Here is a 72,089-nt window from a genome sequence, read left to right on the forward strand (position 1 = left end):
AATATCAAAGCCAAACCCAAGTTCGAGCCTGTCCGGTGAGTTCTCTCTTAGTCTTTGTTTATTTACATTAGTTTTATTCTGATATTCGTCTTCCTCATCTCTTTTTCTTTTCCTGGTCAACAAAAATTCGATCAGTACTCTAGTATAAACTATTTCTGTTCACTGTTTATTTATTTAGATTGGTTTTGTTGATGTGTTTCGTATAATTAGGATATCAGAAAACTTTGAAATAGTATCTCGTTTAATCACTTAGGCAGAATAACTGGGATTAGTTCAATAATTTGGTTGAATGTGTATAATAATCAACCGATTAGTATAAGTTTATGCAAGTGGTCACTAATTGAGAAGCTTCTAATAGTGGTAGGGTAGTATTTGCATTATCGAATTAACTAAAAGCACTAATTGAGTGGATAATTGAGTGGACAATTAAGTGGATAATTAAAGAAATAAAAAGTTGAATTGGTAGTGGAAAATGCACTAATTGAATGCCCATTTAAGGGAGCTGAAAATCAGAGACAAAAGGGGGGATTCGGAAAATACTGGAATTGAATACAAAAAAGAAAAACATTCTAAGAGAGAGATTCTAAGAGGGAAGGAGACAGAAAAAAGATACAGAAAGAGAGCTTAAGAATACAGAGAGATAGAGTACAAAGATAGATCAAGAAGAGCTCAGAGACTTTAAGAGATAGAAAATCCAGAAAACCAAAAACGGCTGAAGTTCTGAAACTGCACTGATTTCCAACACTTTTGCTTGATAAAAATTGATCAAATTCTGTATTAAGTGGGTCTTTTTGATCTTTTTAATGAGCCAAAATCTCTAAAAGCTTTACATTCTGCACTTGAGTTGAGAAATGGTCTGAATTTGGAGGTTCTGAAAGCTCTGTTCTAAATTCTGTTGTTTGGTTACTGTTTGATTGGTTCTGGGCACTGTTTCATAGCTGTGACTGCTGCTGCTTGGCTACTGATCTCACATTTCTTACTTCCTCTCATTTTCCAGGTATGCTTCAGCATTTGAGTAGCATATGAGATGTAAAGAGAAGCTATGTAGTTGATTTAGATAGTTAATAAATGGCCTCTATTTTGAATGATCTGTTCATGTGTTTTCTTGTCTAAATTAGTTTGATTACCTGGACATTATTGTATTCAGTCATGACTTATGCCGTGTATTTTAGGAAGATGCTTGAACTTTGGTTTTTGTTATTTTAATTCTAGATTAGATGAACTCCTTCTCAAATACTTGTGTGTTGGGACTGTTATGAATGAAATTTTAGTTGTTTGGTTGATGTTGTTCATCTAATTTGATTGTTTTTTTTTGTTGTTGTTAATTGTTAATTGAGTCTGTGGTTGAAGTTAATCTTATTTTAGTTGTATGAAATCTCAAATGAGATCTTATATTGAATAAAAATTAGCAATGTCAACAATAGTGAATATTGAGCTATATTATTTGTGGTTGAACTTTTATCTTGGTTAAAAGACTCATGGACAGAATTGATCCAACAATTTTGCATTTAAATTGTCTGTGAGTGTTTATATAGATTTTGATTTTGTTTGGGTTAAGAGTTAGTCTTTGTTGGTAAACTCAAAAATGAAAAGAATTGCGGCTTTTGATAAAACTAGCATACACAAGTTTTCCCCTTTCTAGAATTGATTTGTTTGTAGACAAAATACTAGTACATGTATTTTTTTATTTTTTATTTTTGTTCGTATGCCATTTTTGTTAAATCAAGCAAATGATACATTTAATCTCTTTCTTCAACTTTAAATGCTAAAAGGACTATTTGAACGCTAGTTAGCAATTCTCATCCTAGCAGAAGCATATCGAGCGTTAAAATGTTCTTTTTGCTTTCCTTTATTAACCATCAGTTGCAATTTTTAGTATTTTATAAACTATAGGCTTCGACAGAAGGATTAGATTTAAGCGTGAGTGATAATTTGGATTTGAAACGTTTTATTACTATACTTTGTTACTTATTGCTAGGGACATGCTTAGGCCGCCAACACCCAGATAGGCAATCTTTAGGATTTTCGATGTTCGCGTGACGTAATTATGATTTCCAAATATAAGTATGCGTTCGCGCAACTTTGGGCGCACAATTTTAGTAATAATAAAATATTATTAATTCATTTGTGTACACATTCGCGTGACACGATTACAATTTCTAAAAAATAAACACTCGTAGTTTGCTTTAGGCTCGATTTAGACTAGTGTTGTGATTACGTATACATTTCGCGTAACATAATTGCGAATTTGATTCTAAAAAGTGACTTGAGGGATGCGTTCGCGCAACTTCAACCAAATATTTCTTAATAAATAGACAAAAGCGTTATTAATCGTGGACACGTTCGCGTGACATGATTTTGACGCGCCAAAAGTGTTATTAATTATGTACACGTACGCGTGACATGATTCCTTACATGCAAAAATAAAACGAATATACGTACGCGTTATTCGTTTCAAGACAATTCTATAATTACAAATAATCAAGCTAAAAGTGGTTATAAAAGCTAAAATTACACAATAAGTTTAAAACGTGTAATAAGTCAGATAATTAGGCCAAGTATAAATTGTTAAGCGACCGTGCTAGAACCACGGAATTCGGGAGTGCATAACACCTTCTCCCGGGTTAATAGAATTCCTTATCCGGATTTCTGGTTCGCAGGCTACAATACAGAGTCAATCTTATCCTCGATTTGGGATTCGAACCGGTGACTTGGGACACCATAAATTATCCCAAGTGGCGATTCTGAATCTTTAAATAAACGAATCTCGTTTCGATTGTCCTTTAATTGGAAAAACTCCCTTATACACTCCTTCTCGGATGTGTAGTAAAAAGGAGGTGTGACATGCAGGAGAATTAATAAGTGTAGTATTTTGTTACTCCCTCCGGTCCATAATAAGTGACCAATTTACTTTGGGCACACCCATTAAGGAAATACTAAATTCTAGACGAAAATAGTTATTTTGATTAAACTACCCTTCATTAAATGTTGCACAATAGTGATAGTAGCACTTACTTCTCTTCTCAAATGTGAGGAGTAAATAACTTTTTAGGAATACGTACATAAGACTAATTTGGAAAAACAAATTGAATTTTTTCTTGATTATATAAATGGACACTTATTTTGGACCAAAAAAAAAAATTGATCACCTGATGGTGTATTGAATAGTGAGCTTACTGCCCAAAATTCATCCCAAAAGAGGGAACAGAAGCTGCACATCCCAATAAGGATTTCCTTTTTTCAAAGATCTCCATAGGGATTACAATCTCAAAAATCTCTTCTTTGACACGAAGTCACCTTCTTTCACACAGTCATGCAAATTGGCCTGTATATGAATTTTTTCCGGAGTTAGAAAATTAACCCTAACCGTATGTATAAAATTTGACCCTAACCAATGTAAATAGGAGGGAATGGGCCTTCATGGTTATTTACATGTTGAAATTAAGAAAGTGTCTTTTAAGATCTTTTATGTGTAAAAGCAAATTTCTCATTTGTAGAAAAAGAGATAATGTCGTAAAAGTAAAAATAAGTTTGTAAAAACCCACAAAGCCATTTGACCAGTATCCAACACTATGAATGCTCGCAGGACGACATGAAGTCCTTGCATAGATTTTCTTTTCTCTATCAGTTTCAAGAAAGAACTTGAGAATAGTGACAGATTGGAACAGATTTACATAAGGTAGATTTACAACTACTTATTTTTCATAAATAGGGCATATATGGGGCAACAGCTAAAGCTCACCAGACTTGCAAAACCTATATCTTTCCCTTGCTCTCTACTCTCTTTAAGGAAACATGATGCCATAGAGGAATAAGAGTCAAATGGCAAACCTTCTTTTTATTCGCAAAACATCTTGTGCGGTCGTCAAGCCTGTGGTATGAGAAGACACGATCTGAAGACCAGAAGCTTACACTGAAGATGCTGCACGATCAGATTCTATCATGGATTTAATATAGAATTCACCCGCCTTGTATGAGGACCTCACCATTGGGCCAGAAGCCACATACCGAAATCCCTGCCAGCAATTCAGGAAGATGTATCATCCTATCAAAAACCAAGGCATGTAGGACCTATGTACGAAATAAAAAAGGAGGTCATAAAGAAACCATTTCCATGCCGAGTACACGATAGTTCTCAAAGGCCTCAGGAGTTATGTATTCTGATACAGGCATGTGACGCTTCGTTGGTCTCATGTACTGACCAAATGTCATTACATCAACCCCTGCTGCTCGCACCTTCTCCATTGTTTTAACAACTTGGTCAGGTGTTTCCCCACAACCCAACATTACAGACGTCTTCGTCAATGTACCAGCAGGAGCGCAGTCCTTTGCCATCATCAGAACATCCATGGACTGCTTGAAGTTAGCACGATGATCTCGTACTACACGCTGAAGCTCTTCAACTGTTTCAATGTTGTGAGCAAAAACATCTAATCCGGATTTTGCAACTTTCTCAACGCAGCCAGGGTCTCCTCGAAAGTCTGGAACTGCAGGATGAGAACAACATCAATACATGACTTCTAGTGTCGTAAGGTCAAAAAAGTAAATAGATTCTGGGTTATCAGAAGGAAAAGGAAAATTCTTGGTAATAGATTTCTGAGAAGCTTGAATATGTAACGATAACTTCGATCATGCTAAGTATGTAGACATAGTTACAAGTTCATATGTCCGATATGTCACTTCTACTATTGCTTTTCTTTGAATAAAACTTCCAGAATGGAAGCGGAAAACAGCAGTTGGACAAAAATGCTAGTGTGAACATTAAATGTTAAAATTCATGCATGACCAATGGCAACTAGATTTCGTTGTCAGATTACCTAATTAACTGAACAAAAGTATTTTTCGCCAAATTTTTTGTGTACCGCCAATGGCAAAGTTGGAGAACACACACTTAAGAAATTTCCGGCAAGAAAATACTACTGAAAATCAAATGCTTTAAAAGCTATAGGACTTTGAAGAGAAGTTGTAACCACCCACAGCTTCTCAGTTCATATATTTCCATTTTTCATTTAAACAAACATGTTTCTAAATATTTTCTTCCTCATTTTATTTCTATATTTCCCATAAAAACATTTTATGACACTGAAATGGAGCCTTACACCTCCTTCAGGATTTGAAAAAGTTAAAACAAGGTTAAACACTTCTCTAAGTGTTACTTGGCAGTCAAAGATAATGCATCAAAATAAAGTATCAGTTTTGATCATATTTCAAATGTCGAAGACAAACTGAGATGTTAAAAATCTTAGACCCATATCAAACATGTGGGTTTCATGCTCGATGAAATTTCATGGTTCCTATTGTTAAGCTCCTTTATCAAGAGATTCTTAGCCACGGCAATCAGCTTATTCAGATGCTTGAAAGGGCATAGTTGGGATTTCACAGACCTTATCCATCGGAAACCAGATCAGTTGTCATTCTATCAGCCTAAAAGGAGTTATTTGCTTGGTCGCAAACTTCTTAGAAACCATCAGATTAAAACATAAACCCAACAAGCATACAGACTCCACTGCCATAAAATCAAGTTTAAAAAAAAAAGAATAAAAGCATGGAACTCATACCAAGTGCTTCTATGAGCATATTTGGCTTCAAGGCTTTCAACTTCTGCACTGTCTCAGCAAAATGACCGCTTCCTTGATCAGGTAGATCATCACGGTCAACACTAGTAATAACAACATAATCCAGACCCCACGAAGCAATGGCCTCGGCCACATTGGAAGGTTCACTTGGGTCTGGAGGGGGTGGAGTGCGTGATGTCTTCACATTGCAGAATCTGTTAAAAGGAGCAGAGATCATTAAAAGGATCATTCGCTTAGATTGCAACTTACTTCTCTCAAAATCCAAACTAGGCTACTCTAAGAGGTCTCCCCTAACCTTTCCGAATCCTCGACGGATTATATAAACTGCGAACTGGTGGACTAGGAGAGGAAAAGATGAGCTAACTACGGTGCATCTTTCTTAAAAATTTTCCTAAAAGAGAGTGTATTCCATTCTTTGCCACATCAGCATCCAGGGGGACCGAGGCTATCAAATTTCTAAGTTCGGGGGGGGGGGGGAATTAGGCCAATGTGAAGTTTAGGTCTTGACTGAATAAAAGTCGCCAAGTTCGGGAGGGATCCCAATCTATTTGCCTAAGACCTAACTATGTATAATCTCTATGACAAATTCCCTAATATAAGTTGCAGAAAGCACCAAAAGCACGTAAAGTTTCACAAAAGACCATAAACATCTATTACCTTTACTAACAACCACTACCACCTTTGCCTACTCCTCTCACATGTCCAAACAACCACAATTACTAGTCTACTACAAGCCTTTGCTGCTGCCATGAAATCTTTTTTTTCCCCTCATATTTACGACAACAAAGCAAGTAATAGGTGCCCATAAATTTCCACAAAAAGCATAAAAGACAAAGAAAGAACAAACGTAACCATGCTTATGTCTTCCTTTAAAGTTCCCCAACCCCAGCCCTGATTCAGCATTTTCTTTCCTTTTGCTCTAAGTGCCAATTTGCGAATTATGGTGAGTAAACATAATTTATCAAAATGAATTTTAGATAACAGACATATTATAAAGATGCAATCTTTACGTATCTTCTACTGCAAATAAACCAATTTTAGCAAATAAGCTTGTTTTTCAGCTCTCTGATTCTTGAAAGAGCAATAAGTTAACATATCTCCTATAGTCAATCGAGTCAATTAATAATTAACATAAGAAAGACATCAAGTACCAAAAGCACTAATATAGATAAAATAATTTTACTGCCAACTATGGGCTCTCGCTATCATGAGTGAACACAATTGAGGGGGGAAGACCATAAACACCTCGGGCAAAACCAGAATTTGACGTTGAGATTCGCCAACTTAACTCTTTGATTTCACCAATTACTCCTCGTATTACATCTGACTGACTTTCACTATATATAACAGGGTATTCTCTCCTTTCATAAAAGAACAAGTAAAAAGATCTTTAATGCTAAAATCCATCAAATTTATCTATCAACACTCCACCATACCGTAATCCCAAACTAGTCGGGGTTGACTATATAAGTTTGTTATATCCGTTTGGCTCTAATCGAGCCCATTTCGGTTCAATCCAACTCCAAAGTCCCAATGGGAAAAGGAAAGAGCATTCCTTTCCAATGCATTCATATACTCCCTCAATTACAGTTTATGCGACACTATTTCCTTATTAGTCTGTTCTAAACACCACTTGCTTAAAAAGACATATAGCTCTTTCTTTCTTTCTTAAACTCCGTGTTGAGTTAAACTATCACACAAATTGGAAAGGAGAAAGTATAAAAGTATAGTAATAAGCATCACCTGCAACCTCGGGTGCAAGTATCGCCCAGAATCATAATAGTAGCGGTAGCAGTACCAGTTTCACCACCTGACCAACACTCTCCCAAATTAGGGCATTTCGCTTCTTCACAAACAGTGTGCAGTTTCAATTCCCTTAATTTCTTCTTAATATGCGTGTACTTCTCTCCACCAGGAATCGCTTCTTTCATCCATTTCGGCTTCGGCAGCGGTTTCTTCTTCGTACCTACCTCAACGGAATACTCGTTTTCCGATTGCAGCCTTATAAAGTCGCCTAGCGTCGGTGACTCGGCGGCTAACCGATGGCGTAAGCCTTCTAGGGTTTGAGATGGAGAAGTAGACGTAGGCGTTGGGGCGGAGGAAGAGAAGAATTGAGGTAAGAGAAAGTGGTGGTGGTGGTGAGTCCGGTGACTGGATTTGAGTGATCGGAAAATGAGAGTTGTGAAACGGGAATTCATTTCCCGGCGTAATTGGATGTTTTTCCGGTGCCGGAAAAGTTGGATTCGATTTTCTCAGCGGAAAGGAGTTGAAATTTCCGCTTCACCGTTTCAAAGGCGTTGGTAGTTGGTAGGGGTGTCAAATGCTTCGGTTCGGTTCTTTCGTAAAATGTTATTCTATTACGTATAACTAAATTGACACTTTTAGAAACCTTATCAATCATATCCGTTTCTCTTTCGTTATTAGTACTACTAAAATAAATTTTCGATATCTTTTTAAAATGTCACTTAAAAATCACTAGTTGAAGCAGAATGCAACAACATTCGTACTTTTATAGGACTTAGCAAAATTCTCGAGATATTTTTACTATTTAAAGAGTGATGAATTAAGAAAATATGAAAGACGGGCAGAGTATAGAGTCAACTATTTTACAACAGTATAAAAGAAACTAAGCAAAGACAAAAAAAAATATAAATCACACGAGTGAAACGATATTAAATAAGCAGGGACTCAAGAATAAAGTTTATAGAGGATTAAATATTAAAAAATATATATTTAAATCATACGAAAGAAAAATTATGACGTTATAGTTTGCTACTCATAATCGGTAGAATACCTTGTGTCTTGCTAGTGAATATGCTGGAAATAATTTAGTTTCAATAGTCGTATAATAGGTTTGTGAATTAGGATTTTGAGTTTAATTACTTGTTGGCTTGTCATAATTTCAAGGCCCAAGAAAAACTTTAATACTTTATTATTTTTAAATTTAATATATAAATATATTTTATTCATGTAAATTTATTCGGTACGGTTCAGTATTTTTTCGGTTTAATTTCATAAAATTAAAAACTTATCCTAAATATCGGTACGGTTATAAATTTATATAAAAACCTATGGTTTTATTAAAGAAAAACTAAAAATCGATTTAATGCGGTACGGCTTGGTCGGCTCTTAAATATCCATTGATACCCCTGGAAGTTGGTTGTCACTGGGTAGTTGAAAAGAGATTGGCTCCTTTTATCTTTTCTCTTTTTTCTCAAAAAGAGAGAATTTTGAAATTTGAATATTAGGAATTTAGGATACTCGAATGGATTATTTTAATTATGATTTTTTAAAACACACTTCTTAATACTATTTTTATTTAGTTCATTAGGAAAAAACTAAATTTTCTTAAAATATTTCATATCTACATGTATAAGTCACCATGAGTAAAAATTACTCATCCTTGAACACATCTTCCCAGATTAACAAATTTTCTTCGTGTGTATATTACTCGTAAGAATTTATGACCAAAGTTAGATGCTTTGACTCTGTTAATTCGGACGCGTCAAATTTTTTTAATTATATTGACCACAACTCATGAAATAGTTTTAATTTTGTATTACTAATCCCATTCTATTCCATATAAAATAATATATAAATTTTCGCATTACATAATGTGGTGATAGCATCAACCAAACGGTGTACTAAATAATGCAGTAATCATTTTTCCTTATGCCATTAGCCAAATGTTGTATTATCTAATGTGGGATTTAATTATACTATACAATTGACCAAATGACTCTTAAAGATTCATGTTAAGGTGAACTTTTACGATTATTCTATCTATTATCACCATAGAATCGTTGTCTCCAATCACCACTGTCAACCCCCTCTAGCATCAACTACCATTCACATTACCACCAACTGCCCAATGCCGGCTTAAGGGTGAAGCGGATGAAGCCACCGCTTGAGGCCTCAAAATATAGAAGGCCCCAATATTATTATTACACTATATATAATATGGAGTAATTTATAAATTACCATTTAAGGTTACAAAATATATATTTTTTATTTTTTGAATTTGGTTGAAACTATTCTAATGAGTGAGTAGATTATAGAAAATTTATTTGTATTTTATTATTTAGTACGAGATTTGTCCCTTTCGTTTCATTTTCTTATTATCTTGTTGTTATTATTGCTTGTTGCTACTGATTTCTTTTCATCTTTCATTAAGCCGGGGCTCTATCAAAAATAACTTCTCTATCTCCCTAGACCCTACTTGTAAAATTATACTGAATTTGGTATTATTGTTGTTGTTCATTATTACTATATTTTTTCACATTCCTTCTTCAACTCTAATTTTTTCTTCTCTAGGCACAACAATTTCATGTTTTTGTTTCTGACCATTTTCTTTTCAAATTTTAGCTCTTCTGAATTAGTTATTATTATTTTTATCTTGTTTGATTGGTCTATTGATCATAAAGTAAGTTTTTTTGTGGCTCATTAGTCAGTGGTATATGAATTTTATGAAATAAGCTTAGGGGCCTTTTATTATGGTTTGGCTTTAGGTCACCCAATTCATTGAACCGTCTCTTCACTACTTCTATCAATAGGGGTGGGCATTCGGTCGGTTCGGTTCGATTATTCGGTTTTCGGTTTTGTATAAGTAGTAACCGAAACCGAACTGAAATAAGTTCGGTTCAGTTCGGTTATTCTACTTTTGGTTCGGTTTTCGGTTTGAACATTATCATATTGAACTCCTTCTATGTAATAATACGACTGGCAAATTTGTTGATTTTTCCCAAAACTTCGAAATTGTTGGAAATATTGTGTTTATAGAAAAAAATAGACTAAACTTTGCACACTTTATGGATCATAAAATTCAAACATAGTGTAAATTACAACTCTGTGTGAAATTCTCCCGGTATCTATCACATATGCTATGGAAGTTTTAATAGACTGAAAGTCGTTAAGATTGGAAAGTTGATGGACTTACTTAATTAGGTTGAGTCTTTGATAGATTGGACCTAATAGTATTAATTTATTACCTATAGGCTTAGCCTATATATAACTTAAAGAACATATATGTTAATAATTCGGTTTTTCGGTTAACTGAACTAAAAAACTTAATAACCGAAAACCGAACCGAAAAACCGAAATTTTAAAATTTTAAACCGAAACCGACCGAATAAACCGAATAACCGAAACCAAAATAATAAAAAAATCGGTTCGGTCGGTTTATTCGGTTCCGACCGAAATATGCCCACCCTATCTATCACCAATCACTTCCATTAGTGCAATCTGTTGGGGAAACGTGTCAAGATAATAGAAAGAAAAGGATATTTAGGAGAGACAATAAATTGCACAAGACAAGACAAGATTTACGTGGTTCGGTAATTTTTGCCTACTCCACGGCCACACAAAGAACAGCTCTTTATTAATTGAAGAGAGAAAGAAGAAGTTTTGGGATGTTCTACAAATGAAAATGTAGACCCCTATTTATAGGCATTTGAATGCCATGCCGAGGTAAGCGCTTACATCATAAGAATGTCGATGTAAGCGCTTACATCATAAGAATGTCAAGGTAAGCGCTTACATCACAAGAATGTCGATGTAAGCGCTTACATCATATTTTCATCTCTTTTTGATTTTCCTTTCTTTTGTCTACTTTCACATACAACAATAGGTTTGCTCCTATCAATCTCCCCTTCAAACCTATGTAACATCAAGAAAGAAAAAAAAAGATTTGCTATTCTCTGGTGGCGCCTTCACGCTATCAGTCTTGAAGACTAACTGAGGCAGTGCACAGCCTCAGTTTCTCAATACCGACAACTTTGGTTAACATGTCTAACGAGTTCTTTGATCCTGGTATCTTCTGCATGGAAAGAGTTCCTTCGTTTATCAACTCTCGGATATGATGATACCTCAACTAGATATGCTTCGATCTTGCATGAAACACTGGATTCTTGGCAAGATGAATTGCACTCTGGCTATCGCTGAAAAGCTCACAATTGTCCTGCTCTTTACCTAGCTCTTCAAGAAAATTCTTGAGCCAAATCATCTCTTTTCCAGCTTCTGAGATTGTACTCTGCTTCAGTGGTAAATAGAGCAACACTTTTCTGAAGTCTGGACATCCAACTAACAGCAGTACCACCCAAGGTGAACACGTAGCCCGTGGTACTTTTTCGACTATCCAGATCGCCGCCTAAATTTGCATCAGCAAAACCTTGTAAGATAATATTGCTCTTTTTAAAACAAAGTGCCATACCTGAGGTGCCTTTGAGATATTGCAATATCCATTTTACACCTTCCCAATGCTCCTTTCCTGGATCTGACATGTATCTACTGACAACTCCAACTGCATAGGCTATATCAGGTCTAGTGCAAACCATATCATACATCAAACTTCCTACTGCTGAAGCATACGGAACTTTGGACATGTACTTCCTTTCTTCATCTGTCTTAGGTGATTGGTCCTTTGACAGATTTAGATGGCTTCCGAGTGGAGTGCTTCTGGACTTTGCATCATGAAGACTGAACCTGCTTAGTACCTTTTGTATGTACTTTTCTTGAGACAACTTTAAGGTTCCTTCCGACCTGTTTTTGCTAATCCTCATCCCAAGCATTTGCTTAGCTGGTCCTAAGTCTTTCATTTCAAACTCCTCCGCCAGTTGTTGCTTAACCAAATTGATCTCATTTATGCTAGATCCTGCAATTAGCATATCATCAACGTACAACAGTAAAATAATATAGGATTCATCAAGATTTTTGATATAACTGCAATGGTCTATCTCACATCATGTGAAATCATTTTTATGCATGAATCCATCAAATTTCTTGTACCATTGTCGGGGAGCTTGTTTCAAACCATACAAACTCTTCTTCAACTTACACATAAGGTTTTATTTACCAGAAACTTGAAAACCTTCAGGTTGCTTCATGTAGATGTCTTCTTCAAGGTCACCATGCAAAAAAGCAGTTTTAACATCTAGCTGCTCCAAATGCAAATTTTCTGCAGCTACGATACTTAGCACCAACCTGATAGTAGTTAATTTGACTACAGGAGAGAAGATCTCGGTGTAGTTAATTCCTTCCTTCTAATAAAAGCTTTTTACTACTAATTGTGTTTTGTATCTCTTCTTACCATCATGCTCTTCCTTAACTCTGTACACCCACTTGTTCGGCAATGCCTTCTTTCCTTTTGGTAACTCCGTAAATATCCATGTTTTATTTTTTTGAAGAGAATTCATCTCTTCTTTCATGGCTAGCTTCCACTTATCAGAGTCTATCACCTGCATTGCTTCAACAAAATGCTCTGGTTCTCCAGCATCAGTAAGAAGTAAATAGTGAAGAGAGAGAGTTAACCTATCTAGAGCATTCGTGACTCTTTTAGATCTCCTCAATGTAGGTTCATGAGTAACAGAATCTGAATTTGATTCAGGTCCTGATTCCAGATTTAGTTCTGCATTTGATTCTATCTCTGGTTCCGGTTCTGGTTCTGATTCAGGTTCGGCTTCTAGTTCTTCTTCAAATTCGGCTTCTGGTTCTTCATCTTCAATTTCAGAATCAGTTGTAATCCCTCTAGCCACTTCATTTTCTGAGATTTCTTCTAACTCAACTGTTTCAGACATTGTCTGTTTGCTGGTGTTGGTTGGTTCTACTTCAAGCTTGTCCTTGTACATCATATTTTCATTAAGTGTGACATTCTTGTGTCTTAGGATCTTTCTATTCTGATCATCCCAAAACGGATAACCAAAATTATCATCACCATAGCCAATAAAGAAACATTTCTTTGCTTTAGGATCAAGCTTATCTCTATCATTAGAGTTTACATGCACATAAGCAATACAACCAAAAAATTTCAGATGTGAGAGAGTTACCTCCTTTCCTGTCCATACCTCCTCAGGAATTTCAAAATTCAGCGGTACAGAGGGTCCCCTATTTATGAGGTAAGCTACCGTGTTAACAGCCTCAGCCCAAAAATACTTCGGCAATCCAGAATGTATTCTCATACTTCTGGCTCGTTCATTCAGGGTTCTGTTCATCCTCTCAGCAACACCATTTTGTTTCGGTGTTCCAGGAACTGTCTTGATCATTCTGATCCCATTCTCCGAGCAAAATGCTTTGAACTCTTGGTTATCATACTCTCCTCTATTGTCAGACTTCAGACGTTTTAACTTTAGACTTGTCTGATTTTCAACTTCAGCTTTCCATCTTTTAAAGATAACAAACACATCAGATTTATTTTTCAGAAAATAAACCCATAATTTTCTTGTGGAATCATCAATGAAGGTGACATAATAGCGTGAGCCTCCTAGAGAAGTTACAGGAGCTGGTCCCCACACATCTGTATGCACTAGTTCCAGCTTCTCTTTCTTTGGCGTCCTTCCCACCTTTGAGAAACTAACTCTCTTTTGTTTCCCGTAAATGCAATCTTCGCACAAACCTAATTCAACATTTTTTAGGTTTAACAACTTCTTTTTGGATGCCAAAAGCTTCATTCCCTTCTCACTCATATGCCGAGCCTCTGGTGCCACAATGTTATATCATGACCATGATCAACTGTTGCTATAGTATCTCTTTCTATTGTAGTTGCATACAGTGCTCCCCTTTTGAAGCCTCGTGCCACAACCAAATTCCCTTTGGTTATCTTCCACGATCCGTTGCCGAATGTTGTTGTATATCCTTCATCGTCAATCTGACCCATAGATATCAGGTTTTTCTTGAGGCCAGGAACATGTCGTACATTTTGCAATTTCCATAGCGTGCCTTGTGAAGTCTTTATATGAACTTCACCTTTTCCGGCAATGTCGAGAGGTTCGCCGTCTGCTAGATAAACTTTCCCAAATTTTCCAGCAATATAATTATGCAATAATTCTTTGCATGATGTAGAGTGAAAGGATGTACCTGAGTCCAGAATCCAAGGTTCGACTGGACTGTCTGCACAACAAATTAGTGCATCACCGACTTGTTCAGCAATTACATTTGTTGAATTTTCTTCCTTATTCTTCTTTGGTTCTCTACACTGGCTACTGTAGTGACCCTTTTTATCGCAATTCCAACAAGTAATGTCCTTGCGATTTTTGGATTGTCCTCTTCTCCTTGACTTTGATCTGCCACGACCATAACTCTGTCCTCTTTGGTTGATTCTCCCCCTGCTTTCGATACTAAAAGCAGATTCTGGGGAATCACTTGATTCTCTTCGGCGAATATCTTCGCTTAGAACCAAGTCTCTAATATCATTTAATTTGAGTTTGGTACTTCTTGATGAACTGCTAACTGCAGTTACTGTTGCAGACCAACTCTCCGGTAGAGATGATAGTAGAATCAACGCCCTGATTTCGTCATCAATTGTTATATTAAGAGAACTCAATTGAGTTAATATTGTATTAAACTCATTGATATGTTCTGTGACTGATCTACCTTCTATCATTTTTAAGTTGAACAATCGACGCATCAAATAGACTTTATTTGAAGCAGATGGCTTCTCATACATATTTGATAACGCCTTCATCAGGCCTGCGGTGGTCTTCTCGTTAATGATGTTAAACGCCACATTTCGTGTTAGCGTCAAACAAATCACACCAAAAGCTTGGCGATCTAATAGATCCCAAACCGCTTTGGACATAGTTTCCGATTTCACCTCGGTCAGATGTAAGTGTAATTTTTTTTGGTACAAATAGTGCTCTATTTGCATTTTCCAGAATCCGAAATCTTTGCCATTGAATTTGTCAATCTTAACTTTCCCTTCTTCCGATGCCATTTTTCACAAAAACAATTTATGTGAATAGTGCTTGTGAATAGTAACGATGATCAATAGTGTCGCACTATTCTTGTGAATAGTACCTGCACCAATACTGTACTTTTCTACCAGAATTACATTGTCTGTGCTCTGATACCAGTTGTTGGGGAAGTGTGTCAAGATAATAGAAGGAAAATGATATTTAGGAGAGAAACAATAAATTGCACAAGACAAGATTTACGTGGTTTGGTAATTTTTGCCTACTCCACGGCCACACAAAGAATAACTTTTTATTTATTGAAGAGAGAAAGAAGAAGTTTTGGGATGTTCTACAAATGAAAATGTAGACCCATATTTATAGGCATTTGAATGCCCTGCCGAAGTAAGCGCTTATATCATAAGAATGCCGATGTAAGCGCTTACATCATAAGAATGCCGAGGTAAGCGCTTACATCACAAGAATGTCGATGTAAGCGCTTACATTATATTTTCATCTCTTTTTGATTTTCCTTTCTTTTGTCTACTTTCACATACAACAATAGGTTTGCTCCTATCACAATCACCACCTTTATCCACCACTAGCCACTATTGACAACACCACTAGCGGCCTCCTCCACTAACCACGATCACCACTATTTGCCACAACACAATCACAATCGCTAGTGGCTGTCGCCTATAACTTTAAGATTGCTTCATCAAATAAATTTCATTACATCGTGTAAATAAATACTTTCTCTAATATTTGTGAATTTAATTATTATTTTAAATAATTAATTAAACTTTATGTAAAAATTATGCATATCTAAGTACTAAAAATCAAATAATCCTTTCACCTCAATGTCAGCTCATCCCCTCAACGGTTTTTACCTGTCAGTTAGGTCCAAAAGCCCCAACCTAAATAAATCATCAGATTTCGTCCTGTGAACACCCGCGAATAGCTTCTTACATTGTTTCTGATTCAGAAATTTCCCCAATTTCTTCTGCGAGAAAATAGGAAAATGCAAATGAATGATAATTAACGAAAAATATATAACAGAAATTACAAGAAAAAAATTTAACGAATGACGCTTTAATTCAATAGTGCATTGGTGATCAATGCACATTAATTTCCACTCTCCCAATTAAAACCATACGTGCTACAGATTTACATTTTTCTTATAGATCTGTCGCATGCATTTTTGGGTTTGCATTTGGGTGCCTGTGGATTTTAGCAAAAGTTGCATAGGGATTTCTGATTCCTGTCGTGGTTATTGATCATGGCTCGTTTTAATGAAAATCCTTTTGCAGAAGAAGCTAACGTGAATCCGTTTGCGGTACGTACACTTAAATCTTATTAGAAATTTTATGTTGTTATTAGAAAAATGTGATTTATGTTGGTGGCGGAGCTAGAAATTCTAATAAGAGGGCAACCGGGTGCACAAGGTATCATATAAGGTCCGGGGAAGGGTCGCATCACAAGGGGGTGTGATATAGATAGCCCACCCTAATGCCTGCATTAGGGGCTGCTTCCACGGCTCGAGCCCAAAATGTCATACCTGAGATTCGAACATGTATTACTCTTATGCTAGGAGGATTCAAAATTTTGTATATGTATTAAAATGTTGTTTTTACCCTATTTATATAGATAACTTTCCGACCATTGAATCCTCTTCCTTGCATGTGGCTCCACCACTGATCAATTTCTAGGGGCGGAGCTAGAGGAATGGAAGGGGATTTGAACCCCTTTCGCAGGGAAATCACACTGTATGTATGAGGTCAAATTTTTTTTTCCCATGTACATATAGTAGGTGTCAAACCCTTTGGTGAAAATCTTGCCTCCGCCATAGGTCAATGGGACTGTTGCGTTTTTTTCTTTTTGGCATGTTAGAAGCAATATAATTGCCCATATACAATATTAGGTTTGAATTATTTTTTTTCGTTTTGTCCGGTTAACAGATCTGTTAATTGCATTCTGGTATGTTATTACCTCTTGAATGTTTTCTTGTTTAGTATCATTCAATTGGAGAATGTAGTCAAACATTCAGAACGAGCTAGGATTTTTGTTGTTCTTTAGGATTGTGAGCTCCTTTAGTTACATTAAACTAGCTTCTTATGATTGCACATTGTAGAATTGACTTGATTTAATTGTCAATTTGAAAGAAGACAAGACACATTTGGTTAGGAAAAAGAGGGAGTATTTTCCCTTCTCTTCTACATAAGCTTCAATTTTGAGCTGTCCGCCTTGCTTATTTATGCATTAATTTACTTACTAAAATGTTCAGAATACTGGAGGTGCCGCCCGTGGTTCAACAGTTGATATTCCTCTTGATAGTGCAAAGGTGAGACAAATTTGACAACTCAACTGTGTATATATCGCTTATCACTTTGCCTGTGACCACAGTAATTCCGTGTTCATTTGGAGACTAGAGTTCAATGATTTTCTACTTATATAACTATTCAGGATCTGAAGAAGAAGGAGAAGGAACTACAAGCTCGAGAGGCTGATCTGAGAAGAAGAGAACAAGTATGTTTGCTTTGCACTCTACGGTGGCTTCTCGTTATGCCTTTGCTTATCTTCCGTTAAATAAATAATCCAGAGTTTTGTCAAATAGCTTTCTTCATCTTGAAGTTGTTTATCCTTCTAGAGATTTATACGTCAGTAGAAAATACAATAGACTCCTAGTACTTTTTTAAATTACTAAGTATTATTTTTGTTTTGGATAATATTGGCCTGAGATGTGTTTGTATGGAGTAACATCGTCAGTGAGGACTGATATAGCTGACACCAACTTGTTATAAGACTGTATTTTGTAATTTAGGCATTTTATACGCTATTAATTTCCAGTTTTCTTGGTTTTTTATAGGAAGTGAAAAGGAGAGAAGAGGCCTTAGCAGGAGGTATTTCTCCACTGTGTATATATTACGTCGTTGTGTTCTTGAACTAAATCAAAAGTTTTCTTTCGTGAAAATTGATATTGTTTCTATTCTCCCCTTTTCTTTGGCAGCTGGTGTTCTTGTAGAGGAAAGGAATTGGCCACCATTCTGCCCTATCATTCATCATGATATTGCAAATGAAATTCCAATCCATTTACAGAGGATGCAGTATGTTGCATTCACTACGTTGTTGGGTATGTTCGATTCACTACTAATGTTTGATTTTACCCGGATTGAGACCGATGTGCATATTAATAAATTCATTATGTATTTATATATGTTGGGTGTGCGAACAAAGTCTCACATTGGTAGCTGAAAAGATTGGGAGTCTACATATAAGGTGTAGGGATTTCTTAATGGTGTGAGGCCTTTTGGGGAAAACCGTGCGGGCTTAGCCCAAAGCGGACAATATCACACCATGTTAAAAGTGTCTTTGGGCTAGTTTAGCCCAACAATATAGTAGTCCAGCCACCATCGGAAGATTATTGCATTAAAACAATTGGTCATATTGGTGCATGATCGACCTGGTTTTTGCCTTTTCCCGTGCCAATAGGGGTCTATTAACCTTGGACTCGGTTAATCGCAGGTTTGGCGGGTTGTCTTCTATGGAATTTTTTAGCAACAACCTGTGTTTGGATCAAAGGAGGAGGTTGCTGCTAAACTAATTGCTCAATCTTTTTAATCCTTCAATAAAAATTAACTATCTAACTTAACTTTTTGTCATTATAGACCCTGGTGCTTGGTTTTTTGCTCTTATCTACTTATTCGGTATTCCATCAGCATACTTTTTGTGGTATCGTCCTCTTTATCGTGCGATGAGGTACTGTTTTTGCACTACCTCATTAAAGAACAAATCTTTATCACAGTCCTATGTTGCTGTTTTTTAAGACTATTTTAGGATATCCCCCTCTGTTTGCAGGACTGATAGCGCGCTGAAGTTTGGCTGGTTTTTCTTATGTTATGCGGTGAACACAACATTTCCCTTTTTCTACTTTAGAGTTGCTTGTTAAGGACTGTTCTGAGTTATTATTCATATATTGTAGATTCACATTGTATTCTGCGTCTTAGCTGCTGCGTCACCTCCATTCGTCTTCAGGGGGCATTCATTAACGTAAGTTTTTTTTTTCCAGTTTTAGAAAAAGCAATATGTGATGATACAATGAGTTTCCAGGATACGAAAGTTATTGCAGTCATACCTTTTGAGCATTTTTTCCCTAATTAATTTCTTATTTGAAGTAATGTCTTGAGTTAAATGTATATGTTTCAAGTATTCCTTCGTATATTCGTCGATATAATGTGACTTACTCTTTTTTACATTCCTTTGTTTAACAGTGGTTTCTTGAATGCAATTGATCTTATAGGCTGGAATTCCATAATCGGGGTAAGGTTATCTTAGATTTTTCTTGCATTTAGACCTATCTTAGATTTATCTTAGACTTCCAACCAAGAGGTTGTGAGTTCGAGTCTCCCCAAGAGCAAGGTGAGAAGTTCTTGGAGGGAAGGATGCCGAGGGTATATTTGGAAACAGCCTCTCTACCCCAGGGTAGGGGTAAGGTCTGCGTACACACTACCCTCCACAGACCCCACTAAGTGGGATTATACTGGGTTGTTGTTGTTGTTGTTGTTGTTTAGACCTATGTTGTGCAGACTCTCCAAAATGTTGCCGCACCCGTATCGGATCCTCCAAAAATACTCTATTTTTGGAGGATCTGACATGCATCTAGAGTCATTTCTGGAGAGTCCGAGCAACATAGATTAGGACTAATCTATACTACAGGTACTCTATATTCATATTTTTGTTCAGATTAATGTCAATTGCGGAAATCAATAAACTCAAACCATGTTAACATAATTTGATGAGTAATTCTTGTCACAAAAGCAGAAATCTTGTTTTTTGCTCCAAAAAGAGAATGAACGTTGCTTTTACTTGCAGATATTCTTCTTCGTTGGTGCAGCATTCTTCTCTGTTGAATCGTTGATCAGCATATGGGTTATTCAGGTTTAGTTATCTGCCCCTTTGTCGTTAGCTTCTTTAATTGCTCTACCTAGAGGCAGATCTATGATTTAAACTTTATACGTTAGACATATAAAGTTCTTAGCACTGATCACATTGTAGCTTTGAAATTATGCTCCCAAAATTTAATACAGTCAGATCTCTCTATAACAACGTTATTACATACCAGTCATTCACTATAAAAGTCAAGTTTTTTTATGTAACCAATTTTATGTTATGTAATAATATATATTCTCTATAACTGCACTTTCGGTATAACAGCCAAAAAAATCCAGAACAAATAAGACTGTTATAGAAAAGTTTGACTGTATTTGTTAAAACGAGAATGGTTATTAACATATGTTTATGTTCGACGTAGAAAATATTGGATTTGGTTGAACGCATAGCATATAGGCTCATTCGTCTCTGCTCTTACCCTAACGTCTTTCATTATCTGCAATATGCAGCAAGTGTTCAGTTATTTCCGAGGAAGTGGCAAAGCCGCGGAAATGAAGAAACAGGCTGCAAGATCAACAATTAACGCGGCAATATAAACTAACATTTGGGGAGTGAAGGCGTACGCGTAGTTTTGGACTTTGGCCTGTTGTATTCTTTCATTCTTTCTTCTCACGCCTTAGCTAGATAAGCTTTTGCGGATGTGACTACTCACGTACATATATAGTGATGTCCCTTGCCTTTGGCTATACTAGTGTATCGTTAACCTTTAATATCACGAAGTATTTTCGCAAAAATAACGTTTAGTCGTATATTTCCCATTTATGGGAGTTTTCTTCGTACTACAAGAACAGAGTTGTACGAATATAGAGAATCATCAAAATGTTTGATTTTTAGTTTCTAGAATGTTTGTGTATTACGCATACTCATTGTGATCCGAGCGAAAACGAGCCTTGGAGCAACGGCAAAATTAAAGTTGCCGTAGAATCAGTCACTGATGCTTGCATGAATGCGGGATGCTTCGTGCACCGAACTACCCTTTTCATTGTGATCGAAGCACAGGTACAATTTGGTGTCAATCAACAAGATGGATTGACATAAAGAGTAGAAATTTTCTTGTATGACACAAAATTATTAAATGGACAGAGATAAAAGGTATTGGATTTCCTGCGTTTTGTCGCCCTCCCTTTTTTTTAACAAACTTCACTAAACCCTCTTAAAATTAATAAGAAAGATTTAGTAAAAGCTTGAAAAAGGTTTTCAATTTGAAAAGTGACAAAATTGTGTGTTCAAAAGGATTAACTCAGAGTCGCCACCTGACATTTGATTTCGGTGTGTCAGATCACCGTTTTTCTAAAAATAATTTTTTTCTTTTATAACACTTGGGACTCTAAAACTAAGTCTTCACCAGAGATTCGGGTAAGGGGGTTCATTTGACTCGGGGAGAAGGTGTTAGGCACTCCCCAAGTCCAATAACTAGTACGATTGCATACTTGATCTAGTCGGTTTTAGAATATTCAAATTGAGGTAAAAATAAACACATAAAAGCAAAATAAACACACGCGAGGGTTGAGGTCGTCCCCACTTAATAAAAGAAAAATGAAAATAAAATAAAAATACTACGAGTTTTACTATCGACCTCCGAATACAAATACTTTGGGGCATACCCCGAAATAAAATAAATACAAATCCTTCGAGGCATTTCCCGGATAAATTTAACTAAGGGAACGACCTCTCGCCTCGAAACTAACAAAAATCCTAAGGCTTGCCTACCCAAGTGTGGTCGGCCTAGACATACATTCTAACAACGCAATTAGACAAAACCATAAGAAAAATAACTCAATTTCTTTTTAACTTCGAATTAATTCCCTCGACCAGAACCTTTCAAATTTTATTAACCCAAGCCTAACTCACTGTGTGCTTCTAATTTTAAGCAAGACTGTCACAACAAACCATTTACATTTAAAACCAACTTAAACCCAAATTCTTTTCCTAATTAACCAACACAATAGCTTAGGTTGAACCATAATTTTATCAAGCAAGTTTAAGAAAATAATGACATAAGTATCAACTAGACGTGAAGGCTAACTAAAAAAACAACAGCATACTATATCCCTGCGGCGCACCGAATGCCTAAATCAGTTTCAACTCAAGTCGTTTCCTTCACCATTTCATCTACCGGATAAGCTACGAAACTTTTAGTTATACAAGTCAAGGTTGCGCTGAAATATCAATTCATCCTATTCACTATCACGAATCAAGGCACTTAACCAAATAATGAAATAAGACAGCATATGCAAACAAGCCAATGTAACAGAATACCAAAATCCTTCACCAAATTATGAATAACGAAATGAAATAACATAAAGGTTCGGGAAATGCACCTCTACTGCAGCACACTCTTTGAAATATTGATTAAGGAGAGAACACCCAACAAATCTTTAAACAAGCAGATGAACCTGCGACCGGAACCTCAATTTGAATCGACGGACTGAACCTTACCGGTTAACCATATCAGTTGACGAAGTTCCCATGAAATCTGGAAACCCAGCAAATGACAGCCTTGAACCAAAACTCGAATGGAAGAAGACGAACTAAACTCAAAAATGAGGCTGCGAACAACAGAGTCATCGGAAAGCTAAGAAAAGAACCACGGCCATTTGTGGCTCTGCTTCATGATATTTTTCAAATTGGTTTTTACAGCATCTAAAAGGTTTGCGGGTTTCGACTTCTCCAATGTCGTTTGGCGAAGCTAGAGAATGGAGGAGTCGTGGTGGAGGGTGAAGCTAAGAAGGTCAGAGTGAGTCGCTGAGTCTTCGAAGATAGAATTGGGTGGCGGTTTTTCCGGCGGGTTTCAGGGGCTGGTGGCGGTGACAAACGTGGTTGTTAGGGGTGGTCAAGGTTCGGCGGCTATGGTGGTTTCTGGTCTTTGGGTTTGCTCCAGATGAAAATGAAGATGAAGTAAGGTCCTTGATATTAGGGTGTGATGTGCTATGGAAAGCTTAAGAGAAGGGTTGTTTTCGTTGTTGACGAAGATGAAGAAGGGGTGCCTCTGTTCCCAGGTTCTAGAAGAAGCCCCTCCCTTTAGAGGTCTAGGTTTTTTTTTTGATTTTTTCTTGTATATTATGTCTAGGTTTGGACTTTTGAGTTAATGTGTTAAGGGATTGGTTTAATTGGGCTACAAGCAAGATTAAATTGGTCCAAAAACTAATTCTATTCTCTCCTCTTTTTTATATATAAAAATAATATAGCAAACACGATAACTATTAAAAATACTACTTAATCTTACTTAAGAAAATAACTATTAAAATGATACTAATCGTTTAAAACAATCCTATTTTTTGGTATTTTTTTCAAGATTAAAAATGATTTCAAAACCTTAATGAAACTATTTTTTGTAATTTTCATTTATGTGATAAAAAATAATATAAAAGAATCAAAATTAGTTGAAATAACTATATTAGTCCTAAACTAAATATTTAAATACTAAAATATGTAAAATCTTAGGGAGGATCAAAAATCACATATCTACACGATTTGACATTATATTGTTTCAAGTCATACCAAGAGTGGATAACAGTCAGATCTTATATATTTCCAATTTTTGGCACCAGCTTTATAAAATACTTGAATTAGTTGATTAATGGTAAACTGTACATTCTTGATATTACTTTAGACTTGTTCTAGTAAACCATCAAGAATAAGACAGTGAGAGTTGAACGCACCTATTTTGCGTGAAACTCACCTGTACCACTAGACTTTTAGGGGTAGTTTGGTTCGAAGACAAGCTATATTGGGATTAGTTATATTGTGATTAATTATACTTTGATTGATTATACTAGGATTAGTTATCCTAATATTATTTCTTATTGACATTTGATATGTTGTATTAATCATGAGATTATCAATTTTACTGTTTATCCTGCGATTATTGCTCCACCCTCTGGCAGATATAAGTTATCCCGATACTACTCTTAGTCTAAGGATAACTTATCTCAGGATTTGTAACCAAACAATGGATAAAGTGGTACTAAATTTTTATCTCGGGATTATTTTTGCTTATGCATCGTACCAAACGATTCCTAGGTGTTGATAGTATGTTGAACAGGGGCGAAGCCATCTTTTACAAAGGGTGGTCAGTTGACCACCCTTCACCGAAAAATTACAAAAAATTACATTGTGTATATAAGTAAAATATTGATTTTAGATGTATAAATATATATTGGACACCCTTTGTCGGAAATTCTTTTTAGTTCTTTCAACGCTGAACACCCTTAGAAATATTTCTGGCTTCACTATTGATGTTGAAGTAATTTTGTATAATAAACTGTTTTTGGGTAGCACTGTATAGTGTATACTATAGTGTGCTTTAGTGCTTATAATAATGCTTAGGAATAAGCATGAGTAATTAAATTTGCAAAATATTTTTCACTAACTTTAAATTGGTGGTTTCAAGCCCCTTGCTTTTTCGGAGATAAGTTATTTAAGAATGCAAATGAGTTCCTTTCTGGGAAATAACAAGAGTAATATAGTAAGGTCTGTTGACACCACATCGATCAAACCTGAAAAACAAGGACTTGAGATGTAGAATAAAAGAAGAGGCCCATACATTAAGGAAAGCATACCTTTCTCGGCCTTTTGGCTAAGATCAAGTATAGTATCTGTTTTTATCAGTTTAATATTTGATATGTGGGTCACTCATACGATATTAACTCAATTTTTTTAAGGAAAAGGCTCATCAAGGTAGCTTGCTACCTGGGCCTTTGCGCGTCGCCCTAATCTTGCACTATTGCTTGGGCTTGTCGCACCCCACCAAATCAAACTTAGATGTTCTCTGTTCAAGCTTGTGTTGTGTGCTAAAAAAGTTAGAGAAGCTACCTACTCATTGACAGTAAGCATACACCTTTCTCGGCCTTTTGGCTACAAAAGAAGAGGCCCATGCACTGAGTTAAGCATACCTTTCTCGGCCTTTTGGCTAAGATCAAGTGTAGTATCTATTTTTATCAGTTTAATATTTGATATGTGGGTTATCCGCTCACAAGATATTAACTCAACTTTTAAAGGGGAAGATTTGTTAAGATAGCTTGCTATATGCGTCGCCCTGGACTTGCACTATAGCTTGGGCCTGGCGCACCCCACCAAATCAAGTGTTCAAGGCTTCAAGCTGTGTTGTGCTTAACAAGATCGAGAAAATTTTACTTAGATTAGCTCCCTCCCCTCCTGCTGTTGTGTAATGCACATAATAGAAGGGCAGTCCATATCGTCCAAATGTAGGGTGTGTTTGGTATGAATAGAAAATATTTTCATAGAAAATAAGTGGTTTTATCACTTTTTTTTTGTTTAGTTGGTGAGCGAAAATCTTTTTCCGGAAAATATTTTTTAGTGTTTGGTTAGAGAGTATAAAATAATTTTTTATGCTACTCTCCTCACCCCCTTTCCCGTGCTTTCCCCTCCCCCCGCCCTCCAAATACCCAACATTTTCATGACTCTATTTTCTTCAAGAATTTAATTATTCTTATAAAAATTCACACAAACCTAAAAGAAACTAATGTGTTGCTTTATATTTTACGCAAAAATAACATTAAAATTTGTGCTCCATAACTAAAATAAAATACTCTTTTTTTTTAGTTGAAAAAGAAAGTACTATTTCTACAACATGAAAATAAAGTAATCATTTTGTTGAAATGAAAGAAAATAATTTATTTACATCATGAAAAGAAAATACTCATTTTGTTGAAATGAAAGAAAATACTTTTTCTACATTTAAAAAATATACTTTTTTGTTGAAATAAAAGAAAATACTTTTTACTACATCATTTTGTTAAAATGAAAGAAAATACTCATTTGTTGAAATGAAAAAAATAATTTATTTATAACATGAAAAGAAAATACTATTAATAATATTTCTATTTAGGTGGGGGTGGGTTGGTGGGTTTTGGTTGGGATGGGGAATGAGAGGAAGATTGGAAAAGAGTTTTGGAAATTTTTTTCTTTTCTCTTGATAGGATCCAAAATATTTAAGCTAACAAAACATGAAAAAATTGAAAAACATTTTTCGTAAAAAATATTTTCCTTCGTACCAAACACACCCATAATGTCCTGGCCTTTGGCTGTACCTAATGTCGTGTTATTCTTTTTAGCGTCATGTAGTATTTTAACCAAACTGATGTTAATGGTTCATTAATCAAACTGATGCTAATTGATACATTAACCAAACTGATGTTAATTGGTATATTAAGGTTTTCTTTCTGGGAACTACTGGGAAGAGTAATACTATTATATTAAGGTTCATCAATCCCACATTGCTAGAAAAAAACAAACAGAGGGTTGAGAGGCACTATAAAAGAAGAGGCCCATGCACAAAGTAAAACATACCTTTCTCGGCCTTTTGGCTAAGATCAAGTGTAGTATCTGTTCTTATCAGTTTAATATCTGATATGTGGGTTATTAGCTCACACGATATTAATTCAATTTTTTAAGGGGAAAAGTTCATCAAAGTAGCTTGCTATTTGGGCCTTTATGCGTTGCCCTGGTCTTGCACTATTGCTTGGGCCTGGCGTACCCCACCAAATCAAGTTTAAATGTTTAATGTTCAAGCTGGCTTAAGAAGATGAAGAAAATTTTAATTTAGAAGGATGAATATGTAACTATGAAATAGAAATCTTTGGCATGTATATAGAAGAGCAGTCTACATCGTCCAACATTTGATGTTCTGGCCTATTGCAGTACCTAATGTCGTTAATCCTTTAGTGTCACATAGTATTTTAACCAAACTGATGTTAAATGGTACATAAGCTCTTGCATATGTGACTACTCAAGTACATATACAGTGATGTCATTGACTTTGGCTATACTAGTGTCCCGTTAATCCTTCAAAATTGTGATGACCCAATGTTCATCTTATGTTTTAAAACTTGATTCTACGATCTTAAGCCTTAAGAAACTCATTTTTACTCTTTTCGACTTGCGTGCGCTGTCTGGTCGTGTTTCCGAAAAGCTTTTATGTTGAAAGTTGATGAAAATAATAAATTTTGCCTTAAAAGTTGATTTTAGTTGACTTCGGTCAACGTTTTGAGTAAACGAATCCGGACCCATATTCGGTCCTAGTGGGTCCGTAATGAAATATGGGCCCTGAGTGTATGCCCGGAATCGAATACCGAAGTCCCTAGCTCGAGATATGATTTTTTGTTAAAAACTGAAAGACTGAAAATCTAATGGTTTTAAGAATATGGTTAATGTTTGATCTTGTTGGTATCGGGTCCGTATTTTGGTTTCGGAGCTCGGTACAAGTTCATTATGATATTTAAGACTTGTCTGTGAAATTTGGTGAGAAGCGGAGTTGGTTTGACGTGATTCGGACGCCCGATTGAGAAAATAGAATTTTTAAAGTGTTCTTGAGAATTTCATTTGATTTGGTGCTAAATTCGTAGTTCTAGGTATTATTTTGGCAATTTGATCGCGCGAGCATGTAACGAACCGGCTGGCCGTTTCGTGAGTTATAGCCCCGTTTTTCCATTTCTACTTTATTTTGTATTCTTCAGCTATATTTTAATCGTATCGTGTTGGTTGGTTCGGGTCCGAAGTGGTTTCGGAGTGGAATGAGACACTTAGTCTCCTATTCAGAAGCTTAAGTGGAAAAGGCAACCGGATGTTGACTTATGAGTAAACGATCTCGAATTTGGATTTTTATGGTTCGGTTAGCTCCGTTAGGTGATTTTGGACTTAGGAGCGCGTCCGGAATGTGATTTCGAGGTCCGTGGTAGAATTAGGCTTGACTTGGCAAAAGTTGAAAATTTGGCGATTTTGGTCGGCAGTGAAAAATTTGATATCGGGGTCGGAATGGAATTCCGGAAGTTGGAGTAGGTTCGTAGTATCATTTGTGAGGTGTGTGTAAAATTTCAGGTCATTCGGAGGTGATTTGATAGGTGTCGGCGTCTGTTGCGGAATTTGAAAGTTTAAAAGTTCTTAGGCTTGAATCCAAGGGTAATTTGGTGTTTCAATGTTGTTTTGAGTGTTCTGAAGGTTCGACTAAGTTCGTATGTTGATATATGACTTGTTGATATGTTTGGTTGAGGTTCCGAGGGCCTCGGGTGTGTTTCGGGTGGTTAACAGATTGATTTTTGGTGTTTGGAGATAGATGTTGCTGCTGATTTATGAAGTTGCTGGTGTTACCGCACCTGCAGATGGGGAGTCACATGTGTGGTTGGGTAGCCACAGATGCGGAAATGAAAGGCCAGGACTGGAGTCGCAGATGCAGAGGATTGGTCGCATCTGTGGCCCACAGGTGTGAGACCTGGGGCACAAGTGCGATTTTGAGGACTTAAGTGATTTCCGCAGATGTGGATGTTTTGGCGCAGAAGCGGCACCGCAGGTGCGAAAAACCTTGGCAGAAGGTATAAATATAAACCTTCGCGAATTTTGGTTCAATTCCACCTTGAGCTCTAGTACTCCTATCTATGGTGTTTTCCCGTTGTTTTATCAATTAATTAGTGGAATTAAGGGTGAAAATGAGGGGTTAGAGTTTGGGATTTTGGAGAGATTGATTTGAGGATTTGAGGGACCAAATGGAGTCGGATTTTGATAGATTTCGTATGTATGGACTCGTAAGAGAATTGACTTTCAAGTTTTGTAAATTTTGTCGGATTTCGAGACGTGGTCCCTAGGGCCGGGTTTGAACCAATTTCGGATTCTTATTCTAATTTGGTAGTTTTTCTTGTGAAAAATATTCCTTTAGCATATATTGATGGTATTGTACTGATTGTGAATAGATTCGGAGCATTTGGAGACCGAGTCAAGGGACAAGAGCATCACAGATTAGAGATTTGATCTGTTTGAGGTAAATAATGATTGTAAATCTAGTCCTGAGGGTATAAAACTCCGGATTTTGTGTCATGTGAATATTTTGAGGTGACACACATGCTAGGTGACGGGCGTGTAGGCGTGCACTGTTGGGAATTGTGACTTTGTCCATCCCGTGTCTACTGTAAAGTTGAATATTTTGTTGAAACTACATGCTTCTCACTTGTTTTAGAAAGAATTTTCGTAAATCAGACCGGATGCCATGTTTAGGCCTTATGCCAGTGTTGTTTGGACCCTTAGAGGTCTTTTCTTGCTATCCTCTCATTGTTTTCGATTGGAAATCTAAATTCAGTCATGTTTATACTTATTTATTTCATAAGTCAGTCTCTATTACTCTACTTTTGATGCATCATATAAATGTTGTTTGGGCTAAAAATTTGTTATTCTGAGAGCCCGAGAGGCTGTAGAGATTTATGACTGAGTGAGGCCGAGGGCTTGATTTGTGAAGATGTTTATGGGATCGGGCTGTACGCCGCAACATGTTTTACTAATTCGTGACTGAGTGAGGCCGAGGGCCTGATTGATTTATGCCATAATTGGCTTGTTATAGCGCTTGAGCTGAAGGATCCCCTCCGGAGTCTGCACACCCCCAATGAGCACAGGTATCTGCTGAGTGCGAGTGCCGAGTGCTAAGTGACTGGGAGGCATGAGTGACAGTGAGGTTTGCCCGAGGGATTGTATATAAGTGATGGTAAGGTTTGCCCGAGGGTCTGTATATGAGTGATGGTAAGGTTTGCCCGAGGAGTTGTATATGAGAGATGTTTGCCCGAGAGGCTGTTTATGATTTCACCGTTTTTCTCACTTGAGCATTGAACCTTGTTCTAAAACTGTTGAAAGATGTTTTCAAATTGATCCAGGCACCTTGTGTGGAAATCCAGGCGTATTTGGACACGGTAGCGGCTGTTGACTATTCTAGTTACAGATTTTCTCGGAGATAGCAAAGTAGATGCTTGGCGATCGCAGTCCTGCTCTTTTCCCTCTTATCTTCCTTTAGTTGTATTTAGTTATTTTGCAAACTGTGTTAGTCTCGATATTGTCAGACAGATTGTAGTAGATGCTCATGACTAGTGACACCTCGATGTCGGGCTTTCTTTTTCGCACTTTTATTTTGATTTGAACTCCTTATGACAGTTTTATGTTAAATAGCTTTGGGATTTTCTTGAAAATGAAAATATCATTTTGTTTTGGTAATGTGTCAGCTTACCTAGTATCACGATACGCACCATCATGACATGGTTAGTTTTTGGGTCGTGACAAGTTGGTATAAGAGCCTAGGTTACATAGATCTCACGAGTCATGAGTAGGTTTAGTAGAGTCCTGCGAATCGGTACGGAGACGTCTGTACTTATCTTCGAGAGGCTGCAGAACCTTTAGGAAAACTTCACATTCTTGAATTCTTATCGTGCGAATCTGTTGATTCTGGTAACTAAACTTCTATTATTCTATTCTCTCACATATGGTGAGGACACGTGCTACCGATTAGGACGGACGGCCACCAGTACCACCAGTTGCGGCCGTGAGAGGCAGAGGTTGCGGTCGAGGCCGTGGTAGGGGCAAGGGTGTAGCACGCACAATAGCTAGAGCAGCACCTACAAATCCACCAGTCACCCCAATTCGTGATCAAGTACCAGTTGTAGATGCCCTAGCGGGACCAACTCAGGCACTGGTTGTGCCTATTATTATCCCAGGTCTTCAGGAGACCTTAGCTTAGATTCTGACCATATGCGCCAGTTTTGCTGAGGCGGTCTCTGTTACTACTATAACAACTACTTCCTAGGCCGGGAGAGGCACTCAGGCTCCCGCCGCCCATACACCCGAGCAGGTTGTTTAGGGACATCAGACACCGGAGGCACCACCAGCCCAGCCGATTGTACCTGCTCCAAATTATGTTGTACCAGTCATGCCTGATGACGAGCAGCGTAGATTGGAGAGGTTTGGTAGACTTCAGCCTCAGACTTTCAGTGGTGCAAAGGGCGAGGATACCTAGGGTTTCTTGGATAAGTGTAAGAGGATTCTCCGTACAGCGGGTATTCTGGAGACCAATGGGGTCTCGTTCACTACCTTTCTGTTATTGGGAGATGTCTTTACTTGGTGGGAGGCTTATGAGAGGCGTAGGCCTGTTGGTGTAGTACCCCTTATTTGGCAGCAGTTCTCCGTTCTCTTTCTTGAGAAGTATGTGTTGCAGTCCCGTAGAGAGAAGTTGCGCAGGCAGTTCGAGCAGTTGCGTCAGGATGATATAACTATGACGTAGTACGAGATAAGATTTTCTGAGTTATCCCGTAATGCTATCTGGTTGGTTCCCATAGACAGGGAGAGGATCAGGAGGTTCGTTGATGGCCTCACATATAACTGCAGATTCTTATGACTAGAGAGAGGGTGTATGGTGCTTCTTTTGAGGAGGTTGTTGATATTGATCGGGACATAGAGTCGATTCGCCTCCAGGAACGAGTGGAGAGGGAGGCCAAGAGCCCTCGTGGATTCGGTAGTTTTGGTGGTGCTCCTCATGGGGGTTAGTTCCAGCACAGCAAAGGTCGTCCATTCAGACATGCTCAGTCAGCTCGCCCAGTTCACTGTGGTGCATCATCGGGCCATGGTTCTCACAATTCTCATCAAGGTCATTCATCACTTAGTGCCCTCCCAACCCAGAGTTTGTCCCGTGCTCGTTCAGTTCAGGGCTCCTCCATGCCAGGTTCTTCTACCAGTTATCCTGGTGCTAGGGGTTCCCTTCAGTCCCCGTCACCAGCACCAGGGGGTTGTTTTGAGTGTAGGGAGTTTGGGCATATGTGGAGGTAGTGTCATCGTCGTCGTGGGGGTCCGCCTCAGTAGAGGAGTCAGCCTTTGACCTCAGCACCGGTTGTAGACATGTGATTTTTGACCCTCCCCAAGATCTTTTATATATTAGCGTAAAATATTTAATTTAGGCATAATATAGATATTTTAAGTAATTTTGACTCTTTCACTTTATTTTAGTACAAGAAAACAAAAATTACAACAAAAAATAATAATAATATAATAATAAGTTCATTAATATTTGTAGTCATTCTTAATCTAAAAAATATATAAAAATAGTATCGTATTTTTATTTTTAATATAATGTTTGGAAATACAAAAAAAATAGATTTGTTTTAATGGTCAGTTTTGTTTTAATAATTATATAAATAGTAGGACTAATTAATAAATGGGCGCGTATTTTTAATCTCATTCGCGGCAAAAGAATAGAGCTTGGGCTGGAGCAACCCAGCTTTAGGCCTAATTTTGGACCTAGCCCACAATTGCCAAGCCCATAACTCCTAGGCCCACACCCCTTAACCCAAAAACCCTACCCAAAAACCCTAGACTCTACACTATAAAAACAAGCCTAAAGACTAAACAAAGGGACGAAGAAAAAGAAGCTGAAAAAGCAGCAAAAAGTTGCGCGACCAAAAACGACCCTATCTCTAAAAAACGAAGGAGGAACGAGCTGGGAAAACAGGCAACAAGGCTGCGCAAAAAAAACGAACGAGGAAGAAGCTGCAAAGCAGCAGGGCTGCACAACAAGAACAACCCCCCCTGATCATCGTCTTCCCCGACTCACCCCAAACAAAACCCTACCCCATCGTTCATCCTTTGCTTGAAGCAGCCATCCATGGCTTGTTGTCGAACGAAATAACAGACGGAGGAAAAGCTTGGGGGAAAAGGCAGAAGCCGCGCTCGTTAAAAGAAGCTAGAAAGCAACAAAGTTGCGTAGCTTTTCTTCGGAGACCCCCCCAGCCTTGGCTTCTTCTTCCTCGCGACATCTTTCCGAAAAGCTTCAACGTCCTTTCCGAAGCGTCTCCCATGGCTGCTTAACCCAAATAAAGCTCTCTTCTCTCACGCCAATCACCATAGCCGGCGTTCACTAGTTCCCCACTCGAGTTGTTGCTTCGCCGGAATTGATAACTGGTGAGTAACAACACCACTAGCAGCAGCGAATCTGTAAAATAACGTCGCCATTTGTGTTCATGCGTAAAAATAGTTCGACATCTGTCTGGGTCTGACCAACGGCCTCCATTAATGTCGATGAAGTCACGTTTTGTTCCTCGTCGTTGAAATCACACTCCGTTTGTTGGTTCCGTCGAGGTTCGAGTGTCGTCCGACGAGATTTCGCTTCGTCGAGGTCCTGAATTGTCGTCTCGTTTGCTCTTGGATTCACATACTGGAAAGGTCAACAATTTGTTCAAGGTTATCTTCCTCCTATGTTCATTTTGTTACTCCTACGTGATTCATTGCCTCATTTGTGATATAAATTTAACATGAATTTTGAATTTATGTTTTGGTTAGTTCTTTGCATATGTAGTTTGAATTAATTTTCCCTTTTTGTCATTGTTGCTAAAATACAATCAGAGTTCTAATGAAAAGAAGTTAGACCATGACGATGAGTTGAAATACACTGTGAGAGATTAAAATGCTGAATCGAAACAATATAGATTGTTTTTGGACAAATTGTGTTAATTTATGTTCTGGTTCAAATCGTGACCGATCAAGGTCAAGGAGTATTCATGTTTCCATGGCACAAGTGTGATTGCGAGAAAAAGGAGTACTATAGAAGTTTCACTAAATTTTGGGTTGGTTGATCATTGATTTTGGGTTGTTAATATGTGGAGATGAATTGAGCTTTATTTTATTTAGTTCTATTTTAAGTTGCTTATTTTATTGCTTGCTAGTAGTATGTTAAGGGTTGACCACGTGTGGGTAGGCAGACTTTTTTGCGCGTAATTAAATCATTGCAACTATAGGTATGGTTCCCGTGGCGTGGTTGTGATACTTAAATTAATTAGTTGTAAAAATGAATATTTCTAGTTTAACTAATTGCTTTTCCTTTAGAATTCGAGGCGTGCTATTTAGTTGAATTTCCATGGCCCTCGCAAATTTAAAAACGTGTAGTTGCTTTAGGCGCGTTCGTTTAACAATATTATCTTCCTAAACTCGGGTGCGCATTGATGCGACCCAAATCCAAATCTCGATGAAGTCAAAATGTGTAGACAATCACGGGTGCATTGATTGCGACGTGGTTCGAAACTCGTTTTCGCGACATCGTAATCCTTATAAATAAATAATGATAGAAAAGAGGTTTACAAATTGAGACGGGCCTTACCACACAAAATAAATAAATGTGGGGCCCTTAGTAAGTAATTATCGAAATAATTAGAATTTGGGATGGCCGTTTAGCGAACTTCATGGCTTTTCCCCAAAGTAACACTACGTTAGTATCTTTAGGTACGATTTAATTAAATAACCTTCTTAAAATTCGGGTGTGCATTGATGTGACTCAAATCCAAAGCTCGACGAAGTCGAAATGTGTTGATAACTATGGGTGCATTGATTGCGACGTGGTTCGAAACGCGTTTTTACAACGTCGCAATTCTGCTAAAATAAATAACAATAAAAGCGGTTTACAAATAAAAAGCACATAAGTTAACATGTATTAAAGTCAGATAAATTCAACTACAACAGTTAAGCGACCGTGCTAGAACCACGGAACTCGGGAATGCCTAACACCTTCTCCCGAGTTAACAGAATTCCTTACTCGGATTTTTGGTTCGCGGACTGTTAACAGAGTCATAAATTTCCTCGGTTCGGGATTCAACCGGTGACTTGGGACACCATTAATCTCCCAAGTGGCGACTCTGAATAATTAATAATTAAATCCCGCTCCGATTGTCCTTTAAATGGAAAAACTCCTTTACGCCTCTTTGCGGGGGGGTAGGTATAGAAAAAGGAGGTGTGACAGCTCTGGCGACTCTGCTGGGGAAGTTAACCCAAAACGTGTTGTTCAGGGTTCAGAATTAGAGCTTAGATAAATTGTTGTATTTGATTGTATCTGATTTTCCTACATGTTTTATACTGAGTGTGCTAAATGTTACCGCTTTGATATTATCTGAACTGTATATAAACTGTGCCGACACCCTTCTCTCTTCACCTCCGGGGATGTGCTTACTGGTTGAGACTCCCTGTTCTGTTAGTGTCATACCTTGAAATAAGAAAGAGGCCGGACAAGTTACGAAGCCGGATGGCCTTTTGGTTCCCGGTAAGTTGCCCCCTCCTCGACTTGAGTTGTCCGCTCGGGTACACAGTCTAGAACACCGACCCAGGTTTGGAACATAGAATAACATGACTTCATGCCGGATCCCTAGTAGGAACACTTATTTGCATCACGTTGCATTTAACTTAGGGGACTCAACACAGGGGTTGGGTCCGTCTAGGACTAGCAACCTGAAATGAAAAGACCGTCCTGATGCATCCTACTTGCTCTGTACATATATTTGTTTCGAACCTGCATGTTGACCGGTTTCTGAATCTCGAGAATGTTGGAAAATTGAAAAAAAAAGAGAAAAGAGGAAAAAAAAATAATATCAGTTAGGGAGTTAATTGATTATTTTAGAAATAAAATATCAATGACCAATTACTGGCGAAACTCTGCCGAAATTTTGAGAAAAAAAAGGAAAAATGTTTTATTTTGTTTTACTAAAAAAAAGCAAAATAAAAAAAAAGTCTATTATTTTTAGCTTGGAAAAATAGGCTATTCTATTTGTTGAAAAGAAAAAAAAAGAGTCTTGTTTCTAAAAATAGTTTTATTCGCTTATGAAATGCCAAAAATAAAAATGGAAAAGAGTCATGTTTTAAAATAGTTCGGTTAATTTGCCCGAATTACGCATGGTTTGATTCTCACAGGGCGTGAGATACGTAGGCAACCTTCATCGGGTCCAACCTCCCCTTTTACAAAAATAGCCCAAAAAATATCAAAATTTTAATTTTTGTCATAATAAACCAGGTGATGCCGTTTTTGTCAAAAATAGCCAAATGTTCCCAAACAGAGCGCCGGAAGGCTGACTTTGCGCAAACAGTCACCTTTGGTCATATTTTGATTCTGACCCTCACAACCTTAAAATCTTCGTCCCCGAGGCGCTGGAAGGCCGTGTTTGCAATACCGGGTCGTTTAATTTAATTTGGAAAAATAAGAAAAAGAGTCAGTGGTCAAGTGAATACCGTTCAGATTTTGGGTCAAAATTGGCATATAGGGGAAGGAATTTGTCATTTTTGGGGTTTGTATTTCTTTTGATTAGAGTATATGGGTCGTTTGATTTTCGAGTCTGTATTTCATCATTAAGTTGGTCAGTTTTGTTGTTATTATGAAAATGGAAAATTCCAAAAAAAAAAAAAATTATTGTCGTTTACCTTTTATTTGCAAGAACTACGCACGGTCTGATTCATGAGGGGTCATGATACGTAGGCAATCTCCATAAGATTCGACCGCAACCAAAAAAAAATGAAAAGTGAAAAATAGAAAAGAGGATTTGAAAAAATGGATAAGATGTTGTTAATAATGGGGACCGACTCAATCCATTCTAACATGTTTTGTTTTGAATTGTGAAGAAAGTTGAGGTGGTTGGTTTGTGGTAAGCTGGAAACACAAGATCTGAGGAAAAATGATAACTGACATCGAAGCTGTTACGAGTGCTCAAGAGACTCAGGGTCAGAGGGTTCAACAAGGGTCTACTGTGGTTGAGGAAAATAGAACACTGAAACAACAAATGACCAAAATGCGTCAAGCCTGGGCCAATGGCCAAGGACAGCCTTGTCACGAGTCACAATTTGCTACACAGCAAGAACAATACCACTATCCCGAGTACCACTCGTATTCGTTTGAGCTTCCTGTAAACATCAAGAAGCCTGCCCGAAAGAAAGTACAGGAAGAAATAACTCAAAGAGTGAAAAGATTAGAACAACGGTTGAAAAACACGCAAGCAATGGCAGGTCAAAAGAGTGTTGCCTTCAGAGATCTATGCATGTTCCCCGATGTCCACTTGCCGCCTGGCTTCAAGATCCCAAATTTGAAAAGTACAATGGACATGGAGACCCCATAGCCCACCTGAAAAGGTATTGCAACCAATTGAGAGGTGTGGGAAGAAATGAGGAATTGCTTATAGCTTATTTTGGGGAAAGCCTCACGGGAGTAGCATCTGAATGGTTTTTGGAGCAAGACACATCTTGCTGGTACGTCTGGGATGACATGGCACGGGCCTTTGTCAAACAGTTTCAATACAACATCGACATCGCCCCAGACAGCATTTCCCTTTCTAACCTAAAAAAGAAACCAACTGAAAGTTTCAGGGAATATGCCATCAAATGGAGAGAGCAGGCAGCTAGAGCTAAGCCACCCATGGATGACCACGAGTTAATCACTGTCTTTCTACAGGCTCAAGAGCCAGATTATTTTCAATACATGACATCCGCAGTGGGTAAATCCTTCCCGGAAGCAATCAAAATGGGAGAAATGGTGGAGAACGGTCTTAAGACAGGCAGAATTATAAGTCAAACAGCTCTCAAAGCTGCAGCTCAAGCTGTCCAAATTGAATTTGGTAACACGAAGGAGAGGGATGAAGAAATCATGGTGATATCAGGGTCGAGAAGAGGTCCTAGGAGAACATCTCGAAGGTATGTGCAGCCTCATCGGGTTTTCCATGACCCCCAAGCATTACTATCCACCTCCGAACCCCCCATACTCTGTTGATCCATCCCAGTATGTTGCCCAGCCACCAAATCACCCAAGAAAGCGAGCACGAGGATCACAAAATCTCTACCAGCCTCCGCAAAATTTTCAATTACTTTGTAACCCACATCCAAGCCAGGGGTATAGAAGGGAACAAAAGTTGAAAGATAGTTTTACACCAATAGGAGAGTCCTATGCAAGCTTATTTGAGAAGTTAAAACAACATGACATGATTGCACCCATTCCTCCAAATCAGGTGGACCGACGTGCGAGAAGCTTTGACTCATCTAAAAGGTGTGAATACCACTCCAATGCTCTGGGGCACAATATGGAAAATTGTCGGGATTTGAAAAGAGAAATAGAAAGGATGATCCAGGAAAATTTGATTCAAGACAGTGGCACCCAGAATATCACGTTGCATCCCTTACATGAGGAGGCACACTTGGTAAGGATGATGCCCGGTGACATGGGGTATGAGAATACTCTTGGGAACTTGTTGACTGAAGTTGAAGATACAGAAGCAGATAGTGGTCATGGCAATATGGATGCGAAGCTTAGTGGCTAAGATGCCATGCTTGTAATTGGAAAGACGCTCCATTCCTAAGTCAGCTGGGGAGGAGCTTTGGTGGTCCATTTGGCTGCCATTTCTGTTGTTCGGATTATTTGCAGGGTTGTAATCCGGATATTGTCTTGTGTTCAAACCCGTCTATCCTTTCATTTTTGTCTAGCTTGTTTAATCGTAGTGGTTTGTCTAGGGTTGTGTAGGTTTGTTTCAGTTCATTCTAGGGTTACAATCCAGTTTGTTTTGTTTTTGTTTTGTTATTCAAATTGTTTCATCGTTGTCTAATGCAAATTCCGGTCGTTTGTTATTTCCAATCATTGTTCTTCGTTTAGTTCTTTTCTATTATTTTGTTTTGACTTTTGCCGGTTCTAGTGACATGACATGCACGCATAATTCTCAGTCTGATCTTCAAAAGTTGCGAAGCAATGAGACCATTTTGAAAACGATAAGGACACTTGATGAAATGAGAACAAATTGGGATATTTTGAGATTGTTTGACACCCGAACCATGTGAAACTGGGGCAAGTAAAACATAAAAATCCCCGTAAAAGCAAGTTGGCTTAGTTGACAGGGGGCTGGTCGTGGTAATAAGAGTAAGAGTGTTGTCGAATGACACATTATATCTGAAAGATGTAGAAGAAAAAGATGTGGAAATGGCCGTCAATTCCGATGTTGTCAAGAGATGATGTGTGTGGGTTCTTTATTCTGATTGTACTTGTTTGTATTTGGCATATTTTGAAGTCTGAAATGACGAAGGCGTTTTGTTTTGCTATCTAAACACTTTCCCCTTTTGTCAACCTCTTTGAGCCTTATTTGTTTTCTTTCATACCCCTATTTCAGAATCAACTGCACAATTAAAGAAATGCAAGTGCCGGAGATACGCAAATGGAAAAGAAGGAAAAAAAAAAGAAAAGGAAGAAAGGAAAAGGAGAAAGAAAGAAAGAAAGGAAGAAAGGAAAAGAAAAAAGAAAAGGGGAAGAAAATAAAGTAAAAGAAAAGAAAGATAAAGAAAAAAATGAAGAAAAGAAAGGAAAAAGAAAAAAAAAGAAAAAAAAAGAGAGAAAGAAAATCGCAACAACGTAGTTTCTATGATGCGAACTACGTTTGACTTGATCCCGAAAGGGTACGTAGGCAGCCTCTCTGAGGTTCAGTCATACCAAAACAAAAATCCAAAAGTCCCCAAGCAAGACACTGGGGCAGAAATTGTGGTTGTTGTGAGAAGTTGGATTCCGAAAGTTGTAATTTTAACCCATTTTGAAATTGTTTTGAGCCTTTTATACCCTTTCTTTCTAACCCATCCAAAAGCCTACATTACGGTCCAAAGAAAGACCTTCTGATCAGTCTTTGAGAAATGCCAAGTCAAGCAGGTAAGGTAATTCATGTCAGGGGCAACACTCCGGTCCAAACAAGGAAAATGAAAATGAGAGAATCTTATTGATGAAAATCCTCATGGGTATCGCAAGGTGATGAAAGCTGAGAGAAATAAAAAATGAGAGAGTCTTATTGGTGAAAACCTTCACGGGCACCTTGAGGCGACAGTAAGTTGAGAGAAAGAACGAAATGAGAGAGGTTTGATGGTGAAAACCCTTTGGGGCACTACAAGCCGAATAAGGAATGCGAATCAAATTGGATAAGTGGAGCAATGAAACCCAGTTTCAAGGCAAAAAGGAACAAGAGATGAACATCAGATTTGCTTAACAGAATAGGTCGCAGGTGCATGTCAAGGTCATTAGAGTCGGTATCCACATCCGATAGGTTTCTACGGTGTAGTTTTCTTGTTAGGAATCATCTCTTTCTATTGTCCTTTACTCTGTTCCTTTCGTTTTGTTTATTTCCCCTTTCTGAGTCCTTTGGTCGTAACAAGTGAGGAATGACTTCAAAATTTTCCACCAGCTTTCCAATTGCACAAAACGGGGTCACAAGTCAGGAAAAATAACAAGAGCACTAAGCTGGTAATAATCAACATACTTTGGGATCCTTATGAAACACAAAGTCTGGTAGATGTCGGTGCAGGAATAATGCAACAGATAGAGGGTATTGGGATTGAACGGGGAAAAAGGGTATTTTAGTGACACAGATGACGGGGAAAGTGGTTAATCAGTAAACAGGCAAGGCCTTCAAGAAGAATCAGTTGTCATAGAAAACATATGGGGTCAGATAAGAAGACTAGAAGTAATAATTTAGAGATAGTCGTCAAGAAGGGCGGAAGTTATCAGCCAAGTTTCAAAGATGGTCGGACGACGCAAAGCATGAAAAGGAGAAAAGGAAAGTCATTCCAGCGGGAGTACCACAACCAACCACCGCACTTTTAAACTGACAGAATTTTCTTTGATTTGAAACAGGGGCATGGAAATGATATTGATAGCAAAAAGATATGCTACAGGAAAATTACCAAATTGGGGCAGAAAATTTTCTGTCGTGTTGAAAGCTTTTTCGGGTACCCATCTGAAGAACATGAAGGAGGATAACACTAGTTTTTAGGAAAGCAGTTCTGAAAGAAGATAATTCAAGTTAGTGGGTAGATAAAGCAAATTTTGAAGGAAAATGGTTAAAAGAAATCTTAGTCTGATGAATTTTTCACCTAAGATAAAGAAATCTTAGTCTGTTGAATCTTTCACCTAAGATAAAGAAATCTTAGTCTGTTGAATTTTTCACCTAAGATAAAAATCTTAGTCCGATGAATCTTTCACCTAAGATAAAGGCAGAAGTTGGAAAAACAAAAGGAAAGCATAATTTGGAAAAGATGAAGGCAGAATTTGAGGAAAAAGAAAGGAAAGCATAATTTAAAGAAGGGGAAGACAGAAGTCGAAAAAAAGAAGAAAGGAAGACCTAATTTGGGAACAAGAAAAGAAGGAAGAATTTGAAAAGAAAGGAAGTTGTAATTTGGAAAATTAAGAAAGTCGAGATCACACAAAATGGACCTAGTCTGATTAATTATCTCCTAGAGTCACAATCTTAGTCTGTTGAATCTTTCTCCTAAGATGAAAATCTTAGTCTGATGAAATTTTCACCTAAGATAAGGATAAAAATCTTAGTCTGTTGAATCTTTCTCCTAAGATGAAAATCTTAGTCTGATGAATTTTTCACCTAAGATAAAGGACAAAAATCTTAGTATGTTGAATCTTCCTCCTAAGATGAAAATCTTAGTCTGATGAATTTTTCACCTAAGATAAAGATAAAGAAATCTTAGTCTGTTGAATCTTTCTCCTAAGATGAAAATCTTAGTCTGATGAATTTTTTACCTAAGATAAAGACAAAAATCTTAGTCTGTTGAATCTTTCTCTTAAGATGAAAATCTTGGTCTGATGAATTTTCCACCTAAGATAAAGTTTAAATTTTAAGATACCTTGCAGTCTTCAAATTGTTTTAAAAAAAAGTTGCATTTCAGTCTTATCACAATTCAAGTTTTAGTTCTGATTAGTATGTGGTAACAAACACCCAGTTTCCAAACTAGGATAGAAAGTTTTCTTTGTTTTGTCTATTTTTGTGAAGTCAGGAGCCCGCCTGAAGAACAGAGGCATACATTTCAAATTCAGCAATCAGGAGCCCGCCTGAAGAACATAGGTGATACAATTCAAATTTTTAGTTCTCAATCGATTTCTTTGTCTTTTTGAAGTCAGGAGCCCGCCTGAAGAACAGAGGCATACAATTCAAGTTTCAGAAGTCAGGAGCCCGCCTGAAGAACAGAGGTGATACAATTCAAATTTTTAGTTCTCAATCGATTTCTTTGTCTTTTTGAAGTCAGGAACCCGCCTGAAGAACAAAGGCATACAATTCAAGTTTCGGAAGTCAGGAGCCCGCCTGAAGAACAGAGGAGCCCGCCTGAATAACAGAGGTGATACATTCAATCGCAAGTTTCGGAAGTCAGGAGTCCGCCTGGAGAACAGAGACATACATTTCAAGTTTCAGCAATCAGGCGCCCACCTGGAAAAAAGGGAATTCAATTCAGAAAGCAATTCAGAAGTTGATGAAGGATGTGAGATGCTCAAGACATGGCCGAGGTCATAAGCACTACATGTCCGGTCTTGACCCAAAAGCTATAGAAGAACGAGCTAGCACCTGCAGTTAACAAGTGTCAAGGTTCAAATCTAAAGTCTGTATAAAGAACCATTCAAGACTCAAGATCAAGCTTCAGAAGACTTATAGATAGGAATCTTGTAGCTCGTAGTCGATAGGCTTAGCTAGTCTTTTTCATCTTTTGATTTTTGATGTAATAACAGGGACCGCAGACCGGAACATCGACGGAACGGCACCTCGACCGGATCTCCACCTCGGCATACTCCGTCATCTCACTCATTTCTGAACTACACGTGGCCTGATTCCTTTATAGCCAAGGATATGTAGGTAGCTCAGATACCAGGGCTCGGTCACACTCCCTTCTCTCTTAGTCTTAGTCTCTCCAAATAAGGGTCGGGTCAAAAACCTGTGTAGTCAGTCTTTGTCTGAAAACTCTGTACGTTTCCAGTCAAAGAGGGCAGCTGTAGACATGTGATTTTTGACCCTCCCCAAGATCTTTTATATATTAGCGTAAAATATTTAATTCAGGCATAATATAGATATTTTAAGTAATTTTGACTCTTTCACTTCATTTTAGTACAAGAAAAAAAAATTACAACAAATAATAATAATAATATAATAATAATAAGTTCATTAATATTTGTAGTCATTCTTAATCTAAAAAATATATAAAAATAGTATCGTATTTTTATTTTTAATATAATGTTTGGAAATACAAAAAAAATAGATTTGTTTTAATGGTCAGTTTTGTTTTAATAATTATATTAATAGTAGGACTAATTAATAAATGGGCGGGTATTTTTAATCTCATTCGTGGTAAAAGAATAGAGCTTGGGCTCGAGCAACCCAGCTTTAGGCCTAATTTTGGACCTAGCCCACAATTGCCAAGCCCATAACTCCTAGGCCCACACCCCTTAACCCAAAAACCCTAGACTCTACACTATAAAAACAAGCCTAAAGACTAAACAAAGGGACAAAGAAAAAGAAGCTGAAAAAGCAGCAAAAAGCTGTGTGACCAAAAACGACCCTATCTCTAATAAACGAAGGAGGAACGAGCTGGGAAAACAGGCAGCAAGGCTGCGCAAAAAAAAAACGAACGAGGAAGAAGCTGCAAAGCAGCAGGGCTGCGCAACAAGAACAACCCCCCCTGATCATCGTCTTCCCCGACTCACCCCAAACAAAACCCTACCCCATCGTTCATCCTTTGCTTGAAGCAGCCATCCATGGCTTGTTGTCGAACGAAATAACAGACGGAGGAAAAGCTTGGGAGAAAAGGCAGAATCCGCGCTTGTTAAAAGAAGCTAGAAAGCAGCAAAGCTGCGTAGCTTTTCTTCGTAGACCCCCCCAGCCTTGGCTTCTTCTTCCTCGCGACATCTTTCCGAAAAGCTTCAATGTCCTTTCCGAAGCGTCTCCCATGGTTGCTTAACCCAAATAAAGCTCCCTTCTCTCACGCCAATCACCACAGCCGGCGTTCACTAGTTCCTCACTCGAGTTGTTGCTTCGCCGAAATTGATAACTGGTGAGTAACAACACCACTAGCAGCAGCGAATCTGTAGAATAACGTCGCCATTTGTGTTCATGCGTAAAAATAGTTCGACATCTGTCTGGGTCTGACCAGCGGCCTCCATTAATGTCGATGAAGTCACGTTTTGTTCCTCGTCGTTGAAATCACACTCCGTTTGTTGGTTCCGTCAAGGTTCGAGTGTCGTCCGACGAGATTTCGCTTCGTCGAGGTCCTGAATTGTCGTCTCGTTTGCTCTTGGATTCACATACTGGAAAGGTCAACAATTTGTTCAAGGTTATCTTCCTCCTATGTTCATTTTGTTACTCCTACGTGATTCATTGCCTCATTTGTGATATAAATTTAACATGAATTTTAAATTTATGTTTTGGTTAGTTCTTTGCATATGTAGTTTGAATTAATTTTCCCTTTTTGTCATTGTTGCTAAAATACAATCAGAGTTCTAATGAAAAGAAGTTAGACCATGACGATGAGTTGAAATACACTGTGAGAGATTAAAATGCTGAATCGAAACAATATAGATTGTTTTTGGACAAATTGTGTTAATTTATGTTCTGGTTCAAATTGTGACCGATCAAGGTCAAGGAGTATTCATGTTTCCATGGCACAAGTGTGATTGCAAGAAAAAGGAGTACTATAGAAGTTTCACTAAATTTTGGGTTGGTTGATCATTGATTTTGGGTTGTTAATATGTGGAGATGAATTGAGCTTTATTTTATTTAGTTCTATTTTAAGTTGCTTATTTTATTGCTTGCTAGTAGTATGTTAAGGGTTGACCACGTGTGGGTAGGCAGACTTTTTTGCGCGTAATTAAATCATTGCAACTATAAGTATGGTTCCCGTGGCGTGGTTGTGATACTTAAATTAATTAGTTGTAAAAATGAATATTTGTAGTTTAACTAATTGCTTTTCCTTTAGAATTCGAGGCATGCTATTTAGTTGAATTTCCATGGCCCTCGCAAATTTAAAAATGCGTAGTTGCTTTAGGCGCGTTCGTTTAACAATATTATCTTCCTAAACTCGGGTGCGCATTGATGCGACCCAAATTCAAATCTCGATGAAGTCAAAATGTGTAGACAATCACGGGTGCATTGATTGCGATGTGGTTCGAAACTCGTTTTCGCGACATCGTAATCCTTATAAATAAATAATGATAGAAAAGAGGTTTACAAATTGAGACGGGCCTTACCACACAAAATAAATAAACGTGGGACCCTTAGTAAGTAATTATCGAAATAATTAGAATTTGGGATGGCCGTTTAGCGAACTTCATAGCTTTTCCCCAAAGTAACACTACGTTAGTATCTTTAGGTACGATTTAATTAAATAACCTTCTTAAAATTCGGGTGTGCATTGATGTGACTCAAATCCAAATCTCGACGAAGTCGAAATGTGTTGATAACTACGGGTGCATTGATTGCGACGTGGTTCAAAATGCGTTTTCACAACGTCGCAATTCTGCTAAAATAAATAACAATAAAAGCGGTTTACAAATAAAAAGCACATAAGTTAACATGTATTAAAGTCAGATAAATTCAACTACAACAGTTAAGCGACCGTGCTAGAACCACGGAACTCGGGAATGCCTAACACCTTCTCCCGAGTTAACAGAATTCCTTACTCGGATTTCTGGTTCGCGGACTGTTAACAGAGTCATAAATTTCCTCGGTTCGGGATTCAACCGGTGACTTGGGACACCATTAATCTCCCAAGTGGCGACTATGAATAATTAATAATTAAATTCCGCTCCGATTGTCCTTTAAATGGAAAAACTCCTTTACGCCTCTTTGCGGGGTGTAGGTATAGAAAAGGGAGGTGTGACACCGGTTACTTCACCACCCGCTCAGCCAACTTGGGGTGGGACTCAGGCAGTTCGAGGTTGCCCTAGAGGGGGAGGTCGATCACGTGGTGGTCAGGCCCGTTTCTATGCACTCCTAGTCAGACCAGATGTTATTGCTTCAGATGTTGTGATCACATGTATTGTCTCAGTTTACCACAAGGATGCCTCTGTATTATTTGATCCCGGTTCCACTTTTTTCATATGTGTCGTCATAGTTTGCTCATTATTTGGATACGCCCTGCGAGTCTCTTGTTTCAACTGTTCATGTATCTACTCCCGTGGGCGATACTATTATTGTGGACCGCGTATACTGGTCTTTTGTGGTGACTATTGGGGGTTTAGAGGTACGAGTAGACCTTTTGCTGCTCTGTATGGTTGATTTTGATGTGATATTGGGTATGGATTGGTTGTCTCCATGTCATAGTTGTCACACCTCCTTTTTCCGCACCAGAGAGGGTGCAAGGGAGTTTTTCCAATTAAAGGACAATCGAAATGGGATTGGTTTATTAATTTCAGAGTCGCCACTTGGGAGATTTAGGGTGTCCCAAGTCACCAATTTTAATCCCGAATCGAGGAAAAGAATGACTCCATATTACAGTCTGCGCACCAGAAATCCGGATAAGGAATTCTGTTAACCCGGGAGAAGGTGTTAGGCATTCCCGAGTTCCGTGGTTCTAGCACGGTCGCTCAACTGTCATATTCGGCTTATTTATCTGATTTTAAATACCATTATGAACCAATGTGCCAATTTTAACTTTTTACCGCTTTATTGTTATTATTTCAAAAGGATGTGAACATCGCTTAAAACATGTCCTTGGACTGCGTCACATGAAATGCACCCACAATCTGGAACATATTTTATTTGATGTTTTGGGATTTGGATCTGGGTCGCATGAAATGCACACCCCAAGTTTTAAGAAAGTAGATTATTAAACACGCACCTAAAGAGACTATCGTGTTATTATTTTAGGAAGGGCCGTGAAATTTGCTAAACGGCCCGTCCCGGAATCTAAGTATTTAATATATACATTTAGAGGGCCCCGCAGCTTCTACATTTTTGTTTGTCGAGGCTCGTCTCATTTTTATTTTAAAGGATAAACCTATAATGACTATATTTCCTATTAAGTTCGTCTCTAAAATAAAAGAAAATCTCTTAATTATTTACATGCTTGCAGATTATTTACAGCAGGATCCGAAATGCTTTTACAGAATAAGGAAACATGACCATGCATACGGACAGCTGATCGAACATTATGGGCCCAAATCCAGCTCATGCGGGATGGGCCAGACCTGGGCCACTGTTTATCCGAGGCGGGTCTGTTTGGTCTGTTTTGACCTGGGCTCGACCTTCATAAGGTTGAGGGGCGCGGACTTGTGCTAATTGTTATAAGGGTGTGGCTTGATAATTATAACGAGGCAGTTTATCAAAAGAGAATGAAAATTAACTAAGGCGGATAGTTTTATTCTTTGACATGCATTAAAAGAGAATGCTAATTACAAAACACAACTAATTTCCAAGACATAGCCTAGTATACTGCCAATCCTTTTGTCTGTTAACCTAACCAACATATGATATTAAACCATACTACATTTTTTGTATTCACTATATGAAAGGACCAACTCCAATACCCAAACAAGATTGTAAACCATTACACACTACATAATCATCTATATAGCAACTACATGTGGACATAGATGTCTTCAAATCTTCCCTTTTGTATTCATGCTCGACTTTCAAATTACATGGACAGTATTAGTTGTGTACCTGGTATAGAGGAACAAAAGAAGAAGGAAAAGGATCAGCTGAATAGTACACAGCAAACAACAGCACAGCAGATTCACAGCAACAACACAGCAACAACGACCAGCCAACAATGATGAAGCTCAGCAAGGAGTCGAGCAACAAATAAACAATCCCAGAAAAACAGAGTAGGAAATAACAGCCCAGAATGTTGAATGTAACAGCAACAGAAATCCAATGACCACAAGAAAGCTTGGCAAACGACAGAAAAGCAAAAACCACGAAGACAACCTGATCAAACTGGACTCTTACACAGTTTCTTCTAGACAATACTCATTCACAATGTTCTGAAATTTATTCCTGTTTTTCCTTTTCAGTTTTCTTACTCACAGAATCTCTCAAGACTCAAAAAAATGAACCCCCTTTCTAATGGAAGGTCTGCCTCTTTTATAGCCTAACCTTAACACTTTACAGTCTGTTTTACAACTCAAAATTGCCCCCCCTTCGTTGTTTTTCCACTCACTTCTTTTAAATAAACAAAACTCCCATCAAATCCCTGACAGCCCCTCTCTCTTTTGTTGTTAAAATGTACTGATCACTTGTTTATTTAACCAAAGTATGGGCAGTAGGAATATAATCTGACAGCACATGCTGTCCAATTATTTTAATTCCTTAAAGCTAACCATACACATGCTGCCCACGGTCTAAACCAAATGGCATCGTGTTTTAAAATCAAAGTCTGAATCTGCCATTATAACCTTTCCCCTAGATGTTTTTTTAATTCGATTTGAACAAAATCAATAGGCAATACAATTCAGTTCCTAATGGGACTCAAATACGATCACAACAGAAATAAGCAATACGAATCAAGTTGTTACCATTAACGATTGAAACTAATTGACGACATATATCGACTCGACTATATTAATCGTAACACATAACAATCAATCGTTCATATAAACAACACGTATAGAGTCCCGAATGACCTCAGACAAATTTGTTCAAACACTGGGAACTTATATGAATTAAACTCGTTTGACGATTAATCTAATTGATGAACACGTATATCACAGGGTATATTCAGAACACAAACAGAAGATAATTGACCAAATAAAAAGGCCTTCAACAGAGATGGAAGAAATCCGAATGAAAAATAACAAAATGACAAACAAACACAACGAAATATGCTGACAACTTAATTAGAACTAAAACAAAAGAAAGGAAAACTTACCAAAAGAGTTTGAAATCAAAATGACCCAAATCTGACTCAACTTCGAACTCTTGAGGCCGAACAAACTTTAATCAGGGTGTTCTCACGTGAGAACACCTTGATTAAGGTCTATTAGACCTCAAACCCTTGTCAAGACCGGCCGGATTCCCCAGGTGCATGTGTTTCAAGTTCTGGATTTTCAGATCTGGATTTTTAGGAGTTGTGGGTAGATTCGGACCAAACCAAGCTTGGTTTGGTCACGAGGAAGGTCAGGGGAGTGTCTGGTATGAAGATGGGGTGGTTTGGCATAGATCGAGTTTTGTCTCGAATCTTCAAATCCAGATTCGAGACGATAGGAGGTGATTCGAGGTTCGTGGTTAGTGGATTCGTGTTCAGGGTGGTTGGATGCTTTAGGGGTGTGAAGGGGGTGGTCACCGGCGTTCGTGCCGCCGGGTTTTGGTGGAGGGGAAGCTAGGGCGGCTTGCTAGGGTTTTGGGGTTCCAGTGTTTGAGCTTGGGGACGATGACGGGGGGTTCGGATAGGGGGCGTGGGGTGAAGGGTCGAGTTTATATATGGGGAGTCTGATTGGATCTTAGCCATTAGATCAGATGATCTCAACGGCTTGGATCTGAGGATGAGACATGAGACGGGGTCATTTGGTAGTTAAACGGGGTCGTTTGGTTTAAGTGAGGGGTTGGGTCAGGCTGGTTATTTGGGTCGGGTTTGAACGTGGGTCGCTGAAAGAGGTCCTGAACCGTTAGATCGGCTCGGACGGATGGCTCAGATTGATTTGCCTGAAACGACGTCGTTTCAGGAGGTGCCTGGGCAGGCCTGGTCTGGACTGGGTTGAGTGCTGGTTTGGGCCTGTTTTTGTTTCATTTATTTTGGGCCCAACCGATTTTCTTCCCTTTTTGTTTTTCTAGTTTCATTTTTCTTTTAAAACAAAAAATAAAATAATAGACAATAAAATAATGAAATTAAAACTAAACAACAATGGAACATTTTAACACAATTATCACCAAATATTCAAGTAAGTTAACTAAAAGCCTAGAACGAACGATGCACACATATATTTATATATATATTTTTTTGAATTTTCTTTTACTGACACATATTTTTGTATTTTTGTTTGATAATGACTAGATGCAAAATGGACAGACCCACAAATGACTAATAACACATGTCACGGAAAAAAAATCGAAAAATTGTACAGCGAAATCATCCGTCACTATTTTTATTTTTTGTTTTCCTTTTGGAGTGATTGCTCGTGAAGCAAAAATCACGTGCTTACAGCTGCCCCTCTTTGCACGAAGACACTAAGGGTTTTCGCGCAAAGATAAAGCGAGCGATTTTTGCCTGTCCGAATACTCCGTGTGAAGCATTTTTGAAAAGGATTTGACCGAACCTTCGCTTCAGAGGTTTCCTACATATCCTGGGCTGAACAGGAATCAGGTCAATGTAGTTCGGGAAATTTTTGGTAGCTGGGACTACCGTGTGACTGTAGTGTTTGCTGTTGTTGCGCGCTGTTGTATGCTGCTCTAGGATGCTACTGCTCAACCGATCTCCCTGTTACATTGCTCTAAAAGGAAAAACAAGAAGCTAAGCTAGAGTGTGAGATCTCATATATCTTCAACTTGTTCTTGTTGTCTTGCTTTCTTGTCGGCTGACGCTTTCCTCTGACGCCTTTATTTTGTGAACTTGGAGATGATGCTGGTCCTTCACCTTTTCTGAATGTCAGTTCTCATCACTTTGCTTGATTTGCTGGGAACATGGCTTTCTTCCTTAAATCTTTCAATGGTTTCTTCAGCGGTATGGTTTTTCATCAGAATTGTTATGTTGGGCATGCCATAATGTTTCCGAACTGCTTCTTCTGAGACGCGTTCTTCCTTCCTTTTGAATGTGCGCTTGCTTTGGCAGACTTCTGCTTCTTGGCGCTGGGGATTTTATTGTTTTTCCTGCTTGGGGCTCTCTGTTGTAACCTTCCGTCTTCAGGTGGGGCTACTGATTCCAAACTCTAGAGCTAAAAGTGTTCCCGCATTATACTGGTGGGCGACCTAGAACTTAAAAGTATTCCCGCATTATACTGGTGGGCGACCTAGAACTAAAAAGTATTCCCGCATTATACTGGTGGGCGACCTAGAACTTAAAAGTATTCCCGCATTATACTGGTGGGCGACCTAGAACTTAAATGTATTCCCGCATTATACTGGTGGGCGACCTAGAACTTAAAAGTATTCCCGCATTATACTGGTGGGCGACCTAGAACTTAAAGTATTCCCGCATTATACTGGTGGGCGACCTAGAACTTAAAAGTATTCCCGCATTATACTGGTGGGCGACCTAGAACTTAAAAGTATTCCCGCATTATACTGGTGGGCGACCTAGAACCTAAAAGTATTCCCGCATTATACTGGTGGGCGACCTAGAACTTAAAAGTATTCCCGCATTATACTGGTGGGCGACCTAGAACTTAAATGTATTCCCGCATTATACTGGTGGGCGACCTAGAACCTAAAAGTATTCCCGCATTATACTGGTGGGCGACCTAGAACTTAAAAGTATTCCCGCATTATACTGGTGGGCGACCTAGAACTTAAATGTATTCCCGCATTATACTGGTGGGCGACCTAGAACCTAAAAGTATTCCCGCATTATACTGGTGGGCGACCTAGAACTTAAAAGTATTCCCGCATTATACTGGTGGGCGACCTAGAACTTAAATGTATTCCCGCATAATACTGGTGGGCGACCTAGAACTTAAATGTATTCCCGCATTATACTGGTGGGCGACCTAGAACTTAAATGTATTCCCGCATTATACTGGTGGGCGACCTAGAACTTAAAAGTATTCCCGCATTATACTGGTGGGCGACCTAGAACTTAAAAGTATTCCCGCATTATACTGGTGGGCGACCTAGAACTTAAATGTATTCCCGCATTATACTGGTGGGCGACCTAGAACTTAAATGTATTCCCGCATTATACTGGTGGGCGACCTAGAACTTAAAAGTATTCCCGCATTATACTGGTGGGCGACCTAGAACTTAAAAGTATTCCCGCATTATACTGGTGGGCGACCTAGAACTTAAAAGTATTCCCGCATTATACTGGTGGGCGACCTAGAACTTAAATGTATTGAAATTGCTTCCCCGTTTTTCGAGAAAATTTTCGACAATCGGCAGAAAATTTTCTGCCCCGGTTTTTTGTGACTTCCATGGCGTTGCATCTTGCTGCCATCATCAATTCTTTGCTCTCCTGCAACAGACAAAAGGATTTAGTCAGTTTTAATCGTGGTGGTAGAGGGTGCCTTTCTGGCGAGCCATTTTTCTCTCTTCCCCCTTCTCTTGCTCTTTGTCCCCATAATTGGTTGGCGGGCAAAGTTGCCTGTTGGGGGTCTCTAGCCTGCTGGGGATTGGTTTTCAATTTATCCCCTTTTCTGCTTTCTCTTTAAGCATATTCTGTGGGAGTCTGCTTCTACCTCCCGAAACCACTCCCTTTTGGAGCTTACTTCTTCCAAAATTTCCGGGCACAATCCCTGCATTGCCTGGGACCGGCCTTTAAGACTGTTTGTATTATCCTGCATTGGATGAATTCCCCTTCGCTTTCTGGTAGTAATCTTTGAAAAATCCTTTCAAGACACATTTAGGAAAAGAAATAAAAGCTAGAAAAAGGAGAAAATCTTTCTGAAAGAATATTTTGGTGGGAGAAGAAACTCAAAAGAACTTATCTGGGGGATACGACTGGTCCCCGTGATCATGACGTGCACCATAGATTCCCGACCCAGTCTATTTGTATCAATCGCTTTGCCCGATGGTCCGACTTGCTGGGGATGATAAAGGAGTGTCCGTTTCGGATGTTGTAGCTTTTGCTGATCTGTCTTGTCGCCTCATAGTGCCCTTCGAGGGGTTTTCACTGATGAGACTCTCTCGTTTCTCTCATCTCCCGGCGCCTTATGGTGCCTGTGAAGGTTTTCACCAATAAGACTCTCATTTCATATCCCTCATCTTACATCGCCTCTTGGTGCCTTGTGAAGGTTTTCACCGATAAGACTCTCTCATTTTATTTCTTTCGGGAAATCGGGGTGTTGTAGATACGTCCCTCCTTTCTGGAGATTCCCTTGACCATCAACTCATTTCCAGTCTTACGATCCTCTTCTTTGCTTGGGATCAGTGTATTATCCTCGGCCTTATTCGCCGGACTTGGCATCTCTCGAACATTGATCGGGAGGTCTTTTGGAGGTTGATGTTGGTTTTGGTGTGGGTTTGAAGAAAGGCTATAAAAATGAAAACAATTTGAAGGGTGATGTGCTACAACTTTTGGAATCAAACCTTTGTTGGAACTTAAAACATAACCTCTGCCCCAGTTTTCTTGCTTGGGGAATTTATCTTTTATGATTATGTTGAGCTATGTGCGTTACGCATATTGTGCCTATTATGCACACTATGTACATTATGCATCCTATATTTGCTATGATGCATACTATGACCGAGCCGTGAGGCGCCTACGTATCCTCTTTGAGGAATCGGGTCAAACGTAGTTCCCACGGTTTTATATTCCTTGATTTTTCTTTTCTTTCTTTTCATTTTCTTTTCTTTTCTTTTCCCTTTTCTTTTCCTTTCTTTTCTTCTCTTTTCTTTTTCATATCTTTCCCATTAGTGATTCCAAAAGAGGGGTATGAAAGAATAACTTAAGGCTCAAAAGGGGGAAGCAAGGGTTAAACAGTGTTTGGGTATAAGAAAGAATTGCCTCCGTCATCTCATTATTCAACAAATGCCAAATACAAACAAATAAACCAAAAATTGCCATAATTAAAGAAATTACGCATAATATCTCTTGACTGCATCTGAATTGATAGCCATGTCGACACATCTACCTTCGACATCTGTCAAACACAAAGCACCGTTGGACAATATTCTGGTCACGATATAAGGCCCTTGCCAATTTGGGGCGAATTTGCCTTTTGCCTCGACCTGATGTGGGAGGATCTTCTTCAATACTTGCTGCCCTACTTCAAACTTCCTGGGGCGCACCTTCTTATTATACGCTCTTGCCATTCTCTTCTGGTACAGCTGACCATGGCACACTGCTGCCAATCTTTTCTCATCTATCAGGCTCAACTGTTCCAATCGAGCCTTGACCCATTCATCATCATCAATCCCGGCTTCAGCGACAATTCGGAGGGACGGAATTTCGACCTCCGCTGGTATCACGGCCTCAGTTCCATACACCAACAAATAAGGAGTTGTGCCTATGGAAGTCCGGACGGTAGTGCGGTAACCCAACAAGGCAAAGGGTAACTTCTCGTGCCATTGTCTGGACCCTTCCACCATTTTTCGCAGTATCTTCTTGATATTCTTATTGGCTGCTTCGACTGCTCCATTCGCCTTAGGACGATATGGGGTGGAATTGCGGTGTGTAATCTTGAATTGTTGGCATACCTCTCTCATCAAGCTGCTATTAAGATTCGCACCGTTGTCCGTGATGATCACTTTTGGGATCCCAAATCTGCAGATGATATGGGAGTGAACAAAGTCCACCACTGCCTTCTTGGTTACTGATTTGAAGGTTTTAGCCTCAACCCATTTGGTGAAGTAATCAATGGTCACTAGAATGAACCTATGACCGTTGGACGCTGCTGGCTCGATGGGCCCAATGACATCCATGCCCCATGCTACAAACGGCCAGGGTGCTGACATCGTATGTAACTCTGTTGGCGGAGAATGAATCAAGTCTCCATGTATCTGGCACTGATGGCATTTCCTCACGAAAGTGATACAGTCGTGTTCCATGGTGAGCCAATAACACCCTGTTCGAAGGATTTTTCTTGCCAATACATATCCGCTCATGTGTGGCCCACAAACTCCAGCATGTACTTCTGCCATAACCGACGTTGCCTGCCCGGCATCTATGCATCTCAACAATCCCAGATCCGGGGTTCTTTTGTACAATATTCCCCCACTGAGGAAGAAACCATTCGACAACCGCCGGAGGGCTCTTTTTTGGTCTCCAGAGGCATGTTCTGGATATATCCCCATCCTGAGGTATTCCTTGATATCATGAAACCAGGGTTCGCCATCTGCTTCTTCTTCTATGGCATTGCAGTAGGCGTGCTGATCACGGACCTGGATGTGTAGAGGATCAACATACATTTTGTCAGGGTGGTGCAGCATTGATGCCAAGGTGGCCAAGGCATCCGCAACCTCATTGTGAACTCTCGGGATGTGTTTGAACTTTACCGATCGAAATTGCTTGCTCAGATCATGCAAGCATTGTCGGTATGGTATGAGCTTTAGATCTCGTGTTTCCCATTCACCCTGAATTTGATGTACCAAGAGGTCCGAGTCTCCCAAGACCAAGACGTCTTGGACATCCATGTCGGCAGCCAAGCGCAGACCCAGAATGCAAGCCTCATATTCGGCCATATTGTTGGTGCAATAGAAGCGTAGTTGAGCCGTAACAGGATAATGCCGTCCTGTTTCAGAAATGAGTACTGCTCCTATTCCAACCCCTTTTGCGTTTGCAGCTCCATCGAAGAAAAGCTTCCAACCTGGTTCCTCGGGTAATTCCAACTCATTCGTATGCATCACCTCTTCGTCAGGAAAATACGTTCTTAAGGGCTCGTATTTTTCATCAACGGGATTCTCGGCCAAATGGTCTGCCAGCGCCTGGGCTTTCATGGCCGTCCTCGTCACATAGATGATATCAAACTCTGTGAGCAAGAATTTGCCATTTTGCCAACCTTCCCGTGGGCATAGGTTTCTGAAAGATATACTTCAATGGGTCCAAGCGGGATATGAGATAAGTAGTATATGAAGACAGGTAGTGCTTCAACTTCTGAGCTACCCAAGTTAGGGCGCAGCACGTTTTCTCGAGTTGAGTGTACTTGACCTCATGCACTGTGAATTTCTTGCTAAGATAGTAGATGGCTTGCTCCTTCCTTCCTGTGTCGTCATGTTGCCCCAACACACAACCAAATGAATTTTCCAAGATCGTCAGGTAAAGGATTAGGGGTTTCCCGGGCTTAGGCGGGACCAATACGGGTGGATTAGACAGATACCCTTTGATTTGGTCGAAGGCCTCCTGACACTCTGCTGTCCAACCTACTGCAGCGTCCTTTCTCAGCAGCCGAAATATGGGCTCACAAGTTGCTGTGAGTTGAGCGATGAACCTGCTGATATAATTGAGTCTACCCAGCAAACTCATTACCTCTGTTTTGTTCCTTGGCGGTGGCAAATCTCGGATGGATTCAATTTTGGATGGGTCTAACTCAATCCCCCGTCGACTGACGATGAATCCTAGCAACTTTCCTGATGGAACCCCGAATGCGCATTTGGCCGGGTTAAGCTTGATATCATACCTTCGGAGTCTTTGGAAAAATCTCCTTAGGTCTGCTACATGGTCCTCCCGACGCCAAGATTTGATGATCACATCATCGACGTACACCTCAATTTCCTTGTGTATCATGTCATGAAACACGGCAGTCATTGCTCGCATGTATGTTGCCCCAGCGTTCTTTAACCCGAACGGCATTACCCGATAGCAGTAGGTTCCCCATGGCATAATAAACGCTGTCTTCTCAGCATCCTCCTCATCCATTAGGATCTGATGATAACCTGCATAGCAATCCACAAAGGATCCGATCTCGCGCCCTGCGCAATTGTCGATTAAGATATGAATGTTGGGCAGCGGAAAATTGTCCTTGGGACTTGCTTTGTTGAGGTTGCGGTAATCAACGCACACCCTGATTTTTCCATCCTTCTTTGGGACTGGTACCACATTGGCCAACCACTCGGGATATCGAGTGACCCGAATGACCTTCGCTTGTAACTGCTTAATCACTTCTTCCTTGATCTTTACACTCATTTCTGTTTTAAATTTCCTTAGTTTTTGCTTGACCGGAGGGTATGCCGGGTCAGTGGGTAATTTGTGAACCACTAAATTGGTGCTTAATCCAGGCATATCATCATATGACCAGGCAAAAACGTCTTTGAATTCCCTGAGAGTTTTGATCAATTCTGCTCTGACATTCGGCTCAATGTGGATGCTAATTTTGGTCTCTTGGACGTTATCAGCATCTCCTAGATTCACCGCCTCGGTGTCATTTAAGTTAGGCTTGGGTTTCTCTTCAAACTGGCACAGTTCTCTGTTTATTTCTTCGAAGGCTTCACCTTCGTCACATTCAGATTCATCGTTACAAACGACCTTTTGCATCATTGAGTCGGTTTCAGATTGATTTATTAGACTAGGTCGAAGATTCGCTGTGCATGCCATGTCATTAGAACCAGTAAAAAGAGAACTGTTCAGAAGGAAAAAGAACAAGACAAAAATTAAAATGAGACCAAAGAAGAGAACTTTATTAAATTTGCGGGATAAAAGGGTTCACACTTTTACAAAAACGAAAGTAAAATTTGGATTACACCCTTGAATAATCCGATCAAACAAATAAACAAACAAAACATTAATCAAAGCCTACTACCAAGACTCCCCTCGGACAGGAAGAGGAGTAACCGTCCAATTGTTGGTCTTGGCCTCAGGCCCCACAAATTGTATCTCTGCTCTGCTGGAACCTTCTCCAGCTTCCACCATACTGACATCCGCGAACAGCCTCTCAAAACTCTGATTCAGGTCTTCATTTATACCGGTCAAAGGTCCTCGAATCTTTGGGATCACTGACCCCTTGGCACTTGCTTTAACAAAAGACCTTGAGAGGCGTGGCACTGGTTTAGGCAGAAACCAGACCCTCTTCTTCATTCTTCGCGCCTCCTTCCTGTCTGCTGCGGTTGGTTTGAACCCCAACCCGAAGGTTTCCAGATTCTTAGGAAGGGAAACAGGTTGGACTATCCCTTGAAGTTCAACTCCCAGGCCTTTTCCCGGCACAAATCCATTACCCAGCATTTCTGATACCATCATGACTGTTGCGGCAGCTACCCTAGGGCGCGGGATGATTTCTCCTTCAGAAATTTTGTTGGCCGACCCTGTATTGAAAATCTGGTAGACCCAAGGACCTTTGTCATCAGTGGTCTCTATGAAAGGCACAATGGTTCCGCTCATGGTGCATGTTGTATCCTCGCCGTGCAACACGACCTCTTGTCTTTCCCACTCGAACTTCACTGTCTGATGTAGGGTGGAAGGCACCGCTTTAGCTGCATGAATCCAAGGTCGTCCTAACAGCAAGTTGTAAGATACCGTGGCGTCCAATACCTGGAATTCCATGGTAAACAGGACCGGACCAATGGTCAGTTCAAGTACAACATCCCCCACAGTGGCTGTTCCGTTTCCGTCAAACCCCCGGACACAGATGCTATTCTCCCGGATTCTTCCACGGTCAATCTTTAACTGGTCCAGGGTGGATAATGGACAAATATTGGCGCTTGAGCCGTTATCCACCAATACTCGGGTTACCACCGAGTCTTCACATTTGACAGCTAGGTATAAGAGCTTTATTGTGCTCCGTTCCTTCCACCGGCAGGTCATCATCTGAGAATGTCACTCTGTTCACCTCGAAAATCTTGCTGGCAATGGTTTCCAGGTGGTTTACAGAAATCTCACTGGGTACATGGGCCTCGTTCAATATCTTTAACAGGGCCCGACGATGTTCCTCGGAATGGAGGAGTAATGACAATAGTGAGATCTGGGCAGGTGTTTTTCTCAGCTGCTCAACCACAGAATAGTCTTGTACTTTCATCTTCCTCAGGAATTCTTCAGCCTCTTCTTCTGACACTGGCTTCTTGGTTGCCACTGGGTTGGTTTTTCTTAACTCCACCGGAGCAAAACATCGACCTGATCGAGTCAGCCCTTGCGCTTCACAACTGACTTCTTCCACCTGTTTTCCTTGGTACGTCACCACTGCCTTTTCATATTTCCAGGGCACAGCCCTGCTGTCAATCATCGGCAGTTGGACCACCGGCTTTATGGTCACCCGTTCTCTACATACCCCTTTCAACATGACTGCCGGTGTGGGCAGGATCCCTGGTATTACCAACTTGCTTGGCTCGGGTTTGCTTGCTATGACGGACGGGCTCTTCCCCAATATTACTACCGGCTTGACGCCTTCACCCTGCGGCTGTATACTCGTTCCTCCACTGGTTAAGACTTCTCTCGGGGCGGCTTGGATCATCATCACTGTTTGTGAGGGTTTTCTTAATTCTCCTCCCTCACACACCAACTCAATCATGTGAGTTTCGTGGTGCGCTGGCAGTGGGTTTTGGTTGATGTTAGGAGCCTCCGGTGTCTGGACCTCGATCTTATTGGTGTCAATAAGATCCTGTATGGCATGCCTTAACTTCCAACACTTCTCGGTATCGTGCCCGAGCATCCCTGAACAGTATTCACAACTGATTGAACGATCCAAATTCTGAGGCGGGGGATTTGGTTCCCGAGTATGGACAGGACTAACCAAACCCAATTGCCGCAGCTTGTGGAACACAGCGGTGTAGGTTTCTCCCAGTTCGGTGAAGGTTCTTTGCTTCCGCAACCTGTCATTCCTAGCATCTGGATTTCCCCGGAAACCTGCCCCTGAAGGGTTTCTATATGCCCTTGGTGGAGGGTAGGTGTTTTGTGGTGGTGCATATATGTTCTGGGGAGCCGGTGCGCGCCATTGTGGGCGAACCGGAGGCTGAGTGTATACCTGGGCTTGGTGTACGGAACAATGTGGTTCTCGAGGTGGATAGAAATTTTGTGGTGGGTTGTATGGGTAATTTGACCTGTGAGGCCTGGGTTGGTTGTAGTGCGGCCTGCCAGCCCTGGACCAACTGCTTGCCTCGATCGTGGCAACCTCTTCTTTCTTTCTTCTTAGCGCACCTCCCGTGCCGCTTTGAATAGCCTGGGTTGTGGCCTTAAGTGCCGAATAGTTTAAAATCTTGTCCGACCTCAAACCTTCTTCTATCATGACCCCTATTTTGACCACCTCGTTGAAAGATTTTCCAACCGTTGTCACCAAGTGACCAAAGTAGGTTGGATCCAACGTCTGCAAAAAATAGTCTACCATCTCTCCCTCTCTCATGGGAGGATCGACCCTAGCTGCTTGTTCTCTCCAGCGGAATCCGAACTCGCGAAAACTTTCCCCGGGTTTCTTCCCAGTTCTCAATAACGTGAGACGGTCAGGGACTATCTCTAGATTGTACTGGAAATGACCTGCAAAAGCCTGTGCCAGATCATCCCACGTGTACCACCTGCTGAAATCCTGCCTGGTATACCATTCCAGTGCAGATCCGCTCAGACTTTGGCCGAAATAAGCTATCAAAAGCTCATCCTTGCCTCCTGCCCCTCTCATTTTGCTACAGAATCCCCGCAAATGTGCCATGGGATCACCGTGCCCTTCATATAAATCAAACTTGGGCATCTTGAACCCAGCCGGGAGTTGGACATCTGGGAAAGGGCACAGATCTTTGTATGCCACGCTGACTTGATTGCCCAGCCCGTGCAAGTTCCTGAAGGATTGCTCCAGGCTTTTGAACTTTCTCAACACTTCTTCCTGTTCAGGGGCCTTAACCGGCTTCTCAACCTCTGCCGGTACTTCCAAATGGGGATTGTAAGCCTGTGGTTCCGGTGCATGGAATGTAGACTCAGGGGGATAGTATTGGGTGTCGTGAGCCTGAAACAATGGCTCACTAGTCGTTCGCTGCAAAGGGGCTGATGTAGGTCCCACAAAAATGGGAATGTTGGGTGTTGGGAGAGGTTGATGGGGTGGTGGAGCTTGGGAATCGTGAGGGCTTCTTTCTTGATGATAGAGGGGATTTGGGCGGCTTGTGGAAGGGCCAGAGTGAGGGTATTCCGGCATGTGTCCCAGTGTCTCAGGGCTCTTTTGTGTTTTGGCCAGGGCTAGCTGCATTGCATGCATCTCTAGTCCCATCCTTTCAATCTTTTCCATTGCCTCTTTTAGCAACTGGCTCATCGGCCTTTCTTCCTCATTACTATTCTCTGAAGTAGTCATGCTTGTTGCTACCGGTCCTTTGGATCTGGTTTGGTATGAATGTGTTGCCAGAATTCTTTAACAACTAACTGTCTGGTATCAGACAACAACAAACTTTGTTAGTGTTAGAGCTTAACAGATTTGATCATAACACATAGAGGATGCAATGCACCTAGGCAGTTAACCGTTTCTACATGCTTTGCTTCAAACAACATGCGTCATCCCGGTTTGCTCATTTGTCTCTTTAAAGTATTTTGCGAAACCCTGCGTTTTATTCTATTTACATTTTCTTTTCTTTATTTATTAAAAGCGGTCGAATCTTATGGGGATTGCCTACGTATCACGTCCCCGCGCGAATCAGACCAGGCGTAGTTCTGCCTCAAAGCAAAGACACACAGTAATTCTTCTGGAGTCACTTAATTTCATTATCAAAATTTGCTATTACACAGTACTTAAAATAAAAATAGCAGAAGTACAGACTCCACGGTTTTAAACTTGGTTTAATGAAAAGAAAACAACATATGGAAAAACAACCAAAGCCAAATAAACAGGACTTGACCAAAACTAATTCTCCAATTTAAGGGCCCGCGAGGCATCATTCGGCCTTTTCGCGGCTCTAGGTGTAAGGTCTCTTTGCAGGCTCTTCAACTCGTTCATAATCCGGCGGACGCAGCCAATGATGGAAACAAGGAGGGTATTCCGAGGTGTTTGCTCACATGCCAAGCATTTCATGTAGATGTAATGCCCTATTTCATCAATCCTTGCTCGGATGTCATCTCTTTCACTGAGCAACTGCCTGATTTGTTGGTTTTTCAACCCCAGTGCCTGAGCATCGTCGGCAAGTCGATCCTGAAACAACTCCATTTGTCTTTCCATGCAGGCCATTGCATCGTAGCACTGTCTTCTGTCAGCCTGGGCGTCTCGTGCTTGTTTGACGATCCGATCATGTAGAGTGGAGCTCGTCTCCCTTAATATTCTGACGCTCATTTCATAATCACTTATGACCTGTTGCAAACGCTGCTCCCGGGCCATTGCGTACTTTGCCCATCTGACCTTCATCCTTGTTATGCAAGCTTTTGATTGTTCTAATTCTTCTTGGCTTTGGCCGACCTGATTTCTCAATCTTGCTATCAATCTTTCATCAGAGCGACGCTTCTGTCGGTCAACGTTACTCTTACTGGCTTGGCGAAGGCGGGCCTTCAAGGTTTGGTTTTCTTGGGCTAACTTGTTTCTTTCAGCCTGCTCCGAGGCGACTTGCACATTGTTCTCAAATACAAGCCTTTCAACTTGTTGCTTTAGCTTCCCGATTTCGACCCGGTAACCTTTCTCCCTTTTTAACCATCCCCATTGCTCTTGTGAATCATTGGTGAAGTGTTGGACGTGGGCCCTTTTAGCAGGTCTTTGCCGAGTCTGAAACCTTCTTTCGAACCAAGCACCGTACTTTGGGTCTACCTCACCTTTAGCTAGCTCTCGTACCATGGTTTTGGGCTCCAAGAATCTACATTCATGCCACAGTTTTCTAATCTTCCCCTCGGGGAATATGACTCCCGGGCTCAATTCCAAGGCATGCTTGCTCAGATTTTCATCATTAGGGACTACTTGAAACCTGCCCAGTTGTCGTAATACCCGATGAGGGGCATATGGCTGGATGCTGCGAAGCCCCATTAAGAGAACATGACATTCTTCAGCCGACATGTAGATAACCTCAGTATCAGTCAACCAACCAAATGCCCATTCAATTTGGTCAGATGTTGTTGACCTTAACCGTGTAAACCATTCTTCGACACCTTCAGGAAATCTGGCGCCTGTCATGCGCTTCTTGAATCCGCTGATACAATTCCTCTCGGTCAACCCGTGGTTCATGTATCCTACTCGGTGATGGAGGTGTTCCTGCATCCATAGCTGAAGTAACAGGTTGCAACCTTGGAAGAACGTACCTCCTTCTCGGCATATAGTTAGAGCCCGGTAGATTTCGGACAAAATCAAAGGAACCACAGTACTATTGGTTCTTTTGATTGCCACGTCGGCCATCCCTACCAGACCTATCTCTATCTTTTTGTCCTTCCTTGGGCAGACCATGACTCCCAAGAATGCTGTGATAAAAGCCAAAGTACGTCTTGCTTCCCATTTGTTTCTGTTCCCGCCGTGAGTTAGCCCAAGGTTCGGTTCCTCGAAACCCTGCGGGGTCCCGTACCGCTGATACAAGAAATGGAGATCACAACACCCTCTCGATAAATCGTCATGTTGTACCTTCCGACTAATGCTTAGTAGATCCAGAAACGCATGCGGGGACACTGGCCTTGGCGAAAGCAAATATTGCCCTCTTAACTTCTCATTCAGTCCCGCATATCCGGCAACTTCCTCAAGTGTCGGTGAAAGTTCAAAGTCAACAAAACGGAATACATTGCAGGTGGGGTCCCAAAATGGTATTAGAGCTTCAAGAATATCTGTCCTCGGCTCAACACCCAACAAATTTACAAAACCTCCCAATATTCTTCCTATTACCCCTTTGCTATCGGCTTCCAAGTCATTCCACCACATGTGGAGTTGTAGAGGGACCTCGCTGAGGGCTGAGAATGGTTCATTTTGCTCTGTGTTCATCCTGCACATTTATTAGGGTGACCTTTTAGGTGAAAACAAAACCCTTTATTTTGACTCTAACCAAAAATCTTTGGACAAAAACAAAAAAAATTATTTATATACATGTGTATACATATATACATATATGCTTTATGGTATATCATTTTTGGTAAAAATGGAAAAAGAGTTGGACCCGATGAGGGTTGCCTACGTATCTCACATCCGGTGAGAATCAAACCGACGTAGTTCGGGTGATAAACTAACTGGTTTGTTTATTTATATTTTCTTTTCTTTTTTTTTTTTATATATTTTTTTTTTGTAAAAATTTCCCAACATTCAAAACCGGTCATCATGCATGTTTGAAGCAAATAAATGCACAAGCAGTGAGTAGGATGCATCAGGATGGCCTTTTTCTATTTCAGGTTGCTATTCCTAGACGGACCCAACCCCTGTGTTGAGTCCCCTAAGTCAAATGCACATGATGCAAATAAACGTTCCTACTAGGGATCCGGCATGTGGCTTTGTTATACTAGGTTCAGAACCTGGGTGTTTGTTCTAGACCTGGCTTACCCGAGCGGACAGCTCGAGCCGAGGGGGGGCAGCGTACCGGGAATACAGAAGCTTCACCGGCTTAGCAACTTATCCGAACCTCGTTCTAAATTGGGATTTGACACTATACAGAAAAGAAGTCATACGAAGTATGCCCTTCTTCATGATTTAGAAGACTCAGAAAGTATAGGTTTCGGCACAATTTATATACAGTTCACATAATATCAAAGCAGTAAAAGCAACATTTAGCACATTAGGCTCAAAACATGTAAAAATCAGATAAAGCCAAATATAACAATTTATCTAAGCTCGAATTTCTAACCCTGAACCAGTGGTTCTGGGTTACCGTCCCCAGCAGAGTCGCCAGAGCTGTCACACCTCCTTTTTTCGCACCAGAGAGGGTGCAAGGGAGTTTTTCCAATTAAAGGACAATCGAAATGGGATTGGTTTATTAATTTCAGAGTCGCCACTTGGGAGATTTAGGGTGTCCCAAGTCACCAATTTTAATCCCGAATCGAGGAAAAGAATGACTCCATATTACAGTCTGCGCACCAGAAATCCGGATAAGGAATTCTGTTAACCCGGGAGAAGGTGTTAGGCATTCCCGAGTTCCGTGGTTCTAGCACGGTCGCTCAACTGTCATATTCGGCTTATTTATCTGATTTTAAATACCATTATGAACCAATGTGCCAATTTTAACTTTTTACCGCTTTATTGTTATTATTTCAAAAGGATGTGAACATCGCTTAAAACATGTCCTTGGACTGCGTCACATGAAATGCACCCACAATCTGGAACATATTTTATTTGATGTTTTGGGATTTGGATCTGGGTCGCATGAAATGCACACCCCAAGTTTTAAGAAAGTAGATTATTAAACACGCACCTAAAGAGACTATCGTGTTATTATTTTAGGAAGGGCCGTGAAATTTGCTAAACGGCCCGTCCCGGAATCTAAGTATTTAATATATACATTTAGAGGGCCCCGCAGCTTCTACATTTTTGTTTGTCGAGGCTCGTCTCATTTTTATTTTAAAGGATAAACCTATAATGACTATATTTCCTATTAAGTTCGTCTCTAAAATAAAAGAAAATCTCTTAATTATTTACATGCTTGCAGATTATTTACAGCAGGATCCGAAATGCTTTTACAGAATAAGGAAACATGACCATGCATACGGACAGCTGATCGAACATTATGGGCCCAAATCCAGCTCATGCGGGATGGGCCAGACCTGGGCCACTGTTTATCCGAGGCGGGTCTGTTTGGTCTGTTTTGACCTGGGCTCGACCTTCATAAGGTTGAGGGGCGCGGACTTGTGCTAATTGTTATAAGGGTGTGGCTTGATAATTATAACGAGGCAGTTTATCAAAAGAGAATGAAAATTAACTAAGGCGGATAGTTTTATTCTTTGACATGCATTAAAAGAGAATGCTAATTACAAAACACAACTAATTTCCAAGACATAGCCTAGTATACTGCCAATCCTTTTGTCTGTTAACCTAACCAACATATGATATTAAACCATACTACATTTTTTGTATTCACTATATGAAAGGACCAACTCCAATACCCAAACAAGATTGTAAACCATTACACACTACATAATCATCTATATAGCAACTACATGTGGACATAGATGTCTTCAAATCTTCCCTTTTGTATTCATGCTCGACTTTCAAATTACATGGACAGTATTAGTTGTGTACCTGGTATAGAGGAACAAAAGAAGAAGGAAAAGGATCAGCTGAATAGTACACAGCAAACAACAGCACAGCAGATTCACAGCAACAACACAGCAACAACGACCAGCCAACAATGATGAAGCTCAGCAAGGAGTCGAGCAACAAATAAACAATCCCAGAAAAACAGAGTAGGAAATAACAGCCCAGAATGTTGAATGTAACAGCAACAGAAATCCAATGACCACAAGAAAGCTTGGCAAACGACAGAAAAGCAAAAACCACGAAGACAACCTGATCAAACTGGACTCTTACACAGTTTCTTCTAGACAATACTCATTCACAATGTTCTGAAATTTATTCCTGTTTTTCCTTTTCAGTTTTCTTACTCACAGAATCTCTCAAGACTCAAAAGAATGAACCCCCTTTCTAATGGAAGGTCTGCCTCTTTTATAGCCTAACCTTAACACTTTACAGTCTGTTTTACAACTCAAAATTGCCCCCCCCTTCGTTGTTTTTCCACTCACTTCTTTTAAATAAACAAAACTCCCATCAAATCCCTGACAGCCCCTCTCTCTTTTGTTGTTAAAATGTACTGATCACTTGTTTATTTAACCAAAGTATGGGCAGTAGGAATATAATCTGACAGCACATGCTGTCCAATTATTTTAATTCCTTAAAGCTAACCATACACATGCTGCCCACGGTCTAAACCAAATGGCATCGTGTTTTAAAATCAAAGTCTGAATCTGCCATTATAACCTTTCCCCTAGATGTTTTTTAATTCGATTTGAACAAAATCAATAGGCAATACAATTCAGTTCCTAATGGGACTCAAATACGATCACAGCAGAAATAAGCAATACGAATCAAGTTGTTACCATTAACGATTGAAACTAATTGACGACATATATCGACTCGACTATATTAATCGTAACACATAACAATCAATCGTTCATATAAACAACACGTATAGAGTCCCGAATGACCTCAGACAAATTTGTTCAAACACTGGGAACTTATATGAATTAAACTCGTTTGACGATTAATCTAATTGATGAACACGTATATCACAGGGTATATTCATAACACAAACAGAAGACAATTGACCAAATAAAAAGGCCTTCAACAGAGATGGAAGAAATCCGAATGAAAAATAACAAAATGACAAACAAACACAACGAAATATGCTGACAACTTAATTAGAACTAAAACAAAAGAAAGGAAAACTTACCAAAAGAGTTTGAAATCAAAATGACCCAAATCTGACTCAACTTCGAACTCTTGAGGCCGAACAAACTTTAATCAGGGTGTTCTCACGTGAGAACACCTTGATTAAGGTCTATTAGACCTCAAACCCTTGTCAAGACCGGCCGGATTCCCCAGGTGCATGTGTTTCAAGTTCTGGATTTTCAGATCTGGATTTTTAGGAGTTGTGGGTAGATTCGGACCAAACCAAGCTTGGTTTGGTCACGAGGAAGGTCAGGGGAGTGTCTGGTATGAAGATGGGGTGGTTTGGCATAGATCGAGTTTTGTCTCGAATCTTCAAATCCAGATTCGAGACGATAGGAGGTGATTCGAGGTTCGTGGTTAGTGGATTCGTGTTCAGGGTGGTTGGATGCTTTAGGGGTGTGAAGGGGGTGGTCACCGGCGTTCGTGCCGCCGGCTTTAATGGCGAGGGAGACTAGGGCGGCTTGCTAGGGTTTTGGGGTTCCAGTGTTTGAGCTTGGGGACGATGACGGGGGGTTCAGATAGGGGGCGTGGGGTGAAGGGTCGAGTTTATATATGGGGAGTCTAATTGGATCTGAGCCGTTAGATCAGATGATCTCAACGGCTTGGATCTGAGGATGAGACATGAGACGGGGTCATTTGGTAGTTAAACGGGGTCGTTTGGTTTAAGTGAGGGGTTGGGTCAGGCTGGTTATTTGGGTCGGGTTTGAACGTGGGTCGCTGAAAGAGGTCTTGAACCGTTAGATTGGCTGGGACGGATGGCTCAGATTGATTTGCCTGAAACGACGTCGTTTCAGGAGGTGCCTGGGCAGGCCTGGTCTGGACTGGGTTGAGTGCTGGTTTGGGCCTGTTTTTGTTTCATTTATTTTGGGCCCAACCGATTTTCTTCCCTTTTTGTTTTTCTAGTTTCATTTTTCTTTTAAAACAAAAAATAAAATAATAGACAATAAAATAATGAAATTAAAACTAAACAACAATGGAACATTTTAACACAATTATCACCAAATATTCAAGTAAGTTAACTAAAAGCCTAGAACGAACGATGCACATATATATAGATGCACATATATATATATATATATTTTTGAATTTTCTTTTACTGACACATATTTTTGTATTTTTGTTTGATAATGACTAGATGCAAAATGGACAGACCCACAAATGACTAATAACACATGTCACGGAAAAAAAATCGAAAAATTGTACAGCGAAATCATCCGTCACTATTTTTATTTTTTGTTTTCCTTTTGGAGTGATTGCTCGTGAAGCAAAAATCACGTGCTTACAATAGTGTTCTTGATTGTCACGCTAAGATGGTGACATTGGCTATACTGGACGTACCACTGATTGAGTAGCGAGGTTCGTCAGACTATGTCCCCGGTAGAGTAATTTCATACTTGAAGGTCCAACGGATGGTTGGGAAGGGTTGTCTTTCTTATTTAGCCTTTGTGAGTGATGTCGGTGCAAAGACTCCTACTATTGATTCAGTTTCGGTGGTGAGAGATTTTTGGGATGTATTTCCTACAGACCTGCCTGGCATGACGCTCGACAAGAATATTGACTTCGGTATTGATTTGGTGCCGAGCACTCAGCCCATTTCTATTCCACCATATTGTATGGAACCGACAAATTTAAAGGAATTAAAGGAGCAGCTTCAGGAACTCCTTGATAAGAGGTTTATTTGGCCTAGTGTGTCACCTTGGGGTGCGCCTGTTCTATTTGTGAAGAAGAAAGATGGCACCATGAGAATGTGCATTGATTACAGGTAGTTGAACAAAGTCACAATCAAGAACAAGTATCTTTTGCCTTGTATTGATGATTTATTTGACTAGATTTAGGGAGCGAGGGTGTTCTACAAGATTGATCTCCGGTCAGGGTATCACCAGTTGAAGATCAGGGACTCAGACATTCTTAAGACAACTTTCAGGACCCGATATGCTCATTATGAGTTCCTTGTGATATTTGTTGGGCTGACTAATGCCCTAGTAGCGTTCATGCATTTGATGAACAACGTTTTTCGGTCGTATCTCGACTCGTTTATTATTATATTCATTGATGATATCCTGATGTACTCTCGTAGCCAGGAGGAGCACGCTAAACATTAGAGAGTTGTATTGCAACTGTTGAGGGAGGAGAAGCTTTATGCTAAGTTCTCCAAGTATGAGTTTTGGCTCAGTTCAGTGGCGCTCTTGGGGCATGTGGTGTCTAGTGAGGGTATTCAGGTTGACCCGAAGAAGATAGAGGCGGTCTATAGTTGGCCTAGACCGTCCTCAACCACAGAAATTCGTAGCTTTCTTGGTTTGGTAGGTTATTACCATCGGGTCGTTCAGGTATTTTTATTTATTGCATCACCCTTGACCAAATTGACCCAAAAGGGTACTCCTTTTAGGTAGTCGGATGATATGAGGCGAGCTTTCAAAAGCCCAAGATCGCATTGGCCACAACTCCAGTGTTAGTTTTGCCATCGGCTTCAGGTTCTTATACAGTATATTGTGATGCTTCTTGAGTCGGCATTGGGTGTGTGTTAATGCATGAGGGTAGAGTGATTGCTTATGCTTCTCGTCAGTTGAAGCCCCATGAGAAGAACTACCTCGTTCATGATTTGGAGTTGACTGCCATTGTTCATGCGTTAAAGATTTGGAGGCACTATCTCTATGGTGTATCTTGTGAGGTATTTACTGATCATCATATCCTCCAGCACTTTTTCAAATAGAAGAATCTCAATTTGAGGCAGCGGAGATGGTTGGAGCTGCTAAAGGACTATGATATTACTATCTTGTACCATCCGGGAAAGGCCAATGTGGTGGCCAATGCCTTGAGTAGAAAGGCAGTGAGTATGGGTAGTCTTGCATTCCTTCCTGTTGGGGAGAGACCTCTGGCAGTTAATATTCAAGCCTTGGCCAATCGATTCGTGAGATTGGATACTTCGGAGCCCAATCGGGTCCTAGCTTGTATGGTTTCTCGGTCTTCTTTGTTTGATCGTATCAGAGAGCGCCAGTATGATGATCCTCATTTGCTTGTCCTCAAGGACAAGGTTCTGCATGATGATGCCAGATATGTGACTATTGGTGATGATGAGGTATTGAGGATGCAAGGTCGGATATGTGTGCCCAATGTAGATGGGCTTCGAGAGTTGATTCTGGATGAGGCCCATAGTTCGCGGTATTCCATCCATCCGGGTGCCACAAAGATGTACCAGGATCTGAGACAATACTATTGGTGGAGGAGAATGAAGAATGATATAGTGGGGTTTGTAGCTCGGTGTCTCAATTATCAGCAGGTGAAATATGAGCATCAGAGACAGGGTAGCTTACTTCAGCAGATTGAGATTCCATAGTGGAAGTGGGAGCGTATCACCATGGATTTTGTAGTTGGACTCCCACGGACTTTGAGAAAGTTAGATGCTATTTGGGTGATTGTGGATCGGCTGACCAAGTTCATGCGCTTCATTCTTATGAGTACTACCTATTCTTTAGAACGGTTGGCTGAGATTTATATCCGAGAGATTGTTCGCCTGTATGGTGTCCCAGTTTCCATTATTTTAGATATACTCCGTTTACAACGAAGTTTTGGAGGGTCGTGCAACGAGAGTTGGGTACTCAGGTTGAGTTGAGCATAACTTGTCACCTTCAGACGGACGGACAATCCGAGTGCACTATTCAAATATTGAAGGATATGCTACGTGCTTGTGTCATTGATTTTAGGGGTTCATGGGACTAGGTTCTACCGCTCGCGGGGTTTGCTTACAACAACAGTTATTAGTCAAGTATTCAGATGTCTCCGTATGAGGTTTTATATGGGAGGATGTGTAGGTCTTCGGTAGGATGGTTTGAGCCGGGTGAGGCTAGGCTCTTGGGCACAGACTTGGTTCTGGATGCATTAGATAAGGTGAAATTGATTCAGGAGCGGCTTCACACGGCGCAGTCTAGGCAGAAGAGCTATGTGGACAGGAAGGTCCATGTTGTTTCTTTTATGGTTGAGGAGAAGGTTATACTGAAGGTTTCAACCATAAAGGGTGTTATGAGATTCAGGAAGAAGGGCAAGCTGAGCCCTCAGTTCATTGGACCTTTTGAGGTGCTTCTGTGGATTGGGGAGGTGGCTTATGAGCTTGCTTTGCCACTTAGCTTGTCGGGTGTGCATCCAGTATTTCATGTCTCTATGTTGCAGAAGTATATCAGTGATCTGTCTCATGTCTTAGATTTCAGCACGGTTCAGTTAGATGTTGATTTGACTTATGATGTGGATCTAGTGGCTATTTTGGAGCGGCATGTTTGAAAGTTGAGATCAAAGGATATAGCTTCAGTGAAAGTGCAGTGGGGAGGTCACCCCATGGAGGAGGCTACTTGGGAGATCGAGGGGGAGATGTAGAGCAGATATCCACACCTATTTGAGGCATCAGGTATGTTTCTAGACTCGTTTGAGGACGAACGTTTGTTTAAAAGAGGGAGAATGTAACGATCCAGATGGTCGTTTTGTGAGTTATAGCTCAGTTTTCCCCATTTCTGCTTCCTTTTGTGTTCTTCAGCTATATTTGTATCGTATCGTGTTGGTTGGTTTGAGTCCGAAGTGGTTTCGGAGTGGAATGAGACACTTAGTCTCATATTTAGAAGCTTAAGTGGAAAAGTCAACCGGATGTTGACTTATGAGTAAACGATCTCAGATTTGGATTTTTATGGTTCGATTAGCTTAGTTAGGTGATTTTGGACTTAGGAGCGCGTCCAGAATGTGCTTTGGAGGTCCGTGGTAGAATTAGGCTTAGATTGGTGAAAGTTGGAAATTTGGCAATTTTGGTCGGCAGTGAAAAAATTTGATATCGGGGTCGGAATGGAATTCCGAAAGATTGAGTAGGTTCGTTGTATCATTTGTGATGTGTGTGCAAAATTTTAGGTTATTCGGAGGTGACTTGATAGGTTTCGGCGCGGTTGCGGAATTTGGAAGTTTAGAAGTTCTTAGGCTTGAATCCGAGGGCAATTTGGTCTTTCGATGTTGTTTTGAGTGTTATGAAGGTTCGACTAAGTTCCTATATTGATATATGACTTGTTGGTATGTTTGGTTGAGGTCCCGAGGGCCTCGGGTCTGTTTCAGGTGTTTAAGGAATTGAATTTTGGTGTTGGGAGATAGCTGTTACTGTTGATTTCTGAAGTTGCTGGTGTTTCCGCATCTACGGATGGGGAACCGTAGGTGTGAGGTCGCAGGTGTGGTTGGGTAGCCGTAGATGCAGAAATGGAAGGCCAGGACTGGAGTCGCAGATGCGGAGGATTGGTCGTATCTATGGGCCTCCAGGTGCGGGACTTGGGGCGCATGTGCGGTTTTGAGGACTTAAGTGATTTTCGCAGATGCGGATGTCTTGGCGCAGAAGTGGCATCGTAGGTGCACAATTTAGGCCACAGGTGCGAAAAGCCTAGACATAAGGTATAAATAGAACCCTTTGCGATTTTTGGTTCATTTCCACCATTTTCAAGTCGGTTTTTGGAGCTTTTGGAGTGATTTTGAAGAGAGATTCAAGGGTTTTTCAGTTAGGTAAGTTGCTTGAGCTCTAATACTCCTATCTATGGTGTTTTCCCGTTGTTTTATCAATTAATTAGTGGAAATTAGGGGTGAAAATGAGGGGTTAGGGCTTGGAATTTTGGAAAGTTTGATTTGAGAATTTGAGGGACCAAATAGAGTCGGATTTTGATAAATTTTGTATGTATGGACTAGTGAGTGAAAGGGCTTTCATGTTTTGTAAATTTTGTCGGATTTTGAGACGTGGGCCCG

General features: G+C 39.9%; 2 protein-coding genes, 2 non-coding genes and 1 pseudogene across 5 annotated transcripts; 4 read left to right on the forward strand and 1 right to left on the reverse strand.

Moving 5' to 3' along the window:
- Positions 1-3,577: 3,577 nt before the first annotated feature.
- LOC104227614 (lipoyl synthase 2, mitochondrial-like) lies at positions 3,578-7,919 on the reverse strand. Its single transcript, XM_009779889.2, has 4 exons — positions 7,320-7,919; positions 5,559-5,770; positions 4,108-4,487; positions 3,578-4,016 (listed from the first exon to the last, which is right to left on the reverse strand). The coding sequence occupies exons 1-4, from the start codon at positions 7,772-7,774 to the stop codon at positions 3,909-3,911; spliced, it is 1,155 nt and encodes a 384-aa protein (XP_009778191.1). The 5' UTR covers positions 7,775-7,919; the 3' UTR covers positions 3,578-3,908.
- Positions 7,920-16,320: 8,401 nt separating this feature from the next.
- LOC104227615 (secretory carrier-associated membrane protein 1-like) lies at positions 16,321-21,025 on the forward strand. 2 transcript variants are annotated; one of them, XM_070153233.1, is made up of 12 exons: positions 16,321-16,571; positions 17,520-17,576; positions 17,699-17,761; positions 18,102-18,135; positions 18,243-18,365; positions 18,758-18,820; positions 18,901-18,991; positions 19,070-19,136; positions 19,215-19,282; positions 19,504-19,552; positions 20,105-20,170; positions 20,632-21,025. In XM_070153233.1, exons 1-12 carry the CDS (start codon positions 16,515-16,517, stop codon positions 20,716-20,718), a joined length of 825 nt encoding a protein of 274 aa, XP_070009334.1. In that variant the 5' UTR covers positions 16,321-16,514; the 3' UTR covers positions 20,719-21,025. The 2 variants fall into 2 exon arrangements, with proteins under 2 accessions (XP_070009334.1, XP_009778192.1); XM_009779890.2 differs by having other exon boundaries at positions 19,091-19,136.
- A 3,715-nt stretch (positions 21,026-24,740) lies between these two features.
- On the forward strand, positions 24,741-24,932 carry LOC138876724 (U2 spliceosomal RNA). Its single transcript, XR_011402061.1, has one exon. It is a non-coding gene; the product is annotated as a U2 spliceosomal RNA (small nuclear RNA).
- A 141-nt stretch (positions 24,933-25,073) lies between these two features.
- LOC138876725 (U2 spliceosomal RNA) lies at positions 25,074-25,258 on the forward strand (annotated as a pseudogene).
- Positions 25,259-26,490: 1,232 nt separating this feature from the next.
- LOC138876720 (U2 spliceosomal RNA) lies at positions 26,491-26,686 on the forward strand. The gene has a single exon (XR_011402057.1). It is a non-coding gene; the product is annotated as a U2 spliceosomal RNA (small nuclear RNA).
- The last annotated feature ends 45,403 nt before the right edge of the window (positions 26,687-72,089 follow it).

Source organism: Nicotiana sylvestris, chromosome 8 (assembly GCF_000393655.2).
Source record: "Nicotiana sylvestris chromosome 8, ASM39365v2, whole genome shotgun sequence".
Lineage (NCBI taxonomy): Eukaryota > Viridiplantae > Streptophyta > Magnoliopsida > Solanales > Solanaceae > Nicotiana > Nicotiana sylvestris.

What these genes read in the sequence shown, in the direction of transcription:
- LOC104227614 (XM_009779889.2), bottom strand. Translation starts at nt 7,774, where the DNA reads ATGAATTCCCGTTTCACAACTCTCATTTTCCGATCACTCAAATCCAGT. An exon ending in ACTTGCACCCGAGGTTGCAG is followed by an intron (nt 5,771 to 7,319) that starts GTGATGCTTATT and finishes TCCTTTTAACAG; the next exon opens with ATTCTGCAATGTGAAGACAT. An exon ending in GTGTACTCGGCATGGAAATG is followed by an intron (nt 4,017 to 4,107) that starts GTTTCTTTATGA and finishes AATTGCTGGCAG; the next exon opens with GGATTTCGGTATGTGGCTTC.
- LOC104227615 (XM_070153233.1), top strand. Translation starts at nt 16,515, where the DNA reads ATGGCTCGTTTTAATGAAAATCCTTTTGCAGAAGAAGCTAACGTGAAT. An exon ending in TTCCTCTTGATAGTGCAAAG is followed by an intron (nt 17,577 to 17,698) that starts GTGAGACAAATT and finishes ATAACTATTCAG; the next exon opens with GATCTGAAGAAGAAGGAGAA. An exon ending in GGTTTTTCTTATGTTATGCG is followed by an intron (nt 19,137 to 19,214) that starts GTGAACACAACA and finishes CATATATTGTAG; the next exon opens with ATTCACATTGTATTCTGCGT.